This window comes from Onychomys torridus, chromosome 5 (genome assembly GCF_903995425.1).
Source record: "Onychomys torridus chromosome 5, mOncTor1.1, whole genome shotgun sequence".
Lineage (NCBI taxonomy): Eukaryota > Metazoa > Chordata > Mammalia > Rodentia > Cricetidae > Onychomys > Onychomys torridus.
Genome location: NC_050447.1, coordinates 94,390,468 through 94,462,556, shown reverse-complemented (window position 1 = coordinate 94,462,556; position 72,089 = coordinate 94,390,468). Strand labels below are relative to the sequence as shown.

Sequence of the window (72,089 nt, the reverse complement as noted above, 5' to 3'; positions counted from 1 at the left end):
ATTATGGACACCTAATTGTACTTTCAGCAAGCATATGTTCTCATAACCTCCACTGTAAACATGCTGTATTTCTCTATATTTAAAGAATTAGAGATAGCAACTAATACTACAGGAAAAAAAAGTCTATATAGATTTACAGGAAGGAAAGTATAGAAATTTTATCAGTCCCTTGCAAGAGAAGATATGATATTGGAAATAAGTCAACTTTCTGATGCAGAAATCAGAAGAAAATGCATGTGCCTATAACCTCACAGGCCTGCTGAGCTCTCCGACTAGAAGCCAGGGTCAGGTAAGATCAAGAGACCAGAAAACACAGGTATCATACACTCAGACTCATGGCTTCACTCCAGGAAGTTGTGTTGGCTGTGAAGAGGCTCACAAGTATGAGTGGGGATGGTGTGGTGTGGAGGGAAATTCCCAACAAACTATTACTGGCCAAAGCAGCAAGTAACTAGATCTTTGAGGAAGCTATGGGCAGAAGGAAGAAATAGGGTGCTGCAGAAATAGCCCCACAAGCAGGAACAAAAAGCAGCTGCTGGTGGTATCAGCTGTGGGTATTGTGTAAATCTAGTCTACATTGAAATGCTAGGAGCCCCCAATGGAAGCAAGCTGAAATCTGAGATTGGAAGATGGGAGAATGAGCAATGAATAGACAGGTAGACAGACAGACAGACAGACAAATGAGCCTGGGAAAAGCTAAGTTTCAAAACAAATGAATTCACAACGCCAACCAAATGAATAGTCAGGAGCTTTTGACATAAGTTCTTGAATTGGTAGGTTTAAAAAGCACATAGAACAAAGAAACTAGGTACCAGGAGGACCCTAAGAGAGACATATGGATGCCCTGGGAAGGGGAAATAGATGAGATCTCCTGGGTCTCATCTATTGGGAGGGGATGAAGAATGAGAATATGAGGGAATAATGGGATGGTGGAGCTGGGGGAGGGACAGAGTGGAAAAACATATCTTGATATGAGGGAGCCATTATGGGGTTAGGGAGAAACCTGGTGCTAGGGAAATTCCCAGGAATTCACCACAATGATGACCCCAGCTAAGACTACTAGCAATAGTGAAGAGGGTGCCTGAATTGCCTTCCCCTGTAATCAGATCAGTGAATACCCTAACTGTCATCATAGAGCCTTTATCCAGTAACTGATGGAAGCAGATGCAGAGATCCACAGCCAAGCACTAGGCTGAGCTCTGGGAGCTGGAGAGAGGAAGGAGGGATTATATGAGCAAGGGGAGTCAAGATCATGACAGGATAATCTACAGAGACAACTAAACCAAGCTCTTGGGAACTCATAAACTCTAGACTGACAGCTATGGAGCCTGCATGGGACCTAACTAGGTCCTCTGCATGTGGGAGACAGTCATGTAGCTTGGTCTGTTTGGGGAGCCCCTTGGCAGTGAGACCAGGATCTATCCCTGGTGCATGAATTGGCTTTTTGGAGCCCGTTCCCAATGGTGGGATGCCTTGCTCAGCCTTGATGCAGAGGGGAGGGGCTTTGTCCTGCCTCAACATTGTTGACTCCCCATGGGAGGCCTTACCCTTTTGGAGAAGTAGATGGGGAGTGAGGGGTGGGGTGGGGAGGTGGGAGAGAGCAGGAGGAGGGGTGGAAACAGAACTGTGGACAGTATATAAAGTGAATAAAAAATTAGAAGAAAAAGAGCACATAGATGTAGTGATATTTGCTCTGCTCATGACCTTGGGCTATAAGGGCCTATACTCCCTTATAAGAGCAGGGAGAAGGGTCACATGCTTCTCCCTGCTCTTGCCTGTGAGATGGATTTGCTCCCAGTCAGATCAGAGGATGACTTCAGCTGTCTACTCCATTCTGTATTTGTGAGTGCATTTCCTCAATTTATATTTTAATAAGTTATGTTACCCATTTAAGAAACTCACGTGATTGATCGTAGTAAGTTATGCCCTACATTAAACTTAGTAGCATCAATAGAAACAAACAAAACATCATAAAACATGAAGACTCCTGTGAAACTCAAAAAGATGATTTTAAAATGGAACTAAAAATTTCATAAATGCAGCAGGGCAGTGGCGGCACACGCCTTTAATCCCAGCACTTGGGAGGCTGGGGTAGGTGGATCTCTGTGAGTTCGAGGCCAGCCTGGGCTATAGAGTAAGTTCCAGGAAAGGCCCCAAAGCTACACAGAGAAACCCTGTCTTGAAAAAAAAAATCTGTAAATGCGAAATAATGCCAACGAAGGTAATGGGGACATTATAAGTTAACAAAATGGAGAATAGCACCAAGGAATTCCCACAAGGCACAGCAAGAATAGTTAATATATTCAAGTGCAACAAAAGAGTGTACAAAGACAGAGGAACACCAACGTGAATATGACAGGCATCACAAAAGGTTGAAGCAACAATAGTCAGTGTACCAGGAAGAAACCACAATTATAAAGAAACAGCATTTTACAGGACAAGCATGTGAGAAACATTTTTTGACTCTCCCCTACATGGTAAAACTTATGTGCAAATCTTGTCTCCCTCTTGCCTGGTAAAATTTTTTTACTCAAAGACCCTGGTGATTTCTGACACTTTATGAGCCCAGTTGGCTGAACCCTCCCTCTTTTCTTCATTTCTTTTGTACCACTTTCCTAATTTGCTGATCAACAGTAGACCGTAAAACTGAACCTCATCTGGTGAAGGAACTGCCAAGACCCTGTTTTGAGTTAAAAGTTCAAAGACAGAGACCACCTAGGCCCTGTGTGCCACTTGCCTGCTAAGTTTGGGTCATGGTACATCCTTTTTAAAAAAAGAAATTTCTTTGCTGGCTACTTTTATTTTGTTCAAGTGTTTCTTTGTGCAACCGTAAGAATATTTTTTTCTCACAGGTAAATGGCAGCGTGATTATAGCAGTAGACTTCAAAATCTGCTTCTAGTAACGAATAGAGCAATGAGGAGCCAATGGGAATGGACAACTTGAACACTTACCTATCAACTGGACATAGACATACCCAGAAAGTATAAGCCACCACCACGAGAATGTACATTATCCCCAAGGGCATATTGAAAAGCCTCCACAAGAATATACATTATCCTCAAATGTATACTGAACAATCTCCAACATAAACTCTATGGTAGGCCATACAACAGGCCTAAGCAAATAAAAGATTTGAGTCATACTGATTATCAGTTACAACCATGTGCCGGATGGATAGTTTTTTCTTAATTAGTGGTTGATGTGGGAGGGGCAGCCCGTTGTGGGTGGTGTCACCCATGAGGTACTGGGATATATTAGAAAGCAGGCTAAGCAAGCTTTGAGGGTCAAGCCAGGAAACAGAATTCCTCTATATGCCAGAGAGTCCATGGCCTCTGCTTTAGTTTCTACTTCCACGTTCCTGCCTTGAGTTCTTGCCCTGAACTTCACTGATGATGGATTACAACCTGCACAGTACAAGCACACCTTTCCCCCCTCCCCAAGTTGCTTTTGGTCATTGTGTTTCAGCACAGCAATAGAAACTGTGAGACAAATCACAATGGAAAGTGGTTAGAAAACAACAGCAGGAGCCCTGGATGCTTCAGGAAAGCATAGAAATTAGAAAAGTCTTAACAAAGCCAGGTCAAAGAAGGACTCTAAAGGATCTTAGAAAACAACTTGGGGAAGTGAAAAGACAGTATACCAAAATGGATGAGTTGTGGTGAAAGAAGCATTAAGGGATGCTAAAGGCATGAACATTGTCATTAAAAAGCACACCTCAAACCAACATTCTAACCTTACACCTCAGCAAACCGGAAAAAGAGAATAACCTAAGTCAAAATTTACAGAGGAAGAAAGTAATAAACGTTAGAGAATAAGTAAATTAAGTTTTGTAGTAGAAAACCATATAGAAACCAACAAAATTAAGATTTTTAAAAGATTAACAAAATGGACAAACTCTTGTCTAAAATACAAAAAAAAAAAATCAGAGAAACACTAAAATAAAATCAGATGAAAAAGGAGTGATATATAAGTTATATAAATGAAAAGGATTCTAAGGGTCTAGATAGATGGCTCAGAAGTTAAGAGTGTTTTGTTTTTGTTGTTGTTGTTTTTTTTTTTTTTTTTTTTTACTCTTGCAGAGGATCCAAGTTCACATGGTTCACAACCAACTGTAATTCCAGTGTTAGATGATCCCATGAACTCTTCTGGCCTTCTCTCCTTGGGCACTGAACAGGCATGATGTATGGACATACATGTGAAGACAAAACCCTCATCCACATTAAATTAAAAAAATATTCTAAGAGACTAAATAATTATATGACAAATTTGATAATCTAGAGTTTGGATAAATTTCTAAAATCATACAATGTACAAAGACTCACACATGGACAAATGAAAGCTCTTAAAGTCTCTGTAACTAGGAATCAAAACTATCTCCCCACAAGCATCTACAACAAATAGATTTCCCACAGAATCCTATAGTACTTTTAAAAGAAAATTAACATTAATGCTTTTAAAGACTTCCAATATACATTCTGAAGATGGAGAGGGAACATTTCCAAAGCCAGCCCAAGAGACCAGAAATTACCCTGATGCTAAAGCCAAATATTAAGTCAGCACACAAAATTAGTTGCATTTCTATACATACACAAGGGAAATTTTTTAAAAGCATTAAAATAATCAGTATATATCACATCAAAAATAATAAAAATAGGGTTGGGAATATAGTCCCATGATAGAGTGCTTGCAATATTTGAAAGTCCTATACCTTTTTAGGATCTAGTGCCAAAATGCACAAAGAACACCTACAACTTAGCAGCAAGCAAAAGCAACTCAATGTGGTTGATATGGCAAAGGATGTGGAGGGATTGATTGCTCTACCAAGAAGGTACACAAATGAATAAGAGCATATGTCTTTTGTTTGTTTGTTTGTTTCCTGTTGGTGTGATAAAACACACTGACAAAGGCAGCTTAAGAAGAAAGGGCTTATTTTGACTCATGGTTCAAGAGTACAGTCCATCAGGGAAGGGAGGTCAACGGGGCTAGAGCTTGAAGCAGCTGGACACATGGCATCCACAATTAGGAAGCAGACAGCAATGAGGGCATACTGGTGCTTAGTTCCCTTTTTCTGCTTACATGGTCTAGGATTCCAGACTGGGAATGGTGCCACTCACAATGGGCAGGAATTTCTACCTCAGTTACCTCAATTCTACCTCCATCAAGATAATCACACACATACATACCCATCTTCTGTCTCCAAGGTTACTCTAGATTCTTTCAGGTTGACATCACATATCACAGCATATGAAATCTTCTCAACAGAATTACTCATTGCAGAAATGAAAATCAGAACTATAATGAGATATTACCCCATCCCTAAAACAAACCCCATTATTGAGATGTGGAAAACTGAAACTCCTGTGCTCTGTTGATATGAATGTAAAATCATGCATCTATTAGGGAAGAGTATGGGGGCCACCATTTTAAAAATGCAAGTATGTCTACCTAGGATTCAACAACCCCATTTCTGTGTAAATACACAAAAGAATTGAAAGCAGAATCTTCAAGCAATATTCTCATACCCATGTTCATCACAGCACTGTAGCCAAGAAGTGGAACCTCAAATAGTCTCAAAACACAAGAGAATAAAGCAAGTATATGTATATAATACAATGCAATTCAGCCTTAAGAAATAAATCCTGTGATGTCTTTACAGCATGTGTGGACACTAACAACACTGTAATATGTACACAAAACCAACCACAAATGGAAGAGTACTACATGATCCCACTGATGTGAGTTATCAAAAAGAAAAAGTCATAGGAGCAGAGGCCCTGGGCTGGAAGAAGAGATAACACTACTGTTCAGTAGATACAGTTTCTACAAGTAAGATGAGAATGTTCTAGAACTTAATTGAACCACAATTTGAATATAATTAGTACCAGTTAGCTATACACCTAAAATCAAAAGAGTTAGTTAAATTGTATGTATTTCCTTTTATTATAAAATCTAAACAATGTGAAACCCTGTGGCCCAGAGATCACAGAGCCATCCTGAAAGAAAATCATATTAAAACAACACCACTTTCCCTACCTGCTTTCTATGCCTTCTCTCTCTCTTTTCCATGTTCTACCAGCTTCATGTTTAAGAGGTCAGAAATCACTGCCAGAATGGGGACAAGGACTAGTTTTTAAAAAGGTCATCTTTTCTCTAATAACATGTTATTGACTTGTGTTGAACTCTACTTTCCTTCCAGAAGATGGTAAGGTGCTGATCAAAACACAAATCTATTCATTCCAATTGCGAGCAAAGAGCTGTAGCTTATAAGTAATAGTTAACTAGGAATCAGCAAAAGGCATAGATATGACCACTTTCATCCACTGGCTAAGCAAGGAGTGTCCTGCCCAGTGTATTCACAGGAGAGGAGAAACAAGAGCTGAGACAGCTTCAAATGTGTTTTTACTTTATAATAATTTAAGATTATGAGAATAGTAAAACATGATCATTATCGTCTCTGAAAAAATGTGTTTTGCTTGTTCAGTGTGCTGGACATAAAAGTAGCTGTACTGTCAAGAGAGACAACTTGGAAAAATTGTACACTAAACTGTTAGCAGTAGTCACCTTCTGAGGAGGATTAGAAAGTGGCACGGTGACATTTGAAAGACTTCACTCTTTACTGGCAATGTATCTGTTATTTGATTTTCAACAAAAATAATGTATCCACATACTATTTATATGACATGTTTTTAAAACCAAAAGTTGAAGTTAATGCATCATGCAGGTTTATTTCACATTGGTAAGGAGTAGGTCTGAATACTGTCTACCTACCTGTGAGCAGTCATTAATCAGCTTTCTGAAGTCAGACACTCTTTGAAATTGTTTGACTCCAACACTGACAGTAGTTGTGAGCCAGGTGTAATAGAAACTGTGTTTTCTCCAAAGTGTGAGTGTGGGGGAGAGGGGGAGTTAGAGGTACAGCTCTAATCTTTCCCTTAAACTTCTTTTTTTTTGTTTTGTTAATTAGCCTTTTGTTGTTGTTGTTTTGTTTTGTTTTTCGAGACAGGGTTTCTCTGTGTAGTTTTGGTGCCTGTCCTGAATCTAGCTCTGTAGACCAGGCTGGCCTCAAACTCACAGAGATCTGCCTGGCTCTGACTCCCGAGTGCTGGGATTAAAGCATGCACCACCACCACCAGCCAGCTAGTCTTTTTTTTTTTTTTTTTTTTTTTTTTTGTCCCTTACTGGCCCTGCTTCCAGGAGTGACCAAGATCAAAGAAAAGGGGGTTGCGGGGGCAACCAGCTGGCACAGGGAGGGTCATTTCCACATTTCATTTATTCTCAGAACTAAACAGACAAGTACAGAGTCACTATTATGGTTAGAATTTGGCAGCATGGGGGCTGGAGAGATAGCTCAGTGGTTAAGAGCACTGACTGCACTTCCAGAGGTCCTGAGTTCAATTCCCAGCAAACACATGGTGGCTCACAAGATCTGGTGCCATCTTTTGGCCTGCAGGGACACATGCAGGCAGAACACTGTATAATAAACAAACAAACAAACAAACAAACAAATAAATAAATAAATAAATAAATAAATAAAAGCTGGCAGCATGGAATGGGAAAGGATGAGGAGTAGGGGTGTCTTTAAAAATAATAAAGGCTCCCCCACAAACCTGGTGTTCTTCAACTCAGGAATCAGAAGATCAAAACTACTTTGGGTTAGGCAGAACCTGCAGGGGTGAAGGGAGGAGGGTGGTCCAGGAAGTAGAAAGTGGGGAATGCCTGGCAGCTGGGGTGAAAGAGATTGAACTCCCCCTGCTGGTATCCCCCAGCCCCTCTGGTCTGGCAGGAAAGGGGTAGCCTGGAACACCCAAGAGCAGGTCTGGGGCTGTCAGATACTCCAGGCAGGGGACTAGAGGCAGTTCACAAAGAATTGCCCTCTAGTGGCAACTGTGCTGCCACCTAGTTTTTCTGCCAGAGTGCAATGGTCCTTTACCTCCTCGTAGAAGTTTGCTTGTTACTCATGCTTGTAACTGTCTGCTTCTTGATGACATCCTCAGAGCTGGTATAAACTGCTTTGCTCTTGAGGTGTGCACTCTCAGGGGCCAAGAAGAAGAACACCAGGTCTTCCGCCTTGCTCTCATTGATCTCGTAAGTTGCATCATACAGAACATAGCGGCAGTCCTTATCTGGTGGCATCTTGACAAAAGTGATGTAGGCACCATCCACAATGTACCCCACAGCTCCTACCAGGGGCTCCTTGCTGTCCTCCAGGATGATGTTCTTGTCCTCACTCAGGCAGAAGAGGCCCTGCTTTCTTGTATTTCTTCACTTCTGGCATTGAGGACGTGCAAACTTTCATGCTGATGAACACCTGGATGACACCATCAGAGAGAGCCACAGCAGAGGCCTGTTTCAGGAAGCAAGAGGAAGACAGAGAAAGAGCTACAGAAGAGCTGCTTCAGCTGCTGCCAGAATCTGACTTGCCCCTAATCTTTTAAACAGACAAAAAAACAACAACAAAAACAAACAAACAGCAGCAGCGGCAGAAAAGGAGGAGGAGGAGGAGAAGGAGGAGGAGGAGGAAGAAAGGAGGAAGAGGAGGAGGAGAGGAGGAGGAGGAGAAACCAAACACCCCAGCAACTCTGTCAGCTCCTGCTTGTGAAAACGGGTTCACCAAAAACAAGTGCTGAGCGTTCACTGCTGCCTGTGTGTGTGATATATGATTTATCTGCTTTCCAAGGAACATTATGGAGAACATATTTATAGACAAAAGTTTGTACCAACATAAGGCTGTCAAAAAAACTAGGAATTACTAACAATTTTTTCAAATTCTCTCATCACAGCAACAGACTGCAGATGCTTACAGTAAAACTAAACCTTCCCAATAAGAGGAAAGAAACAACGAAGATAACTTTCTTTGAAAACAATTCATGACAATGGTAAGCATTGCTTTCCTGGATATTCCGCCATTATTTTGGCCCTTCCTCACACATTACCACCAGAACCTTCAGGAGATTCTTCTTGCCAATATAAACATTGTGTGAAATCTTTGTAAGTATAGCTGGGAAGAATAGACCCATGACCTCTGTGTGACTCCTTGGTACTTTGCAAGGCAAAGGCCTAATTTGACATGTGGGATTGGTGGTCTAACCAATCTTGGCTGGCTGTGGGTCCACATGTAAGGGAGATGCCGTGGCTCCCTACCCAGGTCACCAGCTCAGTCTCATGCATGGTGAGTCATAGTGGCAGAAGGGTACCTCCTTCCTGGCCATTTTGACTCACTCAGTGGAGCAGGAGAGAATTCTCACTGGAGTTGTGGTCCTGAGTTACATGACAGACCACATTGAGCTAAAGAGTTTCACCAAAATGCAACTGGATCCCTCATGTTTGGGGAGAACAGGATGGAAATGACCAAATTCACTGATTATTTGGGTTGGCAAAGTTCTACCAAGTTCTAACATTAGCTATGGGCTCATAAACCATATTTTCTTTGTCCTTTCAACTTCTTAGAGATAATTTGCTACATCTGAATCAGACTTTTCAATGAGCTCTATAGGAATTTTCATTCCATTCACTATAAAGAGTAAGTTAGCATTCAAAGTCCACCCAGAGTAGATCCAAATGTCTCCATTTGAACTAGAATCAACGGTTTGGATCATGTGGATTCAATGTCCTTTCATGGTCTTGTTCTTTCCAGAACTGGTGTGTTTTCTTTTTTAAGTTGAAACTGACAATCCTTGTGTTTAAACATTATTTACATAACAACACAATTTTGTGGAAACTAAATTGTAATATACCTTCATACTTTGTCTATTACTAAATGACTAAAGAGGTTGTTCTTCTAGACATATGCCTAAAACTATTTTAATTGCAAATTAATGGAAAAAGAAAGGCATGGAAAATGTCAGAAGAAAACATTTCTTCCTTTCTTCCTTCCTTCATTGATGACCCACTGCAAGCACGCTCAGAATTAGTCTAACACATGTGGTTCCACACACCATTCAATCAAGAATGCCTGCCTTCAAGGCTTCACGAACCACATCTTCTCACTGCTTTTCTGACGAAGCTTGTCTTTCTACTTGCTTTCTTATGTTTCTCACAGGTTGTCTCACTGCAATTATGTCCCACAAAAGAGTCTAAATTCCTAACCCACCTTCCTTCTCAAGATGGACAGTTGAGACAGAAATGTCCCTTCTATTGTCCTAAGGACCATTCTTAAATTCACTTCCTTCCACTGTAGTACACTAACTTTTAAAAGAATGAATGTATTTATTTATTATTATTGTGTGCATTTCAACGTGTATGATTGGTGTATGTGTGTGTGTGAATGCCTGTGTGGGTGCCTGAGGAACTGTAGTGTCCATGTGTGGAGTGGTCAGAAGACCGTTCTGGGGGATTGCCATCTCCTTCCACTGTAGATTCTGTGACTGAAGTGGGGGCTTCAGGCAAGGTAAGCTCTGTTACCTGCTGAGCCATCTCACTGACCAGGCTCCTAGACTCTCAGTGAAGCATTGAGCAATGTAAACTTTAGATAATGGTAGTGGACTCTGGCATTGCTAGACACAGAAAATGAGTCCAGACCTTTTAGGCCAGCAAGACCCTCTCATTTTCTATAGATGGATCAGCGACTGCTGAAGAAGAGGAGACGCAACTGCACATGCCTAGCTAACCCTACATTTGGAGTTTTAGGGTACTCCAGCAGCTGTCTGGAGGCACTGTGTATCAGAGTTTCCTGCTCATCACATTGGCTGACTATAAACACTTTATGAATTAAAGTTCCCTGAAAGGAGATGCCCTTATGTCAATATCCTAAAGGATGCTGATTGTTTAGAGATTCACTTATGGTGGAAAGGTTCTTGTGCTTCAGGTCTGGAGCTAAATTACAAATCATCTTAGGCTATCATGCCTCCTTGAATAGCCCACTAAGTTTATCGACCACCTCTGCATGTCACCTAAAATCTATGATTATTAGATACATCTTTTAAAATGTATGAATAGACTCCTAGCTTCCACCAACCCCAGAGCTAACAACGTCATTAAATAGCATCTGAGGCTTGCTGTGCAGTTGCTATAAACTCTTGCTATAATCTGCTTACCTGATATAGCCACCAATGGTTTTGAAAAGTGTGTTGACTTTTGACTTCCTTTTGTTCTGTTACTATAAAATAAACCCCACAAAACTGTTGTTACATCCAAAGACAGGATTGGGGGTAATTTAAATCTGTATTCCCATGCTCTGACCACTCATATTTAGATCAGAGTAAACTATGTCTTATCTTATCCCTTTTCATGGGAGAGCTGTGTTTTCACACTGACAGCTTAGTTGGTGGGGAAATGGTTTTAGCTTTTGGAGCTGATAGCTCCAGACTGAACACCAGGTTTTTTTGGAGAGTGTTTCTTTTCTCTGTGTTTTTTATTGTTGATTTGATGTGTGTGTGTGTGTGTGTGTGTGTGTGTGTGTGCGCGCGCACACACACACACACACACACACACACACGAGCACATATGGTTTTGTTTTGAATTTTGAGAAGCTGTTGGACTTTCATTAAGATTACAATAGATAACAGGGGCCTTCTATTTCAGAATTTGGCCTAAATAACCTCTTAAATCTTGCTTAAATTGCTTTGCAGTATAAACTGGTGCAAGGTAAACTGACTTAATTGGCTTGGAGCTCAGACAGCTGTGCAGGTTGTGAGTCTTGGTCCATATTGAGTAGGATTCAGAGGGCCACAATTTTCAGGAGGTTTGTTGAAACATTCTGTTGGTTGGGTTTGACTTTTTGCCTTTCTTTTCTTATATTTTTAGGATGGGGGTGTCAGTTTCAAGTTCAGCTAGGAGTCCTCTAGAATGCATTTGAGGCAGTTAGTCAGGTTATAGCTACAGTTCTAGAACTAAGAAGTTGATACAATATTCTAACACTGCATAGTCCATAGATAGAGAAGACTCTATTGACAGATGGTTCCATGGCCATTCTTTAAGTTATCAAACTAATATATGATGGGAATTTCTGTGCATTTTGTAAGAGTTAAGTAAATATGGTGAAGTTCCTTAAATACAGCTCTTACACTGTTGTGTAATGAGGACACCAAGAAAGGAGTGCTGGATTTTACTTCATTTCAGGACAGAACTCAAGAGGAAAAAGAAAACGAAAATAAAAACAGGTTTTTAATCTTCTAAAAACTCTCTCATAGTTACTGTTGAGCCCATAGTACTACCAGCTTACACAAACAAATAAGGATGGGTTGCAGCTGTGTCTTCTATAGCACGTGAAAACATCAAGAACGGCTTCCTCCTTGAAGACTTGACAGGCCAATTACCTTGGCAAAGGAACATCCTAGTTTGATGCAGGACAGTACTCTAATCATGTAGTAATCTCTTCTCAGGTAAAACCTTTTATCTTGGAGGCAGACAATTTCAGACAGAGAATATTCTACAGGGAGATGAAATATTCTATATTCTATTCAGTGAAGCTTCTTAAGCTTAGGAACAACTCAAAGGCTTCAGGAATTCCCTGAAACTGACAATACTCACTAGTTCCCTCCTTCCCCAAATGCCTATAAGCAGTAAGGACTGATGAGAGACATTCTCAGACCAGCACTCTCTCAGGCAAGCTGAACCTCTTAAGACACAGAGATCAGCCAAGCTGCCTGGAAGAGTCAGAGACCATCTAAGCTGCCAGGAAGAAACACTCCTCAACCTGCTGATCTGCCTCCAAGTTGTTCAGTGTGCTACCAGTTTCCAGCTCTTCTGAACATTTTAAGTGTCATATTCAGTAGGTCTCTGAAGTGTTTGAAGACCATATATCTATTTAAACCATCTCTCTGTTAGACCTTAAAAACATACTTAGCATGACTATAAGTTTGATTGTTATAGATGACTAACTACTAACTTATCTTTATTTATTATCCTAAAAAAATTTTTAAGGACTAGAACTTTACATTACATTTTTAAATGAGCTGCATAAGTACAATACCTTAAAAAAGAATAGAAACACATATACAGTATAACAGAAATAACCTTAAATTTGTATCAATATATAAAAATATTGTAAACAAGAGTAGAAACATGTATAGAATATAACAAAAGTAGCCTTAAATTTACATCAATATACAAAAATCCCTACCAATGTAAAATATTTGGGACTAGTAGTTGCTTTTTAGTCTAAAAGTAGATTCAATAATCTACTCTTTTATCCTATCATTCCCATATCCCCCCTTTTTATTTTCAGAAAAGGATCCTTGAATTCAACCTCTCTTGCTTAGTTTCCTCCCTTACCATGACCAGTAACAATTTGTAACCAAGCTCCCTAAACAAGGATAAACATCCATAATCTACCTAATGATCAAAAACCACCCAACGTCTTGGGAATGTAGGTATTGTGTTGTCTAGACTGCTTCTTTTTTTTTTTTCTTTCGTTATTAAGAAATTTTCTTTTCACTTTACATACCAACCACAGATCCCCCCTTCTCTCTTCCAACTACCCAGTCTTTCCCCCAACCAACCCCCTATCCCCACATTTCCCAAGTCGAGCTCTCCCATGGGGAGTTAGCAGATCCTGACATACTCAGCTGAGGCAGGTCCAAGCCCCTTCCCCTGCACCAAGGTTTTGCAAGGTGTCACATCCTAGGCACTGGTCTCCATAAAGCTCACCCATGTACCAGAGACAGATCCTTATCTTCCTGCCTGGGGTACCCCCAAACAATTCAAGCTAAACAACTGTCTCCCATATCCAGTCCTATGGGGGCTCCACAGCTATTAGTCCACAGTTCATGGGTTTCCACTAGTGTGGCTGGTCATCTCTTCATGTTTTCCCATCATGATCTCAAAGTCCCCTGCCCACAGAATCCCTCCATTCTCTCATCGATTGGATTCCTGGAGCTCAGCCTATTGCCGGCTGTGGATCTCTGCATCTGCTTCCATCAGTCACTGGATGAAGGCTCTATGATGACAGAGTACTCACTAATCTGGTCACCTGAGTAGACCAGTCCAGGCACTCTCTGACCATTACCAGTAATCCAAGGTGGGGTCATCCTTGTGGATTCCTGAGAACTTCCCTGGCACTCTGCCTTTTCCTATTCCTATGATGATACCATGACTACCTCTTGTTATCAGGGGTCAATGGCATTTTTAGGAGACCTGAGAAAGTTAGGATAATAGTCAAGGGCCGGGAGAGCTAGCTGTATTATTTTTTGTTTAGTCTCTGTGTGATGGGAAAGTGTAGAGCTTGTCTGAAACCCTGGCTGGAGTAGTCTGTGAGGCTGGACCATCTCAGCTAGCAGCTTTGAAGTTGTTCTGGATGCAGAATTTTGAGGAAACTGCAACAGAGACATTCTGAGAGGCTGAATCACCTGGGCTACGTGTCTTCATTGGTGTCTGGTCCTTTTTTTTCTGAAAATACACAAACTTTTTTAGTTTTTTTTTTTTCATTTTACATACCAATCCCAGTTTCCCCCCCCCTTTCCTTGTCCTGCTCCCTGCCCCATCCCAACCCCATCCATTCCTCAGAGGAGGTAAGGCCTCCCTTGGAGAGCCAACAAAGTCTAGCATACCAAGTTGAGGCAGGACCAAGTACCCCCAACTAGGGACATAATCCAAAAAGGTCACACCTACTCCAACAAAGCCACACCTCCTAATACTGCTATTCCCTATGAGCCTATGGGGCCCATTTTCAAACTATCACATTCACCAAGCTGGATTCAGGTGATATCCTTACTTTGATTCTCTTATCATTCCTATCTGGAGTGAGTAGATATTTGTTCATGTCTCCATAGGAACAGTGTCTGCTATGGGATGTCTTTCTGTATGCTGTGAATATGTGTGGCTCCCATTAGATAATAAATGAAGCTGTTTTGACCTCTGGCAAGAAAGCTTACAGCCAGGTAGGAAATCCAAGTAGAGATACAGAGAGAAGGGCAGAGTGGGGAGAGAGTCCAATACAGAAGGAGCAACAAGATGTCAGCAGACTAGTAACACCACGGCCATGTGCAACGTTCATATTTATAGAAATGGGTTGATTTAAGATGAAAGAGTTAGCTAGCCAGAAGGTGAAGCCATGGGCCATACAGTTTGTAATTAATATAAGTGATTATTTTATAAGCTGCTGTGGGACCGTGGAGCTGAGCAAGACCGAGAAACTTTCCACAACAAATGTCACATAACAACAGTATTCAATCAGAGGTTTGAATGAGATGGTCAACTGGCAGAAACACAGGCACTTGGCACTATTAAAGAGAAATTAAAACATCATTTCCAGCTTTACTGTTATTCACCCTTTAAGAGCCCTTCCAGTTGTTTATTATATGTATCCTGAACCTGTAGCTTATTTCCCTAAGCAAATAGCACTTATAGCCAAAGTTGGCCACCCAGCCTTCAAGCAGTTTCAGCTAGTGATATGCAAGAATTATCTTAAGGATATCAAAGAAAAAGGGGAGTTTACTTGGGACAGTCTCTTATAGTGTTTGAACATCATCAATGTTGACTTTATTAGGATAGAAAGGATCCTTGTTGATAGAAAGGAAAGTGGAAAGAATGGGCAAATGTGGACTACTTGCTTGACAATCCAAACATTGTCTTACAAACCCTCACAGCCCTAACCCTAGCAACCATATTTCCAGTGACAGAATATGACTTTGAGATGGAAAAGAATTGCTTAGAAATTGAAGCTAGAGCCTGGCATGTTGACTCACACCTGTAATCTCAGCAACCTAAAGGATGAGGCAAAAGGAAGACTGCCAGAAGTTCAGAGGCAGCCTGGGATAAATAGTGAGTTCCAGGCCAGTCTGGCCTTGGCTCAAAAAAGAAACCAACAAATGAATAATTTTTCAATGCACCAGATTGGATTTGTCAGGTTAGCACTGACAGCTGAGGTCTAGGAATTATTCCCAACAGAAGCACCTGCATGAAAGAATGGCATAGAGCTGGATATGCTGTGAGAGAGGGCTAGATAAAATTAATAAAAGCACATACCTGCCAAGCTGGCACTTCCACATAAAGGGATGAGCTTTCCAACTGTCCCCAGGACAACAAATCAACCCCTAGAGTGATTCCAAACCTAGCTTCCTACTAGTCTGTGTGCATGCAGCCTTGAGAAAGAAACTTCAGGAAATAATGATACAGAAGCATCTCATGGAAACACTGGTCATACTTCAGGCAGCTGATTTCCCAGTTCAAATGGTTATCACCTTCTGCCCAGAGCACGACGAAACTGACACTAAAGGAAATCAAAGACCTGACAGAGCCACTAAAATGCTACATGTAGCCGGGCGGTGGTGGTGCACGCTGCTTTAATCCCCGCAATCAGGAGGCAGAGGCAGGCTGATCTCTGTGAGTTTGAGGCCAGCCTGGTCTACAGAGTGAGATCCAGGAAAGACACAAAGCTACACAGAGAAACCCTGTCTTGGAAAACAACAACAACAACATCATCAACAACAACAACAACAACAGCAACAACAACAGCAACAACAACAACAACAACATCATCATCAACAACAACAACAGCAACAACAACAACAACAACAACAAAAGCTACATGAAGAAGAGCAGCTCGCTGGGACTTGTGATACCCTATTTGGATTTCTCTTTGCTCAAACTTCACCACACAGATGGAATGGGGAGCCAGCCTGAGAAAGGGGCTTCACTAATTTAAATTCTAACTCAGTAGAGAAACTTAATGACCACATGATGTTTCACTCTCGGTGCATTCACTCTTAAAACACTTATAGGAAAGAATCCTAACAAAAAAGCTAGACTAGCAGATTGGGTGGGGCCCTCCTTAGAAGAGCTATACCTTCAAAAGACTTTCAAAGGATTTCACAAGGGTGCCATTTAGAAGAGGCAAATGCAATTCTTTGTAAGCTGTAATCTCTCTTTTGCTTCTTTTTAATTTGGCAGCCTGGGTCTTCTATGGGAATACAGGCTGCTGTCTTTAAAGTTGCTACAAAATCCGAAAGGGAGTTGGTCAACACTAAGTAAAAATGATCTGAAATTCTCCTATCACTTTAAAGTTAATTCTTTTTGACTCAATGTTTGTTTTGCTATAAAATTTCAAATGTTGTCAGAGTTTTGACCAGGTTTTAATTCTGACAGTTTCTATCTAAGGGTTCAGAGCTTTTATAAAGGGCACTGGAGATGCATACAGGATCCTGTTTACAACGGCACTCTGGACCCTTTTCTTATGGTGCATAGCAGTATTATAGACTAGATTAACACTGAAATTGTATCATTGGCATCCATCAACATGCTCAGTCCAATTTGGGGTGTTATTGACCCTGTTTTCATTCCAACTATCCACCTGTGATCACACCCATGGGTAACCATATTGTTGAAATAAATGGGAAAAAGGAAATAGTTATCTCTGAGAGTATCCAAATCAGCTCAGAGTAATAGACAGTAACAGTAGTATCTTATCTTAGGTAAACAGTAGAGAGACTGGCTGACTCACATTTAATACAGAATGAAATCATTACTGATATGGTCCCAGAGTTGTATGATGCAATAAAAAGCAAAATAATGATAAATATATGGGAAAATATAAACTGTTTATGTAAATTAAAATTGCACTCTGCTTGATTTAAAAAACAATTTAATTGCACAGTACTTTAACATAATACTAAGGAAATTAAAATGTTTGAAGGCTTGCATTGTCTAAGAACTAGGAAGAATATTTATAGTAGATTCTAAGTAGTCAAAGAATAATTTTGTAATGAAAAGGTGAGTCACAGGGTAAGAAAATACATCCACAATATTGTTACCACTCTAGTCAGCAGAATGAACCTGGGAGAGTGGAGCCTGAAAATGAGGGGGACTAAAGTCTCATACAATAACCCACTCTACTCAGGACTTCAGGCAATTTATATGCTGAAGGTATTTTAAGGGTTAAGCAAGGTCATGTAAGCAAAGTTCACTTGACTTCACATTGGATACAATCACAAGGGCAAGGTCACACGAGTTTAGGCTGTACGCATCCAGGAAGACAATGAGTGCTTGGAATCATCATTCTGAATTAATAATGACAAAAAGATAATGGTTAATATAAAGTAAATAGACCCCTATTTACAACACATGGGAGGAGCACATCCCAAGAACAAATCATCGTCATGGAGGAACAAAGGTCATAAGACTGTTGTCTACTTGGAAGTTTTCTTACAAGCTCTAAGAAAACTCGCAGCTTTATTTTGTCAACCCCACTGGGTGAGAATAAGATCACCACCACAATTTTTGTGCCAAATTTGAAGCAAGCTTTATAACTGCTGGTCAGGATGATGGACAATGGCCAGATCCATACCCAGGATTCCCAGAGAATGGCAGCAAATTACATTAGTCTGGTGCTTATAAAGGGAAAACCCACAAGGCTACACACTTCCCATCTTCATCCAATCAGGGGCAAGCATACATCCTAACGTGCTTCCTGCTTATGTACCTCTTGCCTACAAGTGATCAAGCACATCCTGTGTAAACAAGGCAACCAACCTTGTTTACAGAACTGAAAACTCGTGACTAGTTATCTTATATGAACAATAGCCCCCAGCATTCCAAGAAGTTATCTGTCCTTGGGCAAATGGAGCTTACAGGTTAGAGGCATTTTTGTTTTATAGATCTTTCAAGCACAGTAATTAAAGCTTAAAACATAACTTTAGCTCTCACAATTCATGTACGTGTTCTGATACAATATGTTTGAGATGAAGGACTCATAAGAATGTCAGACATCCTTAAGAAAAAGGCAGACAGTATAATTAAAGAATAAGAAAAAAAAACCCTCTGACAGATATTGACAAAAAGGAATATCCAAATAGTCTAAGTGTATAAACTCATTTTTATCTAGGGATGCAAGTTAAATCCACATTGTAATGTCCATAAATAAACATGTGTAAAAGATGAATCCTGCAAGCCAAAGGAAAGTGTAATGGAACCCAGCTACTATCACAAAAGCTACTACTTGGAAAAGTCAAAGAATTTTCCGAAGGTCAAGCCATGGCTTAAGAAGTCTTGGTGATATTTTTAGCTTTTGTATATATATTTGCTGGTTCCTAAAATGATTTTCTTATGTGCTTCCAAGAACTAACAGTGTATTTATCCAAAATGTCTATCAAGCATCCAAGGCCAAATGATCTCCTGAACTAAGATAACATCATTATGGAAACAACACCTGTCTCCTAGGTCAGGCAGATAGCTTTATTTCTTGTGCAACTTAAGGTGAGACCCTCCTTTCTTATACAGCCTTACTAAGATTATAGACTCCTAACTTCTTACCTAACCACTTCTAGGAATGTAGTTTGAGCACACAAATTCCCTTTTTCTGATCTACTAACTGATCATTAGCTCTCAGTTGACCTCCTCCTTTACACACCCTTTTGGGTTGTAAAAGAAAGCCTGACAGTCACTGCCTGAGGAAAATTCTTACCTGCCTTTATGATCCTGTAGGAATCAAGCCTGGTGACCTGGCTGGAGAGGGAGGATTGCTATCTTGGTTTATAATTGAATACCCTAGAAAAGTTGGGAACAAAGAACTGAGCAGTATGAGATTCAGAGGAGGAAACTGAGAGAGAACTTGAGGATGAGAAGGAGAAGAGAAAGGAGAATGGAAGAACTAGATGGGTAAGAACTGAAGAGGAAAGAACTAGATGGGGAGGAACTAGATTGAAGGGCTAAAAGTACTAGAGGAACAAGATGGAAGATGAAGAAGAGCCAGATGGGGAAGAACAAGATGAGAAAGAAGGAGATGGGAGAGCAGCTGAGATGGGAAAGAACTAGATGGATGAGAACCTAGATGGAGCAGAACTAAGATGATAGAATTAAGATAGAAATTAGAGGGGACAGCAGATAAATGTAGAGAGAAATCAGGCAAGAAAGGAGCTAGGTGTGAGAGCAGAAGAGAAACCTTGTGTGTAGAGAGGGAACTGATTCAGAATAATGAAGTGTATGGACTGAGGAGTTTCATGTACATATATTCATTTCATTTCATCAAAGATTTGATTATCAGATGGTTGCAGACTCTTCCTAGACCCTGGGAGGGGACTACTGAGGGGCTGGACCCCCCTAGTCCCTGATAAATGAAAAGAAGTACAAAAGAACATAACTGAAAATATCTTTGGCAAATGTTGAGTAATCAGATTTTTTTCCTTGTTTGTGAATGTGAAAAGTGATGAAACCAAAAAATTACTGGGAGATGTCCATTACTGCTAAACACATACGTATATCCTGTGCCACAGTGATACAACACTTTATAATATACCAAGATTAAATGTATAGCTATAGGCACCAATGATGTGGTACAAGAATATCCATAGTAGCATCATTTTTAACTACTCAATATAACTTTAATAACTTTAAATAACACGATATTGAGAAACAGTAGAATGAAAAAATTTGAAATTATAAAAAATACTGAGAATGTTAAAGTATTACATTATTTTTAATATATCAATATTACAAACATGATGTATTATAATATTGCAAATATTACTTATTTTATTTATTGCTTAGATCAAATATAAGACAAAAAAGGAAGGAAAGATTTATTTTGATTCGAATTTATGGTACAATTAATCGAACATAGCAAAGAAGTTGTGGTAGCAAGAGTGTGAGACCTATGGTCAGAGACATCCATGTCTGGAGACACATCAAGATGAATGTGGCTGCTCTGCTCATTTCTCTATTTTATTTGTCCTGGGACCCCAGAACATGAATGTTGCTCCTCACATTCAGGGTGGGTTTCCCACCTCAATTAATGCAACTTAGAAACTTTCACAGACATGCTCAGAAGTCTGTCTTCTAGGTGATTCCAGGTCCTGTGAAGTTGATAATCTATATAAGCCATCATGGGCATCAAGATAAAAGAGGCAGTCGGAATATGTGCTATGTCTGGAAAGCCTGAAATCAGGGAAAACTAATCACAGTGGTAGTACTCTCAGAACAGATTGCACTGTTTTAATTACTAAGAAGGCTTCTGCCTCACAGCAGTTACAAAAGTTGTTTCACCTTGTCAAACAAACCATTTCACACAAAATCCCTGCACTTAGTTTGTATATATACACACACACCTTGTCCTTTAATTTTTTATGCCTATCAATTTAGATTAAAATACAAAATTTGAATGTTATTTCTCATCAGAAGGATGCTAGAAAGGATTGTTTAAATTCTATAGGTGGAAATGGACACTGGAGCAGCACCAGGGACCTTATCAGAAGCATCTACTGCTAGACTTGAAGATGTATGTATCCCGAGATCCACTGTGTTCTCTCTTGTTGGTATCTCCACCATAAGCAGTACTTGGACAGAACTAGGAAAATGCAGCCACACATGTTTAAGGTGGCATTTCTCCTATCAACAATAGAAGAAACAAACTGTACATCTGAGAGCACAGAAATTACAAATTGTACCTATTGGTTCTAAGGACTATTGTACAGCATTTAAAAAACAATGAGGCACATTTAAGGATAGATGAAGATCAGAACTTGAGTGGTAATGAATATTTTCACATGCTAATAATGCACAGGAGTTAAGATCTATCACATAAAGCTTGAGCTTTTTTTTTTTTTTTTTTTTTTTTTGGTTTTTCGAGACAGGGTTTCTCTGTGTAGCTTTGTGCCTTTCCTGGAACTCGCTTTGTAGACCAGGCTGGCCTCCAACTCACAGAGCTCCGCCTACCTCTGCCTCCCAGTGCTGGGATTAAAGGCATGTGTCACCAACGCCCGGCAAAGATTGAGTTTTTAATTGGTGTAAAAACACAGGTTTTACCCAACTTGTAGTGTTCAAAAGTTTTGCACGTATATACTCACTTTTGTAATTTAAACATTATAGAAGCAATTTAAATTACTTTATAAGATGATTAAAAAATACTTTAAAATTATCAATCCTATTTTCCGCCAATGGGCTGAGCATCTTCAGAACTGATAGGGGCGTTTTATCTTCCTTTATACCTTTGCATTTTTGAAGGATGTACCTGCAACATCTATTGGGGAAAACATAAACATCACTTAGTGACCAATTTCGTGTATAACAATCATGCAAATAGCAAGACTTAACGATCAGTAAGAAAAGGCATTATGTAGTGAGAGAGCAGAGAAAAGGCGTCCTATGTAAGTCTGAACGAGTCCTAGACAAGTTCTTAGTGGACAGCTCAAACCAAGGTGCCAGGGCGTGAAACCCACCCTAGGATTACTTTTTACCGGCTGCAGCCTAAACCCTATAAAGCGACTAATGAAGCCTTCATCAGAACCCCACAGGAAGTTGCAACCAACTATAACCTCGCAGTTGTAGGCGGGGCTCTGGAGGCTCGGCCTGGTTCCAGACCCGCCCACTGCCTTCTTCCTGACCCGTCTACTGGTTGTCATGAGACTGACAATTCCTCAAACCAATCCGCTGTCTCCTGTACCTCTTCACCGTTCCGGCGAGCGGTAGCGTCTGTGCGTGCTCAGCGTGTTGACGTCCCCCGCGGGTCCCGCCCTGCAGCCCCGCCCCAGCCCGGCGGGCCTGGACCGCGGCGCCGGGTCTGCAGGCCAGCGGGCGGCTCGCGCCGCAGAGGAGGTAGGCTGTTTTCCCGAGCCCTGCTGAGCAGGTCGCAAAGGTTCGGGGCTCGCAAGACTCCCCACGCTTGGCCAGGGCCGTGCGGCCTGTGGGTGCAAATCCGGTGGAGTGCGGGAGTGATGCTGGGCCCCGGGCCCACTCCCACACTCCACAGGAGGCGGGTGGTCCAGCCTTGGCCCCGTGCCACGCATCCGTCAAGACCGGGATGACATGCGGGTATGGGCTGGCAGGTGCTGTCAGTTACCAGCCTTGCGTCCGCATCAAGAAAAACCTTGATATAACAGAATGAGACGAAAATTAAAGCATGAGTCACGAATGTTCTAGACTTGGGTTTAGCTCTCCGCTTTGCCCACTCATCCTGCCTTCCATTTATTTATTTATTTTGTTTAAAATCTCAGAAGCGTTCTTTCTCTTTCTCTTTTGGTTGGAACATGGGTGGACATCGTGGAACTTTTCTCAGTGTTCTCTCAATAGGGCAGGTGTAATGGCATTTGTCTCTATTCACAGATGGAATCACCGAATCCATTACTTGACCCAGTACTAGTTTGGGTAAGGTTAGTAAGGCTGAACACAGTTTAACTTCTCAGTGCACTAGAGTTACTTCAGCATGTCCCGTCTGATGTTTTTGTTTAAGGATCCTAAACGGATTTCCCATCTTTGCTTTGGCTATCCATCATCCTCTTCTAGAGCAGGATTTGATGAAAAAGAACAATTTATAGTATTATGGCTGTATTTATGGGTAAGTAAAATGCTGGATAAACATGCCTATAAAGGGACAGTGTATACTGTGCCTCCCTCTACGTCCACTACATGATAGCCATACATAAGGACTATTTTGTATTGTTGAGAAGAATACATTTTTCTTTGAAATCTTCCTGTCTCAAACTTGGACCTTTAAAGGTTACATCATCAAATGTACTAAAGAAAGGAAATAAAACTGTTCTGAGGACTTATCTTTTCAGGATAGTGATTATCATTTGGATTTAATCATTAGACAGTTTATATGATGAATGTCTGTCTATGCCACATACTGTTTTAGGCGTGACTATAGTATGTGGGATGCAGGAAAATGTCCCTGAACAGGTGATGGCTTGGATGAGACCTGAACGTTTTCAAGTGAGTCATGAGAAGATCAGGGAGTTTCCAGTTACAAGGCAAAGCCTGGGAGGGAAGTGGAGGCTTAGTGGGAGAGGAGTCCAGTATGACTCTAACAGGAAACAGTGGGCAAGTGGACCTTGGTTGGAGGTGATGCTGTACAGTGAACAGGAATCTGAGGCCTGCATGGAAGAGCAGACCTTTTAGGCACTCGTCAACTCTTAGATGCTTTCTGCCTATTTTGATTATGAAATGATTGTTAATTCACTTTACATTTTTCTCTTTGGGGGTCCTCTTAATGAAGCATGGCCCTCTCTTTCCTAGCACTACTGTATCCCACACAGTTATTTTTCCTTTTCATTGTTGCTGTGTGCAAGACTCAAACCCTCTGCTTATATCTAGCTCTAGCTTCTATCTCCTTGCTCCCAGTCGTGAATCATTTCCAATACAGTCTTGACCTGCTTTCCATTTGGAAGGCACTGCTGGGCAGTCCTGCTCTGCTAAGAAAGTACAACACTGAGTAGATTAGCTTTTTCCATTAGAGTGGTATTACTGACTAAAGATTGCTCTGCATTTAGTTCCTGCAGTTTTCCGGGCACATTGCATGCATTCTGTTCCTTCAGACATACTGCGAAGGGCAAAACCTTTCTTTTTCTTTTTTTCTTTCTTTTTCTTTTCTTTCTTTCTTTTTTGTTTTGTTTTGTTTATTTGTTTTTGAGACAGGGTTTCTCTGTGTAGCCTTGTGCCTTTCCTGGATCTCACTCTGTAAAACTTTTCATCAGTGAAGAAAGCATTCCCTAAGTCACCTCAGCTAGACTGCCGCAGAGGTCATTAGCTTTACTCCAATCTGACTTCACCATGCTCCACCCCTTCTCCGCCAAGCCTGTGACAGGATCTACAGGTTGATTGTGTTTCAAACTTGGTTCCTGATGTGACATTTTAGAGCTTATGTAATGGACCCTTTCAGTGGAGAAGGGGTTTTGGAACCCTAGATAGGCAGTAGTTTCCTAAGCTCAATGTCTGAAATGGCCAAGCATGCCAAATGCTCACCTCCAAATTTTCATGCTAGTATTTTATTTTGTTGTTTCCTTCTTTAAAATCCCTTATCAAAGAGTGTCTGCATATATCAAAGTACAGCATGTCAATATCTGGAATTCATTGTTCCTAAACTCATAGAAGGCAGTTTAAAAGCAGGGACAGTGCTTTTCCCTTAAACTAAAATAATCCTCTATTAATTTTTCCCCCTTTTCTGAAGAAGTAGATGTCAGCACTTTATATGCACCCTTCCTTTTTGTTAGAAGGTTATTGCTTGTAATCGCTCCCAGTACAGTGGTACATATGGCTTGTAAGTCATGCCAAATACAGTGGTATATGATTGTAACACCAATTATATGCAGATCTCTGGAAGGGGAAATCCCAAGTTGTAGGCCAGCTTTGGTAACTTAGCAAGACCCTGTCTTCTGTTAAATAAGGCAGGATTGTAGCTCAGGGAAAGAATACTTGAGCAACCTTGGATTCAATCCAAGGTGCAATCAGAATTTCTTTTTAATTCAAGTTTTAATATCAGCAATATTTAAAAAAGATTTAAAAGTTGCTAATACTTTGCCAGCTTGATCTTGTTCTTAGATGTGAGGTAATGTGGCATGCGGTGTGCTGGTTCATTGTTTCTGGTAGCCAGTAGAGTTCTTCCCATGACTAAGGAAGTACTTGAGACAGCTCAGTGATGTAACTTTTCTGATGCTGCTTTTAAAACGTAGAAACCAGCTTATAAACTTTATATGGTGGAAGAACCAGTTTGTTACATGGTGTAGCGTGGTCCTAAGTTTTAAAAAGAACCATTCGTTTTAAGGTTCTCTTATTTGATGAACTACATTAGATTAGTAACTGGGTTTATAAAAATTAAAATCAGTAGTTTAATTTGCATTCTGGCTGCCCTTTTGACCTGTTGTCATAATGGAAATTGAGTTTAATGGCTGTAGAATAATATTAATAGAACTGGCATCTTTCTTAAGTGTGAGAAGATATTTACATTTATGCAAAAGAGTTTTTTTTTTTTCACTTTAACCCAAAATATTACAACTGTATATTTAGACTGAGTCTCATTGTTTGTAGGGATAATCCCACAAACTGGTGCCTACATTCTTAGAGATCTAGGCTGTCAAGATCAGACCCCACATTATAGGCATCCAGACTATCTGCTCGTGATGAGTCCTGTGCCCCAAACAGGGACCCTGGTGGCCTCAGTGACACTGCTTGTGTTCTGCTTGACAGCTGGCCAGAGCTCTGCCTGTGCCTCAGAGTCCACTCTAACGTCGGACTTTCGCAATAAAACATTTCTCTTGTCTCCATGATGTGAGCTTTCTCTTTTCATAGCACTTTGGGGACAATTTCTCTGCAACATGTTTTACTTTCATACCTTTGGTCAAGGGTTATCATAGATGGATCCTCAGATCTGTGTTGGCTCAGGTTTAAAGACATCATCTGTGCTGTGCATGGAGTGGTTTTTGTACTGTAGAGCTTTTAGCTTTATTGCACATTCATTACCGTCTTTGAGAGAAGTGTTGGTGAGTGGTTCTTGGCTTTGATTCTATAGAACTGTCTTCCTGTTCCAGCTTGGGTCTGACTTCTATAGTTTCCAGCCTGTCCCCTTTGAGAAACTAAATCTTTAGATGTAAATCTTGGAGCACATTGCTACTAAAAAAGTCATTGTAAAATAGTTACAATTGGCTAGGAGTGGTGACGCACGCCTTTAATCCCATCACTCGGGAGGCAGAGGCAGGCGGATCTTTGTGAGTTCGAGGCCAGCCTGGTCTACAGAGTGAGTTCCAGGAAAGGTGCAAAGCTACACAGAGAAACCCTGTCTTGAAAAACCAAAAAAAAAAAAAAAAAAAAAAAAAAGCTAAAAAGCTACAGTCATTAATATTGTTATGTAGATAGAAAAGCTGAGGCCCAGAGAGAGTGTGGCCTAGAGGCTCTTGGCTCTTTACCTGGGTCTGGTCAACACTTATGGCTTTTGCTGCACTTCAGAACTCTGGGCAAGCTCTTTGTTTAAGCCTTTCTGATATTTCCCTTCTTTGTGAACAGACCTAGGTATGGAAGATAGTTCTTTCCTTGTGATGAGTGGAGATCATAACCTCCGTTCTTACCTGGCTCTTTGGCTGTTTACGTCTGGAGGGTCTTCTTGTCAGGAACTGGGTAGGGCTGCTCTTGTCCTCCGAGTTTGAAAACGTCTTCTGTTTTCTTTGGTTTTGTGATTAGTTAGTCTTCACTTTATTAAATGCACGATTTGGCTTAGAACCTTTTAAGTTCACTTGGGAGGCAGAGCCAGGTGGATCTCTGTGAGTTCGAGGCCAGCCTGGGCTACTAAGTGAGTTCCAGGAAAGGCACAAAGCTACACAGGGAAACCTTGTCTCAAAAAACCCCAAATAAACAAAACAAAACAAAACAAAACAAAGAACCTTTTAAGTTGAATCAGTTACAGATTTCTGTATCCTGTATCTCCCAGAACAATAGACTGTTTGAATATTGTTTATTGCTTATTATAGTATACTCTTATTTTTATTTTAGAAAAATATATTCCATAATTCTTTGAATTCATTGTTTCCTGTTTGTTGATTTGATGGTGCAGAATCAAGTAATTCCAGTGACATTTTTCTTTTCAAATTTATTTTAAACATTTATTTTTAATAATGTGTATGTGTGTGTGTGTGTGTGTGTGTGTGTGTGTGTGTGTGTGTTTGTGTTGGGGTGTGGGAATATGTACCTGTGAGTTCAAGCACCTGCAGAGTCCAAAACAGAGCACCAATTCCCCTGGGGCTGGCCTTGAAGTGGTTGCTAGCCACACCACCAGCACTGAACTCAGGTCTTGTGGGAGGGCATATGTGCTCCTAATTGCTCTGTCACCCTTCAGCTCCCAGTGCCCTTCCTCTCTTCCTGTCTTGTAAGTTCATCAAAGGGGACAGCAGCTCTTGAGGCCTTAGATGGTTCTCCAGCACAGGTGAAAGCACCAAGCCAGGACTTGCTTTGGCATTGTTGCTAGTAATTAGCCCAGAAGATTTGCTGTGTCAAGAGCTGTGTTGTGGGGTTATGGGGCTAGCCTTTAATTGTAGGAGGTCCAAGACCATCTCTGCGGGTCTCTACCCGGAGATGGACAAATGCCCCAGGGCAGCGAGCACATTCTGTGCCCTAATCTCTTGTCCCATCAGGAACCTCTATTGTCTTTAATTTATTCTTCAAACCTCCCTCTAAGTTAGGTTACAGTATTGCTGTCCCTATTTTGAAAAACATTAAAACATAAAAAGGATAAGTAACCTGACCAAGGTGACAATATTGGGATGAAAATGAGGCAGTGCTCCTAATTTACTTTTATCCAACATCACCCCTCTCTCTGACTTACCACTGTCAGTAATCTAAAGATCCTATAAACCAGAAGGGAAATTAAATGCCAGTAGGAGCCAGCTGATTCAAGAAGTAAATATGGTGACTAGGTGGCAAACTGGTGAGCTGGGGAATATTTCCAGTTGCCTATTTTTCAAGAGAAACTAGAAACCTGGGGATTTCATTAATGAAAATGTTCATCTCTGCATATTGACAGTTGATTCCCTGTTTAGGAGGTACAGTGTAAGCTAGCAAATAAACACAGCCCCCACTGTTAGTTTGAGTCTTTTTGGAGGCATATGGTTGTACTGACCTAAAGAGGTGTGCATCCACTTGATGACGGAAGTTGGGTACATGTTGAGTGGGGGGGTACAGGTGGCAATGAGGATGGGCAGGTTAGGCGTTGTCTTGTGTGCAAATCAAAGCTGGTCATCTAACATGCTCTGCACTGAGGCTGCTGCTGCTGCAGACGAAACTGTCAGCTTTTAGCTGGGACAGGCATTCTTCATACTTTTTCTTTCATGACTTCCACTTGCCCCAGTGTTTAAATAAACACCTCAGGGGGTGTGAGAACACAGAGACTCTGGAATTGAGTGCCTCCATCCTGTAGAAATGAAGCACAGCCATACTTCACATTGTTGAGAGCCTCTTACCCTGGAGTTCTTGTTTACCTTTCTTTGAACAAGGAAGTTCTCTGCCAACATTTTAGAAATACTGAACTCTTGCTGGCCTTTGGTGTTTGCCCTGTCCTTATGACCCTGCTCTCCTCAGCCAAGCCTGGGAAAGGAGCATTCACTCCCACGCTGTCTTTTCCCAGCTCTTTCTGCTTTGTCCACACACTTCTGTTCAGACTCCCAGTAGTTTCCCTCAGCTTCCTCACCTGGGTTCCCCAGACAGAGGGTAACTTACAGTGGTGGGCATGCTCGCTCGTGCTTAATCCATTTTTTAGTTGCCTTTGTCTTCCTCTTCATTGATACATTGAACAGCTTTTCAGGTCATTCAGAGCCATGTTTCTTCTAAGCTTAGCCTTTTCTTGATGGCATTTCTGCTCACAAACTGATACTCAGCCTTCTTTGTGTTATGCCTGTTTATACTTTGTTTTTAAACTGCTTGTGTAATTTGTACATAAGGATAAAGACAGTGTTTTTTGCATCTTACTTCACCTCACAGCAACTAGCACAAAGCTGTGCATGCAGTAGATGCAATAAATCTGCATCTGTTTGGCTTGGTGAGTCCCAGGTATATAGTTGATGTCTATGTGCTTTCTTGTGTGTACAGCACTTTTGTGTATTGGAAAGACAGATGACCATTCTAATCTATTGAGGAAGATTAGGACATTTTTATTAAGCCCATTACCAAGAATAGAAACTGAAATTAATATTCTTTATTTGGGGGAAGCATAGTTGTACATACAGGAGAGTCAGGGCAAGGTCACCCCCCCACCCCCCCTACCCCACCCCCACCCACACACACACACTACACGGAGTTCATAACACTCCAGCTCAGATAAAACAAAATATTCCTGGTATCTTGGTATATTAATATATCATGTTGAAATTCTAAACATGTGTATAATTTTTTTTATTTTAGTTAGCAAGTACCCAGACTCTATCCCTGCCCCCCTTTCTTTTTTGAGACAGTGTCTCTTTATGTAGTCCTGGCTATCCTGGAGTTCACTATGTAGTCTTGGCAGCCTTGAACTCACAGAGATCCTCTTGCCTCTGCCTTTTGAGTGCTGGGATTAAAGGCGTGCTCTACCACTGCTGGCCCTGTACATGTTTATACATTGGTAATTGTAGTTATAAATCTAACAAGCAAATAAGATGTCTTGCATATCCACCATTGCTCTAGGATACTGAATTGTTCTCTAGGAGGTTTTCTGTTTGTGTGTTTGTTTTCTTATTTTTCTTTTTCATTTGAGTTTGGTTTTGGCAGGGCCTCATGTAACCTAAACTGACTTTGAGGTCCCTATGTAGCTGAGGATAACCTTCACATTGTGCTCTTCCTGGCCCCGTCTCTAGAGTGGGTGCCACTACATCTGGCTTTCTAGGAGCTTTTAATGTGTAAGAAAAATTGTTAAGTATACCTCATTGTTCTATAGGAGCTTTGATATTGTGCTTGATAGAAGACCTGTGGACAGTATGTGAAATATATATTATAAGGTGGAGGAAATCCTTATTTTAGGTTCTATTTTTAAAAATAGCTTTTTAACTTTTTAGCTAATAATTACATTATTTCCCTCCCGTTTCTCCCTCCAGGCCCTCGCATATGTCCCTCTTTGCTCTCTTTCACCTTCATGGCCTCTGTTTTCATTGTTGTTATATGCATGTGTTTGTGTATGTGTGTTCCTAAGTACACAAGTACAACCTGCTCAGTTTGTATACCGTTACTTGTGTGTATATGTTTTCAGGGTTGACCACTTAGTATAATAGAGATTATCTTGAAGTTATCTATACATATCATACCTAGAAGAAGTAATCTATTACTAGAACAAAAGTACTGGTGTAGGATAATTTTATAAATAAGAGGTTTATTTTATAAATAGATCTCTCAGTTAGCTTCTGCTGTTTCCTTGACACAGCCTAGAGTTAATCTGAGGGAAGGCTCAATTGGTGGATTACTTGTATCAGATTAGTCCATGGACATGTCTCTGAGGGCAGTTTTTGATTGCTAATTGATGTAAGAGGGCTCAGCCCTCTGTGGAAAGAGCCATCCCTGGAAGATGGGCATGGGCTTTTTACGAAAGGCAGTTGAATGCAAGTCTGGGGGTAAGCCAGTAAGCAGCACTTTCCCATGGTTCCAAGCTGTTGTTGCTTGACTTTCTGCTCTGACTTCCCTCAGTGATGGACTGTGGTCTGAAGTATAAACCCAATAAGCCCTTTTCTTCCCAAGTTGCTTTTGGTAATTGTGTTTATCACAGCAACAGAAGGCAAGAGAACAGCATGCCACCTTTTGCTAATGCATGCTATAGAATGGATGCATCTTGAACACATTGTGATAAGCAAAAGAAGCTCCAAACAAAATACAACATGTTCATTCATATGAAATATTAAAAACAGATCAGTGTTGTCAGGGCAGGGCAAAGGGGAGGAATAGGGAGTTACTGTGTAATTGCTATGAAATTTCCATTGGCAATGCTGAAAATATTTGGAACTATAAAATTATACAATATCGAGAATATGTTCAATGCCTCTGAATTGTACACTCAATTTTTATAATTTTATATTATCTAAAGTCCACCTCAGTGTTAAAAAGAGGCTATTTAGCTCGTTGTTTTGGAGAATGGAAACCCATGGTCAGGCAGTTTGATAGCTCAGCCTCTGGCAAGGGTCCCAGACTGTCTTAGTGTAGCAGAGAAATGGAAGGGAAAAAGCTCTGTGCAGAGATCACATGGTAAAACAGAAGACTCAGGGCCCGCAACTTCTCTTTTGTAATCTTGTGCCTTTTCCAGAACCAACCAGTCCCCAGAACTGTAGTAATGTCTTTCTCCAGTGAGCCAGTTACCCCACAGGCCCAGCCTCAATGCTTTCACCATCTGTTGCATGGCTTTCCACATTGAGGACCAAGATGCTGGCACCTGAGCCTTTGGAGAGGTACTGAGAAGTCCTTGGGGATCAGGAGAATGTTTTGAGGAGGTGACACATGAACATCCTTGAGCAGTAGATAGGCTGTTGATAGTTGGGTGATTGGCAGAATGGGCATTCCTGGTGGGCCTGAGGTGCAAATGCCAAAATCTGTACAAGGAACTCTGAGTTGTAAGCACTGCTGGAGTGTTAGGAAAGGAAAGCTTTGTTTCTGAGCAGAGGGAGGGATGGTTGCTGGGAAAACTGGATGAGAGATGGTTGAGAAGAGGCTGGGGAGAACTGGTAGGGGCCATGTTTTTCACCAGTGAGGATGGTGCCAGCAGCAGAGTCAGCCTTAGTATGTTTTCTTGCAAAGCTGTAAATAAGACTTTAGTGATGATTAGTGACTATTCTTAGGTATTTGGAAGTGTTTATAGGTAATGTGTATATGTCAGTATCTTTGTTTAGTCACTATAATTTTGATTTTGTAATTGCTTGGTTCTAAAAATGACAAGATTAAACTTTTTGAGAATTTTGCTACTTTGAAGTTTTTACAGATACCGAGTGGGGTTTTAGAGGTCCTGCTACAGCCTGACATGGTGGAGCATGCCTGTCATTCCTATACTTGGACTTTGGGGGAGGGGTAGAAGGTTGAGGGTTATCCTCTGATCCATAGCAGGCTCAAAGCCAGCCTGAGCTACATGAGAGCCAAGGGGACAGGATGGAGGGAGAAAGGAAGATGCAAAGGGAGAGGGAAGTAGGTATTTCCTGCTGAGCACACAGCACACTGCTTTCCTGCAGTGTCAGCCTGGAGTCGCACCTCAGCTCTTAGTGCTCTTCGCTCTTTTATGTGATTTCATCTTTTGAAGCACAAATTCGGCTGGGAAAGATGATCCTAGAAGTTGTACCTGATTCTTGTCATTTGACGACCTAGTTTCTTGTGTAAGTATGAAAAAAAAATCTAATGAAAAGAGAGAAAGTAATACTTTAAAAAAATCTAGGTATCAATATTTTAAGATTACATCTCTAGCTCACATTCACTGTAATTTCAACTGCATATGTTTATCTGTGGTGGAGATTAGAAAATAATTTTTAAAGCTGTGCCATTGTGTGTATTTTGCATTGTAGGAAGTAACAGAAGGAATTTCTGCCTGTAAATACTCTTTGTCATAGATGGAAATGACTCATCCTTTTATTGAGTTCTCTGGTTTGTGAAGGTGGTCTCAAGTGACTTCAGGGGAATTTGATGTTGTGTGTCCACAGGTATTTCTCCCCGAGTCCTTCTTACATTAGAGACACCAAAGAGGCAGTGGGTTGATTCGCCATCAGCAGAATGACATTTGCAGGAGTTCTTGCCCCACCTTCCAGAGAACAGCCCTGTGATATTAAATGACCAGGAACTCAGCTGTCTCTGAAGAGGCTTGTAGAGTGGGCTGACTACTTGCTAGGCTGCTTCTTGGAATTAAGCTGTTGTTTATTTGGGAAACATGAAGAGTATGTGATAAACCCAGTCCCAATTCTGGTCTTTGGGATGCAAGATAAATACCATAAGAGGTTTGATTTTTAAAATAATGCTTTTATTAATTATTTGAGAATTTCATACAGATGCAAAATACAGTGTATTTTGATCATATTCATCCTCTCTCCCAACTCTTCTCAGATTCTTCCACTTCCCTACCCAACTTCTTGCCCCTGCCCCCCAATGTGTTCCATTTTTGATGACCAACTACTCCTGGGTATGAGGCCTGTCCTGGAGTGGAGCGTGGTTGATATATCAAATGTCACACAATTAAAGAAAATGAATTTATCTCTCTGAAAAGCAATCAGATGCCAAAAGATCATCAAATAAGGCTGTGTGGGATCTCATGCCCACTTCCCTCCTCTAAGCTGGGATTTTATCTGGATTAAGCTTGTGCGGGATTTGTGCATGCTTTCACAATCGTTGTGAGTTTATATTTGCATCTTCAAGGAAAGTGACTTTCCTTGAAGTCACCACCTTTTGCTCTTAAAGTCTTTCTGCAATGTCTTCCATAATGATCTCCCAGCCTTGAGGGGAGGGTGAGATAGAGACATCACATTAGGGCTTGTGCTGGTTAGTTTTTGTAACTTGACATAAGATAGGGTCATCTGGTTAGAGGGAACCTTGTTTGAGAAAATGCCTCCATCAGATTGCCCTGTAGGAAAGTCTGTGGGACATTTTCTTAGTTGATGATTAATGTGGGAAGGCCTAGCCCACTGTGGGTGATGCCAATCCTGGGCAGGTGGTCTGGGAAAGTATAAGAAAGGAGGCTGAGTGTGAATTTTGAGAACAAGCCAGTAAGTAGTATTCCTCCATGGCTTCTGCTTCAGATCCTATCTTCAGGTTCATGGTTGAGCTCCTGCCCTGCCCTTCCTCAGTAACAGATTGTGACCTAGGAATTGTAAAATGAAATAAATCCACAACTTGCTTTTGGTCATGGTGTTTATCACAACAATAGAAAGTAAATTAAGGGGCTGGAGAGATGGCTCAATGGTTAAGAATTCATGCTTCTCTTCCAAAGGACCTGAGTTTAATTCCTAGTACAGTCTCATGGTTATCTTACAACTCCACCTGTAAATCCAGCTCCAGCAGGTGATCAGATGTGTCTGGCATCAGTGTGCACCTGCATTTACATGTACATACCCATACACAGACCCACACACATGCTTAAAAAAGTAAATCTAAGAAGCAAGCTAAGATTGGACTGACTACTCAGTAGTTTCTTTTTTCTGCACATTGAGCAGTTCTGAGTCTCTCTGCTTTAATTGCCATTTGATGCAAAAAGAGGCTTCTGATGAAGGCTGAACAGTGCATTAAGCTGTGGACATAGCAATGAGTCATCAGGGGGCATTTTTAGTACCATGTCCATTTAGCAAAATAATAACAGGATCTCTACTGGGGCCCATGATCTATTTAGCCACAGGATCTTGACCTTGTTGAGTTTCTATCTAGCCACAGATTCTTGGCCTCGTTCACAGTTATATCCAACAACAACAACAAAAATTGGTTGGTTACTCCTATAGTTTATATGCCGCTATTGCACCTGTGAGCATATGTTACCAGGCAGAGCACTATTGTAGCTTGCAGGATTCACAGCTGGGTAAGATTGATGATTACAGTAGCATGCATATCATCATCAAGCATTCTGAAGCTAGCCAGTAGGGATGAAGCTTCTAGTTGAGTACCAGCTAAATTTTTCTACATTCTATGACTCAAGTATGTTGGTATGATCAACAATTAGTCTTATGGTCAAATTCTGGAGAGGACCAAATGGCATTGGCAATAGCCTGTGTTTGGGATTATATGAGACTAGGGGCCAACAACCCCTAAAGAGGTAACCCATTCCTCTGAGAGACTGAGGAAAAGAGTTTTAGGTGCTGTGTGGAGATGAAATATTTTGAGTGTAATATTAAGGGTCTAAGATGCAAAATCCATTTGAGTCCTAGAATGGCCTTTCTAGGAGGAGTCTCAGGATTGGAAAGAGAACAGTAGGAATGGAGGATGGTTACTATGAAGACCCTGTTGTTCTAGTTATCCTGGAGTAACTGATAGCAGTTTCTGAAAAACATAAGAAATCAAAGAACAGTCTTGTTCCCAGAGCCCTTCTTGGGAGAGACTTTCAGTGAAGCAGTGACGAGTTATGACTGTAACATTCTTACCCACATGACTCAGCAGTGCTAGAGTGACTGTCAGGTGTTGACCTCTTCAGGGTAGGTGAGCTGACAAGTCATATATACCACCCAGCAGGACCTTGGCCATTTTGTGACATCTGCCATTTTGTCTGTGGAAGAAGAAAGGCAATTTGGCTGAAGTCTTCAGCCGTAGCCCAAGCAGCATCCCGAGAGACACCGTTATTGTCTTGAGTTTGCATTGGAATTTTCCCCTTTCTTGAGTCAGTCCCTTGTTTTATTTTCTCGTTTGACTAGATGAAAGTTCTACTGGCAGCAGGGATCTTTGGTTCAATATTTTGAACTTTTTAAATGTTTCTAGTATTATATTTTCTTCATGACCAGGGCTTGCTTATTAACATGGGAACTCTTAGTAAAAACTCAAATAGGACCTATCCCCAAAGTGTTTTCTGTTCTGCAAATAAATTTACTTCATTAGTTCTTACTTTTTTTCTTTTTTTCTTTCTTTTTTTTTTTTTTTTCAGACAGGGTTTCTTTGTGTAGCTTTGCACCTTTCCTGGAACTCACTCTGTAGCCCATGCCGGCCCCGAACTCACAGAGATCCTCCTGGCTTTGCCTCCCGAGAGCTGGGATTAAAGGCGTGTGCCACCACCTCCCACCTATTACTTTTTTCCTTATCTTTATAGTTTGAAGAGAGTTCCCTCAATCCTGTGTTGACCCAGTAATATATGTATCTAGCCAGTATCTCTCTCCTGAACTTCTGGTTCTCCTCACAGCTTGTTTTTATTTGGATCTGAATAAATACCCTCCACTTTATGCATCCAAACAGAATGGATATTCTGTCTCCTGCTGTCTTCCCTCTGTCTTCTCCATTTCAGCACACAGCAGCTCTTTTATGTTCTTCTGGTTCTCACTCCATTCCTCATACCCAATCTACCTCCAGATGCTCTGGGCTTGGCATAAGAACCAGGTAGTTTTTACCACCTCTACTGCCATGACCTAGTCTCCTAACTCCATACATTTTCTTCTAAGTTACTGCCATGTTGTGTCTACTGAGAGCTCCCTGGATTCTGTTTCTCTTCATAGTGTACACACTTACTACACACACTGGTCATAATTGTCTTCTGGAGAATACCTTCTAGGGTTCTGTGTCTTATTTGAGTGGAAGTCTTCATAGTGGTCCCCGGGTCCCACGTGCCCATGTCTTGTTGCCCTTCACAGCTCTCATCCCCTTGTGCTATCTCAACAGGCTCTAGCAGGTCTGACTTATTGGCCACAGTCCTTTCTGGGTGCCTAGCCAGCCCCTCTACATGGCCTTTCCTCTGCCTGCAGCACACTTTCATCCTGTTTTCTGCCTGGTACTTCTCCCTTATCTCCTGCTAGTTATTGCTCAGATGAACCCACTTAGTGACATCATCATGGCATTCACAGTGTTTTCAAACCCTTATCTTTTCCTTGTGTCTATGATCTCCAAAAGGTAAGCTCACCCAGCATAGGAGATGGCCTGGGTTTGTTAATCACTGAATTGCAGTGTTCAGAGGATGGCTTGCTGGAGCTCTGGTATGCTGCTATTTGAGGAATGGGTAAAGTAGATGTGGTGTGTCCTTGGCAGCCTTTGCATTTTTCAGGTATTATCTATTCTGAAATCTTACAGTACAGGTTCATATTTTGGTACTCAGGACATAGTTTAAGCCCATCTCTTAAATTATGAAAACACTATCACATTTTTATACAGTTTTTGTATCTTAATATTTCTCTCAACATACTTGTCAACTAAAAGTTTAGTAATATTTTTCATATTGCTAAAGGAGGATTTTGTGTTCAATTATATTTATGTTGTATGTATGTTTATATGTGCTGTCTGTAGAATGATGTAGATGCAGTAACTCCGAGTCTACATCCTGTGTGTTGTGGAGCTACCCTTAGACAGTTTGCACGTATTGTGATGCTTAGTCTCCAGCGTTTCCACATGTGTCTTCTCTAAGAATGAGGGCATCCCATGTAGCAAGTTCAAAATGCTAATCAGTTCTGCAGTTGTCTTTTGAAGTGTTAACTTTTTTTGTAGTTCTTAAAAAATAACATTTTCAAGCCTGGAGTCGTGGTGCACGCCTTTAATCCTAGAATTTAGGAGGCAGAGCCAGGAGGATCTCTGTGAGTTCAAGGCCAGCCTGGTCTATAGAACAAGATCCAGGACAGGCACAAAAACTACACAGAGAAACCTTGTCCCAAAACAACAACAACAACAACAACAACAACAACAACAAAATCTTTAAAACTCTTAGAAAATTGTGTGTGTGTGTGTGTGTGTGTGTGTGTGTGCGCGCGCGCGTGGTGGTGGTGGGTGGGTGGATGTGTCTAGGCTCATGGTGCTGTGGTATGCATGTGGAATTAGAAGACAGATTTGTGGAGTGTTCTCTTTTTCTGCCTTTTTGTGGGCTCCAGTGTCTGAACAGGGGCTGTCATGCTTGGGCCGCATGTGGCTTTTCCCACTGAGCCATCTCATAGACCTGTGTTCTTGTTAAATTCCTTATTCAAGCCAGGCCTTTCTTCACTTTTTATGTTTGCTCTTTATGTCCTTTTCATTTTGAAGAGTAGACACACCACTGCATTTACTGTTTTATTGACTGGTTTTTGTCTGTGATTGATTACTTCCTTATAATTGATTACTTCCATATAACTACATTCGGGTTAAACATTAAAAGTGGTTAAACATTAATTGTTGTTACATGTTTATTGCAACACAATAAATGACATCATGTGAGCTTGTTCCAGCGTCAGCCCAGATGCTGACTGCCAGGTCTCCTCTCTATAAAGGCATATTGTCCCCCAACAGAACTGAACTTATTCAAGAAGTAATACTTTGAGACTGTTCCTCATAAGTTTTGTTAGCATCTACTAATGTTTCTTGCCTAGAGAATCCCTGAACTGAGACTTGTGAACTGGCTTTTCTAATTTTCTTCCTCCTACATGTTTATCTGACCTCTTGCCTACTCATCTGTTTTTACAATGTAGCCGTAACCTATTAAGATTTAATTTTTTTCTAGTATGAATTCCAACCATGCTGTTATTAGTCATACTTACATCCATGTTCACACTGTCTCAGATTGGATAGTAAGTGGTCTTTCATGACAACCTGCACAAAATTTTTTTAAATCATCATGGGATTTTGTTTTTTTGTCTTTTCTAAGAGCTCTGTACATATGAAAAGATTCTAAAAGTGTTCTCCACAGGCTCTAATAGATGCATATAGAAAGCCTTTGTTCTTTCAATTAGCATACAAAATACTGGATTTTATTGTTATATCTCCTTACATTGCTGATCTTCCTCTTCCACTCACTTCTTCCAGCTCTTGATGCCCCACTCATGATTTATATTCTTAATGTCTATATTTAGGTCCATGATCCATCTTGAATTAATTTTTTTACATGATATAAGGTAGAGGTTGAAATTCTTTTTTTTCCCAATTTTTATATGGTTGTCCTAGCATACTTTTCTGAAAACAAGCTTTATTTCTCTACTCTACTGCTTTGATATCTTCATCAAAAGCCAAATGCCCCTATACATGTGGATCTATATGGGGCATTCTCATCTTTGCATTTCTTTAACAAAAACTTAAATTTTCTTTTATTTTTTAAGATTATAATATTACTACATCATTTATCCCTTCCCTTTCCTCCCTATAAACCTTACTGTATATCACTTGTTCTTTTTCAAATTTATAATCCTTTTTTTTCCATTACTTTTCATTACATATATATATATATATACAGATACATAAACATATACATTTATTTCTAAATCCAAGAACACAACCTACGCAGTCTGTATAGTGTTCTTGTATGAATGTTTTCGGGGGTAGCTATTTTGTATTGGGTAACCAATTAGTATACTATACCCTGGGGAAGATTATTCTCCACTCTCAGCATTCCTTAGTTTCCTGTGGTTCTTTGTGTAGTAGAGGCCTCACGGGCTTTCCCCACCCTGCTATCCATGTTAGCATGGCCATTGTTATTGTCTTTGTTCACCTCAAGGTAGTTGTATTCATGAAACTTTATGGCTGTAGCTCCTGACATTCATGGGAGATCCCCTGATCCTCTGGCTCCTACAGTCCTTCTGCCCCCTCTTTACCATTGATCCCTGAGAGGGTTTTGTATTCATTGGGACTGGCTCCACAATTCTGCATTTTAATTGGTTGTGGTTTTCTGTAATGGTCTCCATCGGTTCCAAAGAGGTATTTCCTTGATGAGGGGGTGAGAACTGTGCTTATCTGTGGGTATAAGAAGGACAAATGTTTAGAATGTAGTTAGGGATTATGATGGTTTAGTAAACTGGCTGCCACTTCTAAGCAGGGCAAGCTCCCTCTCCCTATTTTATGGCATTTCTACAAAACATTAGGTACAGAGGTAAAAGTCCTTCATTTTTCAGTTAGTATACAAAATAATGGATTTTATTATTGCATCTCCGTCCATTGCCGATCCTGCTCTTCCACCACTTGCAGTAGTGGTGACTGTTTATTGTCTGGGTGTTGTCACTTTCGTGTGGAAGGAGAAGGGGTTGACGTTTGCCTCCACTTTCCACACAGCATAGGGACAGATGTAGTAAAATGACCTGGAAGATGCAAACACATCCCTCAAAGCAGAAAGGATCTTTTTGTGCTCTCTCTTTCCTGAGGAAACTGTGATAGGTGGGATAATATTGCTACAGGTTCAATCACGTAGGTAAAGAAAGCACTGTACAATTCAGGAAGTTGTCTCCTATGCTAGTGCGCTCAAGGCCATCCCTCACTTTCTCCTCTATCAGGTTCAGTGTACTTGTATTTATGTTGAGGTCTTTGATCCACTTAGACTTACTTGAGTTTTGTGCATGGTGATAGATACGGATCGATTTGCGTTTGTCTACATACTGAGAGCCAGGTGGACCAGCACTATTTGTTGAAGGTGCTTTCTTTTTTCCATTGTATATTTCTGGCTTCTTTATCAAAAACAAGTGTCAGCCGGGCGGTGGTGGTGCATGCCTTTAATCCTAGCACTCAGGAGGCAGAGCCAGGTGGATCTCTGTGAGTTTGAGGCCAGCCTGGGCTACCAAGTGAGTTCCAGGAAAAAGGCACAAAGCTACACAGAGAAACCCTGTCTCGAAAAAACAAAACAAGTGTCCATAGGTGTGTGGATTTACATCTTGGTCTTTCATTTGATTCCATTGATCATTGTGTCTGTTTTTATGCCAGTACCATGTGGGTTTATTACTATAGCTCTGTAGTACAGCTTGAAATCAGGGATGGTGATACCTCTGGAAGTTCTTTTATTGTACAGGATTGTTTTAGCTATCTTGGGTTTTTTTTGTTTTTCTATATGAAGTTGAATATTGTTTTGTCAAGGTCTGTAAAGAATTGTGTTGGAGTTTTGATGGGGATTGCATTGAATCTGTAGATTGCTTTTGGTAAGAGGCCATTTTTGCTGTTAATCATACCGATCCATGAACATGGGAGATCATTTCCTCTTCTGACATCATTTTCAATTTCCTTCTTCAAAGACTTGAAGTTTTTTTTTATCATAGAGGTATTTCACTTGCTTAGCAAGACAGACAGTATGTACTTGCTTATAAGTGGATATTGGCTGTAAAGTCAGAGATAGTCATACTATGGTCCCCAAGAGGCTAAGTAACAAGTGATTAAGGAGATACGTACGAGTCTCCATGGGAAGAGGAAATAGAATAAATCCCGGGTGTGGCCTGAGAGTGGGTGGGGTTGGGAACAGGAGGGTTCAACTTCACAGGGAGGAGAAAATACTGGGAGAAGTGATTGGAATTTGGGGGCATTTTGGGGGTGAGGTAGAAACCTAGTGCGGTGGAAAGCCCATGAAATTTACAAGAGTGACTCTACCAAGGATTCCTAGTAATGGGGGGCATGGAGTCTGAACTATCCATCTTCTGTAACCAAGCAAGGCCTCACGTGGAGGAACTGGGACACCAACCCAGCCACAAAACTGTCAGTCTAGTGTTTGTCCTACCTGCAAAGTGCTCTGGGACCAGAGCCTAGCAGAATCAACATCCAAGAGACCAGAAAGATTTCATCTAGCAACTAATGGGAGCAGATGCTGAGTCCCAGAGCCAAACAATAGGCAGATCTGAGGAGTCCTGTGGAGGAGGGAAGGAAGAATGGGAAGAAGCAAAGGGGTTGGGGACACCACAAGAACATGGCCCACAGCATCAACCGACCAGGACTCATGGGAGCACACAGAGACCAGGGAGCCTGGAGGAGTCTGACCGAGGTCCTCTGCATATATGTTATGACTGAGTAACTTGGTGTTCTTGTGGGATTTATGACAATGGGAGCAGAGGTAGTCATTGACTCTGTTGCCTACTTATGGGACCCTTTTCCTCTTGCTGGGTTGCCTCATCCTTGATGTGATGGTATTTGCCTGGTCTTTTTGTTGCATGTTGTGCTATATTTTGGCTGATGTCCCTGGGAAGCCTGCTCTTTTCTGAGGGGAGATAGGGGGGGGTGAGTCTGTGGGAGAGGGGAGGGAGGGGAAACTGTGGTCAGGATGTAACATATGAGAGAAGAATTTTAAAGAGAGAGAGAGAGAGAGAGAGAGAGAGAGAGAGAGAGAGAGAGCGCTGCACGCACGCACTGTGCAGGGTAGCGTGTTCTATCTACAAGCACTTCTGGAGTGGCCTGTCCATCAGATAGGATCATTTGTGTTTAATGGATGTATCAGTGGAGTAACCTGGGGAAAATACAGATGCTCACATGGTTTTGCTGTCCCTGAATCAGAATAGCCATTAGAAACTGACATTTATCATTTAACCTATTCGGACATTGACACTGTCATTTCATGTCTCAGCCAGATCTCTCTTGAGAAGAAACCATTAGCAGCTTCTAGAAATAGATAGATAGATAGATAGATAGATAGATAGATAGATAAAAAGCACAGCAAAATTTTCAACTTTGTAGACCATAGAGTTTCTTCTGCAGATGTTTGTCGTTCATTCCTGGTGTTCTAATATGAAAGCATCCAAGACAGTACAAATGGAATGGCGGAGTTCTAGTAAACCTTCCAGAAACATGCTTTGGCTGACTTAATGTGAGCACAGTAATGGGTATGGAGACTTTAAATGTGCTGATGTGGCCTGTCTTGTCTTCTGTGCTCCCGCCATCTTTCAGGACAGGAAATGCCTGTGGTCTCCTTGGAGTAAGGAGCGTGGCAGACAGGGCAGACCTAACCTTAACATGACTTGAAATCACCGTGCGGGAGGCAGGATGGCTCAGCTGGGATTGGAAGGCCTGTGAGCTTCAGAACAAACTCAGGTTGTTTGAAGTTTACATAATTTGTCTGTTGACCCAATAGTAGGATGCTGCTGACCTAATTGACAAAGAAGACATGCAAATATTTTCAAATCTTAAAGCATTGCTTTCTTTTCACAACATGCTGAAGTTGATTCCTACAGTGGTTAAGATATTTTGCTGATTTACCCAGTGACCTTATCTGGAAGAAAATAAGAGGGCTGTATAGATGCTTGGCTGCTTCTGTTCTAAATCCTAACAGCATGGCATATGGACTTAGTTCCTCCTGTTTTAAACAGACTGTGTACAAAGTACATTTGAAAACTGAGGAAAAAGTGAAAGGAGAAAAATAAAATCTTACTCAGATAATCTTTGCTTATATCATAAGTACAGTCCTTTAAGGGATTATTTTATAGCCAGGTGAACACAGGGTTAAAGGTCGAACTTTACCAAGTTCTCTGGACACACTCCTGCACACAGTCTGCAGTCACTGTGCCCCTCTCTTCCTCCAAGGTAACTACTGACTGACTCCAGTACTGTAGCTCTGCTCTCACATCAAATGTCTGTGCTTTGGTTAATTTCCTTCAAACCTCTAAAAGTAGAGTTACTATAGCAAGAGGAATATTTTTAAATACCAGTTCATATTATGAACTTGCTTAAAAAACAGTCTGTTATATTACGCCACCACATGATCCAAATGTATGGAGAGGACTTTTGTACCTGAGAGTGGGAAAGTAGAGCACTGACCAATGGAAGGAGAGAGAGTTCTGGGAAGTAAGTAAGACTGAATGAGATCACACTGCCTCGGGGAAATCTTAGCGGTCTGTTTTCAAATTCTGTTTCATCCTAAAACTGATCTTGGTCTAAATGTGACGTGTGACAGACAGAAAGGTGAGCATATGAATTTGAACACAGGTACCACCCAACTTTCTGTCCAGGTTCATGGCCAAAGCAAAACATGAATATTGGTGGATCCAGAAGCACAACCTAACCCTCCCACAGGGAGAGGTACCACTGGATGCAGAGCTGGAGTGCCCAGCAGTGCAGCCACCCACTGTTTCTGTTCGGTGACCTCACTCCACCTTTGAGGAACCGGCTCATTTAGATTACTTCTCTTCAGTCGTATTCTAGAATGAAGCACCCCAGGTCTTGGGGAACCCCTGTATGGGGCTATAACTTCTGTAATTAACAATCTGGGGTTTTCATAGTGCTAGACTTCTGGAGGTATAAATCTTACCTTCCTAAGAAGATGCCCAGATAATATGAAGAGGTGATGGGGAAAGTTAAATTTAATGATGTCTTTTTGGTAGAAAACAATTCCTATTTTATAGCTAGTTTATGTGGTGGCCCAACATCTGGGAAGAAGTCTGTATATGGCTTCCTAGCCCATGGGTAATAACAAGACCATGGAGATTTCCCTGCTGGTGTGGTAAGAGACCTGGCTCCAGGTTCCAGGCATTGTGTTATAGCCTGTCTTCACGGTTTCCTGATGTAATTTTGTTTTCTCCTTCACTGACAATCTTTTCTAACACAGCCACTTAGTAATACTGAGTACACCTGTTGCTTCTTACTTTACTTCCTCTTTTTTTCTGTCCAAACATCAGTGTCTTATGACAGAGCATCGTGGCTCAGTTGAGGGTAGCATGCTTGTGTGACACCAGCATAGGATTAACGTGGGTTTTCTCTTTTGCCCTCTGCAGGTTGCTTCTCACTAGGGATGGTGGAGTTGGATGGAGACTCCTTCAATCCTCCTCCAGGATGAACCACCTGCCAGAAGACATGGAAAATACTCTGACTGGGAGCCAGAGCTCACACGCTTCTCTGCGGGACATTCATTCCATCAACCCTGCACAGCTCATGGCCAGGATTGAGTCCTATGAAGGAAGGGAAAAGAAAGGCATATCGGATGTCAGGAGGACTTTCTGTCTGTTTGTCACCTTTGACCTCTTATTTGTAACATTATTGTGGATAATAGAGTTAAATGTAAGTTGATTTTGTTCATAACTTCTTGTTTCCAGAGGTACAGAAGTTTCAATTTTTTTCTCATCATTTTGTCTTATTTAGTGAATTCCATCTTTTTTTTTTCATCATGCAGTGTTACCTATCTCCAGCTGACTTAAGCTTTCTCTAATTTTTAGTGTTAGTGTGTGCAGTACACCCATGTACTTAAAATTCACTTCTGGGATTATGAAATTTGAATTCCTGGTGCTTTGCTTAATAATAAAGTGTCCTGTGGGGCACATTCTGCTGTTTGTCTTTACGAAGCTTCCTGAGGATATGGCCCTGCTCATTGTGCGCAGGCTTATTTAATCCAAGTCAGTGCTCGGCTTGAGTAGTTGAGCAAAACCTGGCTTAAAAGGCAAATAGAATTATTTCCTGGGTCTTTTTAGATAAACACTTACCAGATACTCCTCTTAAAAACAAAAACGAAGTTTTGGGAGTGGAGAGATGGCTCAGTGCTTAGGAATACTGGCTGTTCTTCCAGAGGGCCGGGTTCTGTTCTCAGCAGCAACACAGTGGCTTACACATCTGTTAACACTGGTGCCAGGGGATCTGATGCCCTCTTCTAGCCTCTGAGGGCACCAGGCACACACATGGTGCATAAACATACATTCAGGCAACAAAGCACCCATATACATAAGAATTTTTAATATTAAAATATATCTGTGAAATGCTTCTGAAATATGCATTCTGTGTTATGTCTGCTTTTTAATTCCCTTGTTTAAGATTTTGTAAAAGAGATTTTTTTCTTCATATTTTATTGAACATGCTCTAGAATAATTTGGAGAACTATGCAATTATATTGCCCAGTAGTTACCTATGTCAGTACTATCAAATAGAAATATAATGCAAACTTTAACATATATTATTTTAAATTTTCTGCTGTACATTAATAAAATTAAAATAAAAAGGGGAAGTTATTATAATAATACATTTGTTTAACCCTGTTGTTTCTCAAAGCCTTGGGTCTGGTTGCTTGTGTTCCCCACCACCTGACCTGAGCCCTCCTGGAAGACTGCTCTGTGCAAACCTGTCTACCGTATTTGTCAGTGGTTCATTTTATTCCTCAGTCATTCTGGCCTCCTGTTTTCAGACTGGAACAGGCTCCTATCTATCTTTTTTTTTTTTTTTTGGTTTTTCGAAACAGGGTTTCTTTGTAGCTTTGGAGTCTGTCCTGGACTAGCTCTGTAGACCAGGCTGGCCTGGAACTCACAGAGATCCACCTGCCTCTGCCTCCCAAGTACTGGGATTACAGGCGTGCGCCACCACTGCCCAGGGCTCCTATCTATCTTAAGACCATTGTAGTAGTGTTCCTTCTGCATTAAATCACTAGTTTCCTGTATCCTCTTGGAGATGGTGAGATCCTGTTGTGCTGGTATCCATGTAAATGTCACCATTATTCTGTCACTCTCTTGTTTGTGTGCTTTGTAATTCTTTGTTGTTGTCTTTTACACAATAGCAAGCTCCTGAAGACACATTGTTTTACTTACTGAAGTATTTCCTGCATTTGGAATAATGCCAGGCATTCAGTAGGTTCCCAGCAGATACTTTGTGAATGCATGAAGATCACTGCAGTAATGGTGAGCAGCTGGATTAAGCTAGAGGCAGGTTGGCAGCAAGAACACAGTCAGAAGCTGGTGAAGGAATGCCACTCAAGTGCCTAACTAGGAAGAAAGAACTCACCTGAGAGGCAAAGTCAGGAGGCGGTGGCAAACCTGTGGAAAGTCGATTTGTGTCTACCCCAGTGTTTAAGATCACTCTGTTAATGGAACCCAGTTAGGCACACTGTCCTTACTCAAGGTGCTTGGGCTCAGAAGTGCTTCAGACTCCAGAGTTTGAGGGTATTAGAATATTTACATACACATAGTAAGATATCTTGGGAATGAGACCCAGTGCAATGACAAGTTTATTTATTTATACTTTATTCACATAGTCTGATGGCCAGATTATACTTAGTGGACCTGAGGTCGAACTGAGACCCTTCACAGAGGTCAAGCGGGAAGTTCCCACTTGCAGGATGTGTGTACTTAGAAAGCTCAGATTTTGAAGCAGTTCAGATTCAGATGTGGGGATAAGGGATGCTCGATTTAGTCTAGAAAGATGATTAGGAAGGGATTTGGTTTGAGCTGTAACTGGTCTGTTTGAGAACCCCTAAAGCAAAGACTGAATTAAGGATTTAAAGTACAAGTTTGGGTCGCAGACATAGACTAAAAGAACTCTGCTTATAAGCAACAGAGTCAAGATACAGTGCACCTAGATAGTAAAGAAAAGCATTTCCCCGGCCAGTGTGCACCCAGGAAACAGAAGCAGGAGGGAGGTATGTGTACTAGAGAACCTTCTTTGTTTGGGCCACTGGAAGTAACTATTCTTTTAATATTCTGGGTGGCAACTTCCTGTAGTTGGCAGAGACACAGCGTGAGGTTAGGTGACTGTTTGCATATGGCCTCTCTTTTCTTTTGTGCTTCACTTGTGCAGATCAGTAACCCAGTAGTCTATAGCTGATGAACACTCGCCACTCAGAACCCTAAACTCCTCAAGACTTGTAATGCACAGAGTCATGTTCATGTTTTGCCTCCATTCCTGTAGCAAATGCAAGTCAATGGAATAGCTAAGACTTTCTATGTGACTGTTTCTATTCCAAGTTGAACAACTCTGGAACCTTGTGAAATGGTTCTTCATTAATTCCCCTTCCTAGCCAGTTGCCTGTTTAATTGTTCTATCCTTTATTCAGACTATCTGTCTGTTAGGAGTGAATTTGTAATCAGAAACTTGAATTGACCAGGCTGAGCCAGAGCCCACGGCGGCTATAGAGAGACTTCCTGGGCTGTATAAATGGCCTAAAGTATGACTCTATTTGATTATTTAAAAAAAAAAAAAAAAGTATTACTCTGCATAGTTTAATCTGTATAATTCTGTACTTGGTCATTTATAATTCATTTTGGTAGTATGAAGAACAAACAAAAAGGTTATCCTGTTGGATTTTATTATTCTTTTTTTTTCTTTTTTCTTTTTCTTTTTGGAGCTGAGGATCAAACCCAGGGCCTTGCACTTGCCAGGCAAGTGCTCTACCACTGAGCTAAGTCCCCAACCCCCAGATTTTATTATTCTTATTTGCTGTAACTATTTTATGTATGATTGTAAATCAAATCTGTTCTATTTTTTTTTAATACTAGAAAATATAGCCAGGCGGTGGTGGCGCATGCCTTTAATCCCAGCACTCGGGAGGCAGAGCCAGGTGAATCTCTGTGAATTCGAGGCCAGCCTCCTGGGCTACCAAGTGAGTTCCAGGAAAGGCGCAAAGCTACACAGAGAAACCCTATCTCGAAAAACTAAAAAAAAAAAAAAAAAAAAAAAAAAAAGAAAATCTATGAGTGTCCAATTTTAAATGTCAAGACAAAGTAAAACAAAACTAGCCACAGAAAATGTTGGCACATATGTTCTATGTCATGGCAACTGGACTTGGGGATTATTGCTCTAAGATCAGAGTCCCTGGCTCTTTCAAGAAATCTGTGAAGACAACTCAACCTGCTGGAGTTTTTATTTCCTCTTTGAACATTTCTGGGTTCCAAGGAGGTGTGTAGGGCAGCATATCGAAACCTTACTGTTTGGTTTTCACTCACTTCTCTCCTCATGTTGCTTCTCCTAGGTGAATGGAGGCATCGAGAACACACTGAAGAGGGAAGTGACTCACTATGACTACTACTCCTCTTACTTCGATATATTTGTGAGTGTGTTTAGATCTTGGTCCAGATAGAATGAAATGGGCACCTAGAGGCAAGATCCCTTGAAATAGGCCATAGATGCAATGCTCTTCTTCCCCTCTTTGAGCAGTGGTCATGTTTCTTCTCTCTGAATTACCTGCTCGCTCAGTGTTCTCTGTCTCACTGAGAAGTTGATGGTACAAGAAAAGAAAAGGTAAATGAGAGACAAGGAAGGCCAGCGGAAGGAGCCCTCCCCATGCCCATCCTCTCCCTAGCTGCAGTAGAACATACTGACAGGTCCTGGTCCCTGGGAGGAAGAGCTAGTCCCCCTCTGTTCTTTTCTATCTTCCTATTTATATTGATAATAGGGACTTGATTTGAAACCTTGGCTGGAAGGATCTAGGGCCGCGCAGTTCTACACTTTCATGTGGCGGTCTGGAACCCAAGCCTCTCTGGGCTGTCTGCCAGCTGAGTCAGAAAACAATAGTAAATTGAAGCTGCTTTGTATTTTTTTTTTTTTTTTTACATATTTTTATGTATCCTTTCTTTTCTTACTATTCCTCTCCTCAGCTTTTGGCAGTTTTTCGATTTAAAGTGCTGATACTTGGATACGCTGTATGCAGACTGCGCCATTGGTGGGCAATAGCGGTAAGTGTGTGGCATCGTGGGTCATCCCCAAGGCTGGTGGCCAGGGTACTCACAGCAAACTCTAAAGAGAGGTAACAGGATTTTAATGAGCTCTAATTTCACGGTTTTTCTAAGTTCCCTTCTTCCCTCACTTTGGTAGGCTTAATTTACCAGGGTCTTACTGCAGTGAAAACGTTTAGTTCAGTTACTGGCGTGGCCATTAGTGAGGAATCTAGAGGCCCAGGAGTAAGTATTGGCCATGCATCCTCTCCTCCCGCTCAGATAAGAGTGGATAGCAGTGCCTCCCACTGAGTGTGTGGAAAATGCCCAGCTTTTGATGATAACCCCACCCTCACCCTGTGCCCTCAATCCACCTGACGGTCTATATTAGTTATTTTATTGAAGTGACGTAAGCAACATGAGAAGCGGAGACTGTTTTGCTCACAGTTTGAGGTATAGTCCATTTACAGGTGGGAAGGCATCCATGGAGTGTGAGGCCTCTGGTCACATGGTATCCTCAGTCAGGAAGCAAAGAGATGATTGCTGGTGCTCAGCTCACTTCCTCCTTTGTATGCAGTCTTAGACCCCAGCCCACGGAACACTGTTGCCCACGTTCAGAGTTGGTCTTCCCCCTTCCATACATCCTCACAGACATGCTCAGAGGTTTATCTGTTAAGGGACTGTAATCCTCAGCATGTCCTTAGTCATATTAACCAACTGCCAAAGCAGGAAAAGCCATTGTTATTCTCATCCTTTTGTTCCTTTGGTTTCTCCAGACTGGTGGACAACTGCCCAGTCTCTTTCCTTGTGTCTAGCACAGAACCTGGGCACATTCTGTTCTTTTTCAGTAAATATTAAGAAGCCGAACGTTAGAGTCAGTGGCTGCCTGCATCATTTTGCCATGTCCACAGGTGTCCTGAATGCTGTTCATCCCTCCTCACAAACCTGGTGAGGCAGACAGGTCAGGTGCAGAGCTCTTGAGCTCGGGAGCAAGTTGACCTTCAGCAGTAGCCGTCTCCACTGGACTGGTACAAGTAGGAGCCATACTGCCAGGAGATAGTCATCCAGGGCTGGCTCTGCCTGTGCCACCTTCCACATCACAAGGTGCATCAGACTTTTGGATGTGTGGAGTCTCATTTCTAGGATGTAACTGACCAATTCAGCAAGCCTGGGTCCCATCTCTTTTGCTGACATCATGGTAGTTTTGATCATTACTTCTTTCTGTTTTTCTATAACATTCTGCATTTGGGACATTCTGTTCCCCAGTTTCCATTAGACTCATGTTTGTGAGACTATCCATTTCAGCATGTGTTATAGAAGAGATTTGCACAGATATGTGCAGCGAGTCACAATAAAGTACCTGCTTTCATTTTCAAGTAGATTTCAGCTTAGATTCAAATGGTACTGTGTTACATCTCTGATAGTCTAAATAAGGAGTGCTCAAATCCTATTTTTGTTTCTGATTAATATATTTGCAGGAAGGGAAAATTGGCTAAGTCACCTAAGAGCAATTGGTATCATTCTTTAAAGTAAATTACTGTCTGATAGAGAAATGTTTTCTCCCAGTGAATTACTTTGGTGTGTGTGAGGCTTCATACTTAACAGATAGACAGTATGCCCTGGCCTCCATCCTGCCAGTCACTGTCCTTAGGCTGCACTGTGCTAAAGTCTCAGTTGGAAGGGGAGCAGCGGTGCTCAGCATGGCGGGGTTGCTCTGACATTCACACCCTGGGGCGAGCTCTGTCCATGCATGTCACCTTTCTCTCTCAAGTGTGTTAGAGTTGTACCTTCTGCTGACAGAACTTTCCCAGCACATTAGTTGGGAAGTTCTACAGTTCAAGAGAAGGAATGTTGTATACAGCCTCCCAGATTGTGTGCCACAGAGAACCCATTTTCCCCTGATGGTGTGTGGGAGAGCACAAATAACGTGGGAAGTAGTCGGCTGGGCCATTTGCTGAAGCTCCCTCCCAGTGTGAAATGTCCCGTTTGAGGAGTGTTGTGTTGGTGTCTTGCAGTTGACGACCGCAGTGACCAGTGCCTTTTTATTAGCAAAAGTCATCCTCTCAAAGGTACGTGTGGCTCTCCTTCCCTGCCCTGTTGCCTGTGCCATGACGAAGCCCTCCTTCCTGTGTGAGCTGGTGGTGACTGCTTTCCCTCAACACCTCTGTTCTCCAGCTTTTCTCTCAAGGGGCATTTGGCTATGTGTTGCCCATCATTTCGTTCATACTCGCCTGGATTGAGACGTGGTTCCTGGATTTCAAAGTGCTGCCTCAAGAGGCGGAAGAAGAAAACAGTAAGTTTCGTTTTGTTTTTCACTTTCGGCTTCCCAGGCTGGTACTTACCACACTGCAGGGAACTGATGTGACTCCTTACTGTGAGGGAAGCTCCAGGGACCAAACTGAGGCAGTTAGGCCAGTGTCCTCAGTGGCTCTGTCAGAACTGAGGTGAGCCTGGGTGGATACGTGCCTGCGTGCATAGTGACAAAGTGGCTGCTCTTTCTGGCTGCCTGGCCAGGCTTCCCCTAGAAGGTGTGGTCTCTGGTTGAACAGACATTCATAAAATAACAAAGAGTAGCCACTACTTCCTTCTCTCTGTCTGGCTTGATCTTTTCTCACTAAAATGATCCTCCTAGGCCCCTAAGCATTTGTACAGAACAGAGCTGTGCCTTCCAGGGGCAGAGATGGTGAACCAGTTTTCAGTGAATGGAAGAAGCAGTTGTGAAGAAGTGATTCTGCAAAGCGCTGTATCGCAGTGTATACAGCAGGCTTGGATGGGTCACAAATAGAGCAGACAGTTAGGTGATTGCAGTGTATACAGCAGGCTTGGATGGGTCACAAATAGAGCAGACAGTTAGGTGATCGCAGTGTATACAGCAGGCTTGGATGGGTCACAAATAGAGCAGACAGTTAGGTGATTGCAGTGTATACAGCAGGCTTGGATGGGTCACAAATAGAGCAGACAGTTAGGTGATCGCAGTGTATACAGCAGGCTTGGATGGGTCACAAATAGAGCAGACAGTTAGGTGATCGCAGTGTATACAGCAGGCTTGGATGGGTCACAAATAGAGCAGACAGTTAGGTGATTGCAGTGTATACAGCAGGCTTGGATGGGTCACAAATAGAGCAGACAGTTAGGTGATTGCAGTGTATACAGCAGGCTTGGATGGGTCACAAATAGAGCAGACAGTTAGGTGCCTGGCATGGGACCATGGTGGTCCATTTGGAGTTATTATACAACCGCATGGTCTCCAGTGAACTGGGGTGTTCAGGAGGAAGGTCAAATGGTCCATTGAGAGCTGTGTGGTTGGTTACTGGCCTGGGTTCTTCTCTGTTGAAACCTTTAGTGGAGACACAGTGCTACCCACCTCTCTGGGAGGGAAATGGATCAGAAGTCATTTTAGCTAGGCATGCTGCTTCAGATAAATCCCTGTTGGACCCTTTCTCAGCATCTGGCTCAATCTGCCCTAATAGGAAAAAAAAGTCTTATATAGAAAATTAAACATAATTATAGCTCCAAAAGCAACAGGATCAAGAATCACTTCACATTTGAAGTTTGATTTGAAAAATTTCCTTAACAGAGAACTGAAAAGAGAATTTGAATTTAAGAATGAATTTACAGGGCATACTAACAGTGATCCAAGATTCTTCTGCCATTCTGTGTCCTTCCAGCATAGAAGGGGAGTTTCAAGTTAGTGTAGGGAGGCCACTTTTTATTATCTATAAACATCAAACTGAACATTGTTGAAAATATGTCAAGTGTCCACATGAGTGAGGTTTGAATGGTTATGTGAGGAGGGCTATTTCCCTGTATGAAACAAAGCTGAATGCGAAGGCTGGAGAGATGGCTGTGAGTAAGGATACCTGCTGACAAGTCTGATGACCTGAATTCAGTCCCCAGAACACGTGGTAGAAAGAGGGAACTGACTCTCACAGATTGGCTTCTGATTGTACACTGTGGCACAGGCTCACCCCCACACAGGCACACATGCACAAATAAACATGAAAAAAAAATTTTAGAAAAGTGAACATTAAGCAAAGTCACCCAATAAAAACCATATTCTCCCTCATACATAGATTCTAGCCTATAGTGTATACATTTTATTATATGTACATATATTTATTTGTACATATAAATGCATCTGTAGATACAGTATACCATGTGGAAAGGTGAGTGTTAGGTTCTGAGAAAGGACAGTGCAGTAAGGACACAGGACTGGTTTTAGCTACCTTTTGTCAGTTCCATTTGGATAAATGTAAATTGTAACTGATACAGAAAGAAAGAAGTTCATAGAGAGGTACAGAGTTCAGGGCTGGGCAAGTGTTTCTTGAGTGGCTACGGTCATCTACTGCATGTTTTGATTTGTGAGTTTATTGCAGTAAAGTGATTTTTATGTTAAAAATGAGACCAGCTTTCATGAAGTTTAAAGCAGCATTTGCCTTCAGTGTAGTGGCACACAGGACACGTACCTGGTATCTGCTGTGTCACCAGGTACTTGCTACCATAGTTCCTAACACTGACACTGATTTAAGCAAAAAAACTTCAAGGATGGATGGTCTTCCTCCTCGTATGAGGTTCTGTCCATCCTCTTTCTGCTTTTTGAAACCGTGTTTTTCTTTGAGAAAATTGAAATAGACATCAGGGCCAGAGAGGTAGCTCCACTGTTAAGAGTGTGACCTGCTCTTACAGAGGACTTGAGTTTGGTTCCCAGCACCCAAGTATGGTGGCTCACAACTGACTGTAACTCCTGCTTCTAGGGACCAGATGCCCTCTTCTGGGTCTGTGGATACCCACAAGAACATACTCCAGCAGACACAGATACACAGGCATCCTGTAGCACGTGCATGCACATACATAGTTTAAAAAATATTTAAAAGTAAAATAACAATTTATTATCTGCATCACTCTACTGAGTGGTATAAGGCCATGTAGGCATTACATTTGACATCTGCCGTTTCCCTAACCAAGTCTAGATGGTAGACCATTTGTCCTTGCAGACTCAGTTTTGATTTCACTTAGTGTTTGGTTTTGAAGTTGGTGTTGATGTTTGTGGGGAAATGAGTATACTCAAGGGATTGAAGCTTTGAATAGTGAGCCCAGGAGTAATTGGAAATGATTATTAAAGCTATTTGTTTTCTGTTTTCTTTAATCTTCACAGGGCTGATGTGTAGTTTATTAATGAAATCTTTATTTGATGGTTGCAAGATTTTCAAAGTACCTTGTTTTGCTAATAGTTTATTTGATGTATTGAAATACCATTATCATAGCAGCAGTCTTGCCAGGAAGATGCCAGGGAGGCTGTGGTTCTTAGCACCTGCATTTCTTCTCTCCCAGGACTCCTGCTAGTCCAGGATGCATCAGAGAGGGCGGTCCTCATCCCTGCAGGACTTTCTGAGGGCCAGTTCTACTCCCCGCCTGAGTCTGAAGCAGGTAAAGCAATCGCGTACCTTTGTGTTTGTCTGTCTGGAAGCCTCTCCATTTCCCTCTCCTGCCCTGTCTATTTCCCTGGCTGTGCAGCAGATACTGAGCATGCTGTGATGTAGAACTGAGTAGGAGAGTCTCCCAAGAGACGAGTGAGACAGTTCTAAGGACAGAAGTCCTGGAATGGCGTGGATCCTGGAACTTGTGATGTATGTATGTCCCAGAAAAAACGAAGAAGGGAGCAGACTCGATTCTGTCCTCATCCCTCCATCCCTAAACCAGCCTTCCTGTAGGATTGCTCATGGCTGAGAGAGGCAGCTCCATCGAAGTGCTCCCATCAGGAAGTGTCTCAAGACTGCCTCCCTCTCTCCCGGCTGAGGCCTCATCATCCATAGGCTTTTCATTAGCCTGTGTTCTTCTGCCTGCATCCTCGGCTTCAAGTCACACCATTTCTACCAGTTCCAACCAGATACCATTTCTCCGTTTACTGTCTGTCACTTCCTCTCTGCACAGCTACTGGATTTGCTTCTCAATAACCAGCTGCCAGGGTGCTTTTAAAAATAACAATGCACTTAACTGTAGCAGCAGCAACAGGTCCTGACCAAAAATGCACAAAGTTCTAGAATAAACATTTTCCTAGGAAGGTATGCAATGCAGAAAGCCTCTATGTGGAAGCATGCCAACACCAACAATCTTTGGGAAAAATACAAGCCCTGTTAATGTAGTGTTATTTTTAAAAATTCCTACTTTGGTGAGGACATGGAACAAGGCAAGCCTGTATGCCCAATAGTCGAGAGGACAAAACAATGCAGCCCCATAGAAAACAGCGTGGTGTTTGCCAACAAAATTCAACATATAGTTATGATATCATTCAACAGTTGCTTCTCCGGCTGTCTGACCAAGAGAAAGGAAAACAAACTCAAGAGACACAGTGAGCCCCATAATCACAGCAGCATTGTATACAGTAGCTACCAACAGGTGAACACATAAAATTTGACATATCCACTCAGTGGGCCATACTATAGCCTTAAAAAGGAATTAAATTCTGACCCATGCCGTAACATCTGTGAACTTTGAGCAGAATATGTGAAATAAAATAAGCCAGATGCAAAAATCTAACACTTGCACGATTCCCATTACTAAGGTTACCAGTGAGATCAGATCCAAAGGGTCAGTAAAATAGTGGTTGCCCAGGATGGAGGAAGTTGTGCCGATGGATCCCGTTGATGGGAGCAAAGTAATGTGAACCTTAATACCACTGCATGGAACACTTCAAAATGGTTAAAATGCTATAGTGGGTGAGGTAAAAAAATGTCTAAAATGTTTGATTTTATTTACATGTATTTTGATACAATATAAAAAAATGTTTTAAGTTGCTAGAACTTTACAGGCGAGTACCAGGTACCAGGGCTCTATTGGGGTTCACTCATTCACATATTATAACCACTCTGTGAGGTGAGCTTATTGTTGCAGTATAGAGAAGAGCAGGGTCAGGCATGGAACAGATGTGTGCCAGCATCACAGCGAGTGGTGGTGCTGGGCCCAGTGCTGGCTCCAGCGTGAGTCCATGCTCATACCTGCATGCTTACAGCTTTCCATGTCAGTGGAAGTGCCAGAGTAGGTGGGCCAAAAGCTCCCTGCCCAGAGCTTTAAGTGACCTGGCCAAAATCGCCTCTGTTGGCCCCTCTCACTCGCTGTCCCACCTCTCACCTGCCCTCTTTCTCTTCTTAACTTTCTAGAAAAGGTTGGCTCCAAAGCCTGCAAACCATCATGCATCTTACCGCTTTTGTTCTAAACATTCCAGCTCTAGCTAAAGCTCCAGGAACCTCCACTCAGCCTTCCCCACGTGCCCACCCTCCTGCTCTCTTGGATAGGGTACCCCTGGACCTCTAGCTTCTGTTCTATAGCCCTCCACCTGTGCCCTCCGTTCTGTCTGTAGCAGGCAGTTGGTCTGCTTCTGCCTCTGTGGTGTAACTTGAGTTAGAGGCTACATTGTTGTAGTCCCAACGTTAGATAGAGGACCACTTTAAATTCCACTAACAGGCAGAGAGGCCTGTGGAAATAACGGGACGTGTAGCCCTGTGTAGTGTTAACTAGAGGAACTTGCGGTTACTTACATTGTGTATTATTGGTGTGGGATCTCAGACAGCCTGAGAAGGAAAAATCCTAGGCCCTATGAAGTTCAGGTGTATGTTGGTATCAGACCGAAGCTGCAGAAAGTGGAATTAAAGGTGAAACATTTTACTACTTAATGACTATTTGATTCAGGTATTTTATGTCATAGGACTTGTTTGAAAAAATGAGATTTATAATCTAATTCAAATGTAACTATTTTAGCTTAGTTTCCCCATACTGATGCCATTTCTCACTGCCAGTTTGTTTTCTCAACAAGGAACTCAGATCAGTAGGCCAATATTACCATGAAACTGTTCTTCCCTTTCAGTCTTTCCAGATAGATGTGGGGCCTCTGTCTGTGATGTCTGCCACCACCTAGTGGACTTTGGGGGAACTACACTGGGTGATGATGACAGTGAGACCAGAAACAATTCTGTAATGTTCCTTCAGGTGGCTGCTGTATTTACACAGACGCACATTAGTAGTGGTGAACGGAGGTGGATGCTCAAGGGCTGCTTTCTTGTGTTACATTTACTGTCTGCATGTTCAGTTTGGAAACAGTAAGATTACTGCAGAAGGTAATGTGCTGGAACTGTCCCCTCCTATAGCTCTCCCAGTGCTGTGAGTGAGCAGTACTGCTTGCCCACAGTGACTGGTGTGCCGGAGACGGGACTGTCCTGCTTGCCTTGGTTCCCATCACCCGAACTACGACCTGGCACATGAGAGGTTTCTGTCTGATGGAGGGTGGAGTAAAGTGGAGGAGGAAGTTGAAGGAAGTTGAAGGAAGTGTAAATAAGAGTGTTTTCTTCTTTTCTAATGAAAGGGCAGCTTGAAGTTTAGAGTGGGCATTAGGAGGTGAGCACGCCCCGGCAGATGTGTCGCTGGGACTGTCACTGCTTTTCTCACAAGCTTACTGTTGGGTCTGACAACAGTTTGATGCTTGTACGTGCCGTGCTCAGAGGAGGGAGGCAGGTCCTCTTCAGGTGCCGAGTGATGGGCTGAATGTGGTCAGAGAGAGGCAGTGACAGTGTGGGATGCTTAGGTCAGGACAGTTCTTTACCCTTGTGGAAAGTCTGGTTTTGAAGTGCAAACTAGTTTGTAACTGAAGATGTCTAGTTCAGTGGTGTGGCACTTGTCTGTAATGCGTGGGAAATCATGGGTTTGATCCTATAGTGAAGCAGATGATGGGTGGATGGGTGGATGGGTGGATGAACGGATGGATAGACGAATATCTCAAATTGTGTAATAATATTCTGTGCCAGTCCCGATAGAGGCGCTGAAATTCCTTGAGTACTCGTGAGCCTGAGTGAGAGCATCACCCAGATGTGATATTAGGATCCTTTATCCCTCAGAAGGGCTCTAATTAGGTGGTCACCCTTTGTGTAGGGAATGGATTTAATGCATGTACAACTCACTGCTGGGATTATTAATTAATAGATGTTTTAAGCTCAATAGAGGTATATATAACTTTCCACACTATATATAAATTAATCTTTTGTGAATGTATAATTGAGTGAAGCAGTTCTTCCCCACCAAGCTTTCCAGGATGTGATATCAACTACCACCTAGTGGTCTTTTGGGGGATTACCATGGGGTTATGGCTAATAGTATTTTAGGCCATTTTCTTATACCAGTTAACTTTTCGTGCCTGGTTGCCCTTAGAGCTCCTTGGCCTCTACGTCTCATCCTAAGGGGACTGCTGTTCTGCCTCCCATCTTGACACTGCATCTCCTGGACATTTGCTATCAGTGGTTCCTGCACTCAGCTGCTTTTCCAGTGAAAAGTTCTAGGAAGTGGACAGCACTCCAGCAAGCGTCATTCTTGTCCCTTTTACGGGGTGACACTACACCATTTGTTAGTCAGTGGCACTTGACATTTTTCAGTTTGAGCTAGTAGAAGTAGTGGAGCTGTGAGCAGCTACATACGTGTTTGGGAATTTACATTCTTGGATGGATTTTTAAAGGATTTATTGAGCTGTAAGGTAAATGTCTCCAGAACTTTTCATATGCTGCTCTTTGAAGTCCTTTATTTCTTACATTCTTCATGCCAACATTTGATGCTATTTGCACATTTTTTGGTTTTGTAGTCTACCAAAACTAAAGAGGGGCCCATTGTGATTTAACTTACGTGTCCCTAGTGATCCTGACATCTTTCACACATTCCTGTTCCGCATTGTTTATATGTCTTTGCACTTTATAAATTATTTGATAATCCCATACTGTTATGTAACACAGTCTGATCACACCCCCTGCCCTCCTCCTCCAATCTCATGTCTTTTTGCTTGGTTGTGTGACCTTCTGGTTTTACCCCAGAGTCCTTGTGAACACAGGTGTGACGCTGTCCACTGGGCCATGGGGACTTCACCAGTGGCCACACTACTGAAGAAAATGACCACCCCTTCCCCAGTAGCCGCCAACATTCAGTAGCTCCCCAGGGAGGAGCAGGGCCCCGAGCCTCCCCATTCATGATTGACTGTTGGTCTTCCCAGTCTTGTGCAGGTAGCTGCAGCTGCTATGTGTTCATTATTGCATCATCCATATCACCTCCATCAGGTAGTGATTCCTGCCCCCGTGCCTGTCTCATAAGCATTCTGCCTTTTGCTCGTGATGGTATCTGAGCCTTGGATGTCCTTGATAGAACTTAGCACTCAGCACTCTCTTATCCTTAGCACCCCGTGCAGCTGTGAGATCTCCATTTACCTCTGATGGTGGCAGAAGGAAGCTTCTCTGACCAAGGTTGAAACATTTGTCCTGGGCCAACAGTCCTCAGGCCCACTGCCATGGGGTGCCTGTCCTGTGCTCTTCTCAAGCATTATGTTTTAACAATAAAGTCTAGTTTATGGGTTTGCTCTTTTGAGGTTAGTGTATTTGTAGACATATCTAAGATCTCTTTACTTTCACTCTGGGTCCTAAAGGAATTTTCCTGTGGTTTCTATCTAGAAGTTTCAGTTAAGATTTGGGTATCTTCATTTGTTTGGTTTTTGCATTTAGGATTATTACTTACTTTTCATCTATAGATGAAATAAAGGACTACATGCATGTTCTTTTGATGTTGACTGTCTGTCCATTTGTCCTTGAAACAGTTAATAAAACAGTGACTCCCCACTGAACCCACTTGCCATTTGCTAAAAGTCATTTGCTGTAAGTATAATAAGTCAGTTAGTTCTCTGACTCCTTTTGGATTGGGTTTAGCACATTCTCTTTCTCCTTTTTAAAAAGAGTCACTTAGTTTTGCTTGGTTGACTCGAGACCCTTCTTACTGTGTGATAGGGGCGTTTAAAGCTGTAGTTTCTTCTAGGCCTTGCTTTCCTGGTGTCCCATACATTTTGACCTGCTGTATTTCCTGTGCTCCCTGGTTACCAACAGGCTGGTGAGGTGGCCCTTTGTGTAGGTCCTGTGCACACTTCTCCAGCCCATTAGATCCGTGAGGTGATGGCTCCCAACAAACCCAGGAAAATTTGCTGGAATTTTCTCAAACATCTTCCTGATCCCTGCCGTCCCCAGCGCACATGCCTGTGTCAGCGGTGTCACTGGCCAGTGTCTGTCTCTGCTCAGTGCCCTGTGGTCTCTTCTCCTGTTGTCACTTCCCAGTGAAGCCAGATGCTCCTGCTGCCTGCTCTTGCTTTCCCGAACCCCTTCTCACAGCTACTCCGCCTCTCCAGCTGTCCCTTCTAGTACTTGTTTTCCAGTCTTTGTTCAGTTTAGTGTTTACCTTTCCTGACAGTCTCTGGCTGCTCTTGGTCATGGCTTTTCTCTACTTTCTTAATTGATTCTATGTGTCCTTTGACTGTATTTATCACTGCTGTTTTGATGTCTTCCTGCTTAGATACAGTATTTGGAGGCACACAGAGAGCTTGTTTTGACTTTTTGTCTGTCTTTTTCAGAAGGATCACATTAGCCTGTTGTGTTTTTTAAATAACACTTCCTATAATTTCTGTTGCATTTTGTTGACTGTATAGTATTACAGTTCTAAATTTGTAATTGTTTTTTTTCTTTTCTCAAAAGGACAGCTTTGTTCACTTAGTAAATTAGCCATGAAATTATACTATGTGGAACAATACTACTTGTCTTTTATATGTTTTGTTTCCCTTTTCTGAAAAACTTGATTTTAAAGTTGTCTAAATTTTAAGAAAACTTTCGTTTATTCTTTGAAGACTTCCTGGATGTATACGATGTAGCCACACTCCCTCCCTCTGTGAGCGCCTCCAGCACATCTGCTTCTCAGCTTGACCTTCTCTTTTCTCTTCAGCCCACTGAGTCCAGTTAGTGCAGGGTGTTGGGGTGTGCAGTAATCCATCAGGGCATGGACAGCCTACCAGTGGTCAACCCCTAAAAAGTGGCTCTTCCTGCCCCCGAAGCCACCTACTGCCCGATGCTCCTCTGCTAGGGATAGCTGCCCCTCCTCCTTCCACACTAGCATTTTTACTTGCTTGATCTTGTGTGGGTAGCAGCAGCTGCTGTGAGTTCATGTGTGTAAAAGGTCATGCCTAGTGGACAGAAATTCACAGCACTCTTCCCCAGTCTCTGACTCTTACATTCTCGATTTCTTTATGAAGCTTCACTTCCCAGAAGTCTCCGGACTCTGCCATGTTTGGTGGTATCCAGTGACTAGGCAGAAGTCAGGCTCAAGCCCCTGGACTAGCCCCTCTCCTCTGCCAAGTGGCAGAATGGAGCTGTATGTAGAAGACTCAAGACATAAACCTCGTTCATGCCATTGGCCAGGCAGCTGTCAGTTGAGCCTGAGAGCAGGAATGCAGTTTGAACATCCTTCTATGCACACACACCCCCACACACACATTGAAAGTCCACCCAGAGGCTCCACCAAATACAGTAAGCTGTTGGTGGGCTGGAGGTAAAGCCTCCTCATTTATTTTTACCTAGTCACTCCAAATTCACCTGAAATGGTTAACATTCGTGAGGTTAAAATGTGAGGCACAACCTTAAGATTCTCCACCATGCTTTCCCCTGTACCATGCTTGTTCTCTGCTTTATCGAGTAGAAGTCTCTAAAGACGCCCTTGAGAGCACATCATCTTACAGTTATTGCAGTCCACAAGGCTGCCACCTCCTCACCTGAGCCTTACTTTTCTCATTCCCCTTCTTAAAATCCTCCTTGATTATGAGAACAATACACACCTCCACAAAAACTCAAAGCTAACCTGTCCATCAAACTACAGGAGCAGTGTTGGAATTCACAGCTCATGGTGTTTTCTTCTAGTTGTATGAATGTGATTTTATCCCACTGTGCCTGTGTTTCCTACAGAAAAGCAAGATTCTGTTTGTGGAGTTATGAGTTAAATACTAGTTACTATCATTTGACTGTGGACATTTTGAAATATTCAAAAATACGTAGTTTTGGTTATTTTCTATTATTTCTCCTTTGTATATATACATTTGACTTTTTAATTTTGACATATTCAAGTTTAGAGTGTGCAAACTTTATTTATCTATTTGTTCTGAATATGTTAAATGAGTGCAAGCTATTTCATAGAAACATAACTCAGACAGGTAGCTCCCATTTCTGATCTTTAGAGAAAACGTCTTGATGACAAATAGTATTTTTATGTAGTATTGATCCAAAGGAAGGAATTTCAGAGCTAGATGGCTTGTTCAATTGTAGAAAAACCTAAGGCTGAAAAACCATCTGCCCAGAAGAGCTAGTCAGTGGTCCCTGGGCATGTGACCACTTGGCAACCCCTTCCTTCAGCATTAGGAGCCATCACTGTGCCCAGTTCAAGCTGCGCAGTGGTTTCTAAATACCCCTAAATTAAATATTATTTACACTTAAGAATGTATTCACTGTGGGGCTGGAGAGATGCCTCACTGGCTGCCATCCAGAGTACCTGGATTCAATTCCCAGTACCCAGAGAGCAGCTCACAACTGTCTTCAGTTCTAGGAGATCCAATACCCTGTTTAGGCATGCATGTGCTGCACAGACATATATGCAGACAAAACACCTATACATATAAAATAAAGTTTAAAACTCACAAGTCTTAACAAAGAGGGAGATGAAAATGAGCAGCTGATAATAATTCCATTTCACCAAGCTATAGGTATAAGTGGTGTTTGAAGTTTCCTCCTACAGAACCTAAGGTCAAACTTTAAAATGGCAGTTTATTAATTTCAGTCTCTTGAAGATTAAACATGTATCTTTTACATAGAATTTTACAAATTTATGTCTATTTTACAGTGAAGAAGTTTGTAATGTTAACACAATGAGACCCTGTTTTTCCTCTTCTTTCCCACCTCCTAGGTTCTGAAGAAGAAGCTGAGGAAAAACAGGACAGTGAGAAACCGCTTTTAGAACTATGAGTTCTGCCCTATGAAGTAAGTGTGCATACGTGAAATTGTACCAGCAAAGTGTTTAAATGTGGGTATTTCCTTTGGGTGGATTTGAAGGAAGTGTCTCTGAGTGTGCAGCCAAGCAGGGCCAGGCTTGTTCTGTTTGTGTATGTGTAATAACTGCACCTTACTCAGGTGTATGGGCTGGGAATGCATAGTTTGAAAGATCCCCAGAGACCCATGTTTCTAAGAAAATGAGCATTAACTTAGCCAGAATGTCAATGCTGAGTGCTGGCTTGCTTCAAACCATCGTGTTTTGAGATCTGATCCTGTGAGGTACGTGATTGCTGTTACCTCCATGTCACACTTTTGGATGGAGAGGGTAGGTGAGGAGCTTGTCTGGGGTAGCACAGCATGAAATGGGGACCTGAGCTCAGGCCCACCTAGTTGTACCCCAGAGACTTCAACAGTTTCCTACAGGAATGCCTCTTTAGGGTGTTGTTGGTGCTTCTGATAGGAAAGCTGTGAACTCAGCATGGACATTGATGAGTGTCTTCAAATGACAAGGAAGTCATTTCAACATCCTCCATGTAAGGACAGTAAGCAGCAGGCAAAGGGCAGCAGCTCCTCTGGCTGTAGCCACCAGGGAAGAAGCAGTAAGACTATGGTTCTTGAAACAAGGGCAGGCAGGCACATAGGTTGCTGGCTCAGGCCATACAAGAGCAGATGAGCCCTGTGCCCCCATCAGTGTTAGCACACAGCATGCCACAGCAGCTGGACACAGGAGGCAGAACTGTCGACATGAAATAGTCAGACTTCTTGTGAAACCCTTTAAAACAAAGCTCTGCTGTCATGTTGTCCTTTATGAGTCTCTGTCACCTGCAGTCCAGACTTGGGAAACTGGTAGACAGCACAGCACTGGGGTCCAACCACTACTCAGTATTTGTCTCCACTCTTTCTCTAAGTGTGAAGAACCACTGCAAGTCATCCAAGGAAAACAGGTGGAGGTGGGTTTCCCCCTGACAGGAAATGGTGGATCTGCTCACTGCTGGTGTTGATGAGCTAAGGAATTTATTTATGGCGATACCTCATGGACATTGCTGCACCTCCACTTACATCACCCCTGCCTGCGGCCACTGGGTCGTGCTGCGGTCCTTCCTCTCTTCTGTGAGTCTCCGTCTGACCTGATAATGAATAACTCAGTTTTGTGCTGCATCCGAATCAAAAGACTGCTTAATATATTGAAATAACAATTTTGTAGTAAGTGAGATACATTTTTATTTCAATTCACAGAATGTATTTTTTTGTTTCATGTCTCAGATTTCTTTTGTATTTCTTTTTTAACTCCTTACATTTCACTTGTGTTTTTAAATTCATGCACATGTGCTCTTTATACAATTTTAAAATAATAAATCCAACATACCAAATTGCCGGGTTTGTTTTATATATGGTATGTATTTGGCAGGAGTGGTGGGTACCGAAGGAAAAGGGGCATAGAAACCACTGTCCTGCGTTTTGTGTGGTTCCACTGGAATATCTTGTTTGAGATAGGGCTCTCATAGCTTACCTCCAAGGCTACCTGCAAAGGGCATGGATGCCTTTGCTGCCACTCTTCCTGGATGTCTACTTAACTTAGATTAATATGAATTAATTTACATCATCAACTGTTTTTCCAAATGTACTTTCAGCTTCCCAGAGGGATAGACTGTGAGTCTCCATCATTGACTGTTGCTCTAGGAAAGTTAACTGCATGTGGTCGTGGTACTACAAGCTTGTGGCAAAATTCAATGAAGATCAGTCCTGGATCTGCACTGTTCTGAGAGTATGCCCACCTCAGCAGTACCTACAAGGAAGGGGTGCACCCAAGAAGGGCTACTCAGGGTTAGGGAGAGTAGAGGGAACTCTCCGGGCCTGTTCTTGGGACAGGACCTCAGGAACTCAAGGGAACAAACTCGGTGGCAATTTCATGTGTCAGGAGTGGAGCAGTATATACTTCTAGTCACATGTCAGTGCTGAGAACACTGCTAGAGTGCTGGCCTGAGCCAGTAGATGTGGCCAGCCCTCTCTTGGGAACACAGTCCTCTCTTGGGAACGCAGTTGACTGATCACAGACATGGATGGACAGTATGTGACTGTGAAACAGATCAGACACTGGGGAGGATAGCTCAGCTGTAGTCATGCTTCCTCCAGGACAGGACAGGTGAGCCCTGGGGCTTGGGTGTCAACTCTGCACTCAGCCTGTTTGTTCTCTGGCTTCTCATTACTGCATACTGGTATCCTACAGTTAGCCTTGCTGTGATGCCTCTGATCTCTCTCTCTCTCTCTCTCTCTCTCTCTCTCTCTCACACACACACACACACACACACACACACACACACACACACACACACACACACACACACACACACACACACCCCTTGGAAAGATGACTGTTTCAGTAGCTTTGAGTTGACTTCCATTTCTGTGTTCATAAAGCACATTACTGTGGCCCACATCTTTGTCAACTGGAATCAGAATGCACATCTTGCACCCTCTGCGTTCTGGTTGAAAAAGAGTAAAGTGTCAGCATCTGTAAATGACGGGCCTCAGACCCCCAGCAAGAGGCTAAGGTGATGTTGGTGCTACAGAGAACCTTCTGTGTTTCTTAGAGCATCCAAGGGAATGATCAGTGACCTATCATATAGTCCTGGGCATTAGTTCCAACTGAAGCAGGGAGCACTGAGTGTGCACCCCAGGGAGTCCTGCCTCCCTTCCTGTAGCTCTTATGCTTGACAGCCACCTCCCACACAATGAAACTAATTTTTTCCCCCACTAGCCATGGCCTTTTGAAACTGAGCAGAGCTGGCTGTGGTTTAACTGCCCTTATTTTCTCTTCTAACACCCTAGCTACCCTTTGTATTGCCCTAATCAGTAACAAACAGTGGGTTTGACTTTGAGCATTTTCCAGGAAGCAACCACATTGACCAAGCAGGTAAACACAGATGCCTGAGAAAATGAAGCCATCAGCCACAGCAGTACCAGACTGCACATCAACCTCCAGTGTCCCCTCCTCCCCTGCAACTGGCACTCTTTCTGCACTGCTGAGACTGGAGAGCCCAAGTGGACTCAGGAAGGAGGGTGCTTGGAGGTTTGAGACCACAAGACACACTGCCTGTGTCCTGGCTAGTCGTAGCCTCACCAAGGTGTTGCTGATTGTCAGTTTCCGGCCTCTACATCTGCTCTTCCCCTGCAGAAATAGTTCCATGTCTATAAAGCAGGACCAGGAGCTTGGCCTGAAAAGGTCTGATCAACTCAGGACTGTCAAGGAGTTAACCTAAATTAAATCTAATCTCTGAATCTCATTCATGTATTGTTCCAAACGTGTAGCTCTGTTTGCTTTTCTACAGAACCAGCTTTGTAGACCCTGGGCTGATTGTGAACAGCTTTTCCAATATTAATCTTAGATCTCATTTTAATTCAAATGTAGAAATTCTAACTTTGCCCATTGGAAAAGGTGTGGAACACACACTGAACTTTCATCCGGCTACCTCTTGTAGAACATTTCATTTAATATCTCTGCTTGCAGAAGGGCCAGGAATGGCTAACAGGTGCCATGCTTTCAGGTATTACTTCACAGTAGAAAATGGGGAAAGGATATGAATAGACACATGTAAACAGATCTATAAACAGGACATAAAGGAGACCAAAACCAGATGAGATGTTTATCTTCAGAAAAAATAAATTGATGCCATAGTGAGATCTTGTTTTATACTTGGAAGGTTAGCATTGGTCTAAAGTCTGACAGGCCTCTTATGGGTGTTCACATACAACTGGGCTGCAGAGAGAAGTGGACTCTGTGAAGGGTGATTGGGCATATCTTTTCACTATCACCAGAGAACATGAATAAAACTCTTTGTCTATGATTGCACATATGTGCAGGTGTGTGCATGTCCATGTAGAGACAACCCCAAGTGTTGACTCTCAGCACTGTCCATCTTGTTTATTAAGACTGGAACTCTCAATGGCCTGGAACTCCTCAAGTAGGCTAGGCTGACCAGCCAGTGAGCACCAAAAATATGTGTGTCTTGGCCTCCTCACAATTGACATTATAAGTGTGCATCACCATTGCTGTGTATATGTCAGGAAAACATAGACATGTAAGTATCAAAGTCATCTACTTTATTTTTTTCAGTTGAGAGTGACTTCAAGGAAGGTACATGATATTGGATAAATTTTTTGTGTTTATAAAATAATACACTGAATTCAGAGATACCTCATTTTAAATTATGACTGTTAATTGAAAAATCAGTAAATTCAAATTTTCTAATGTATAGGCTAGAATTGTACTCAGATCAAAGTACTCTTAGAGAATCATCATTTGCCTGGTGTATGATAGAAACTAAATCTCTCATCTGTCCTCACTTTTGGTGTTTTTGTGTGATGTGTGGGTGTGATATCCAGTATTTCTAAGGTAGAGTGAGGAACATGTCTCAAGACTCCCATTGAATGTGCACAGCTCCAGGGGACTCACCATTCTAACTCTCCTTCACAGGAGGAAACTATGGTGTGGAGAGTCCAGTATTTGATCTCACCCACATGCTAAATTCTGAATCCCTGTTCCTGAGGTCTACAGTCCACGTGTTCATCTCCTCCATCACCTTTCCTCTCTGGAGTTTGGCAGCTCTCCTGGGAACAGTGAGGATTGGGAAGCATGGTACTGTGAAACAGGCACAGAGCTGATCGCACAGCTCACATCCTACTAGACCTTTTCCTGTTTCCATGGGAATGACTAAAACCAAATGACCCAGGCCTAGTTTCCCCTGAGAGAACAGTCATTGGGCTTCTGCACTTGGCCCCAGAAAATTGTCCCAGCCACCATCTAAGGGACAGACTTAGAATATAATTTGGACCTTGTTACCAACAACCATTGTGTGTCATAGCTTGGTTGTCATGTTGCTTTGCACCTTGAACCTTGAATCACTGTCACAAATGAAAGCACACGTCACATCAAGAGTAGACCTGATTTTTATTGTATTTTGCAAAACAAAGCACAGAGTTCAAGTTCAAGTAGGATTCTTTGGGGCATGTGAAGTAGAGGCTTTTCGGGCATTATCTGGTTCAAGGGCATGAAGTGGGGTGACTAGAAGCTGCAGTTTGTGTACATTGGGGCTGTGATGCTCTGGGCTGGTTGTTTTTGTTTTGTTTTTTGCAGGGGGCACTGAGAAAGGATGGGTAAGGATGGCTGGGTACTTCCATGGGCTGCTATTTGTTGTAGAGTGAAGTTGATCAGTTCTCTCCCTGTTTTGAAAACATCTGTATAGTAATGATACAAAATCCCACATGTGTGACCTTGAGGAGATCCAAGCAGCAAGCACATCCAGCTAGCCCCTCAGAAGATACTGAGGGGCAGAGAAGGATGACAACAACGCGACTCTCCTGTTTCATCCTCCACTATGAACTTTGACCATCACAACGCACAGCTGCTCTTCTAGACAGACAGAGTATAACAAAGGCTAAGTGGGCCACACTCTTGAAGAACAGGATGAGGTAGATGTAGAATGCAGAGGTGGCTGTCACCTGAAGCTGCAGCACATCTAAGAGAATCCTGTAGTTAGTTTCATCTGCTCTTTGGACAGAGTAGCCCAGAGAGGCGACTTTTTTTTTTTCCCAGTGACCTGCATTGAGTAGCAACTCAACACCTACCATTCTTACCAGAACCAGGAAGAGGACTCATCCTGGAAGTCAGAGTAATAACAACCCTGAGAAGTTCATTTATAATCTTACTACCGCTGAAAAGAGAAGTTGCCCGTGGGGTGGGATGGATCCATTTAAAGGTTAAGTGGGGCATAAGTTTAGAATTCTTCACTTCCAGTGTTTCTAGATAATCGTGAATAATTATCCATCATGTACAAAGGAAATTATAAGCAATATTCTGACATCTTTGCCCATAAAATGTTCTTTTGTAATAAATTTTGGTGGAGGGATTATTTTCATTTCCATTAGCACAGAAAGATAGTTTGCCTAATATGTACTGAGTAGGCCACAGCCCAAGTCTTGGTCCACAGAAGTGATTTTAAAGAATTGTTACTTACTTTCTTTTTATATCTCCAAATATAACTATCATCCCAGATATAAAAATGTAAGGACATACACAGAGCAGAGCATCTGAGGCATTGCAGATGGAGACTACAGAGCTCTGTCAGGAGGCACTGTCCATGGAAATCTAATGGTAGCACTGCAGGGTGCATGGGGGATTTCAGAAGAACGCACTTCAGAAAATCCCGAAGGAACTTGTCAATCCAGATGCCCAAGACTCTCACTTGTCTCTCTCAAGTCTCTCATTACTTTATAATGGGTAATTGTAACCAAAATATTTTGTACTTTTATAAGAGATATGTGCTGTCATCAATTAAAACAATGGTGGAATTGGAAAACCACAGTAACAACTTAATGAGTCAAGGCCATCCATGTTTTTTTTTCTGTATAATAGATTTGAAGTAACAAAAATGTTAAACTCTGTCCTTGTTCAGGTCCATTCCTTATGTGGTCCTTCAGATTCTGAGATGGTAACATTGAGGATATGGAAGAACAAATCTATGAGTCTCCTTTTGGTGCATATGTAGGGAGAAAGGATTAGAAACTAGTACTCACTATGCTTACTAAACATGATAACTATGTTGGACATTTGATGCACTCATTGCAATAACTGAATTTTGGGTAATAGTTCTCTGTTGCCAGGTGAAGAAAATTTTGCTTACAGAGTGGAAGTCACTCATGCATATCTGTGCGCACTGATCATTAAAATGACTGGACCACTAGTCTGATGTGTGGCAGCCTAAAGCCTGTGTTCTTCCCAGTTCATATGACATTGCACCATAGACAACTCCTTACACTGTGACTTGAGGGAAAATACAAAGCCGAGTAAATGGTCAAATTGCCATTTGATGCTCCGAGTTGGAACCTCCAGATCTGGGTGTGTGACATGTACAAAGGACTTAATATTAGGTCACTGACCATATCTGAAAAGATATACACACAGAATCCAGATCAAGGGCCTTTTGTCTAAAATGGACTCTATGGGTGCCAGGAAATGTGACTACCTTTGAATAACAACAACAAAAAGTACTAAAAAATTCTGTGGGCCCAAATCAAAGTCATACTGTCTGAAGACCAATTGTTGAAATGACTAGGAAGTAATGGGTCAAATTACGTGATCACTCAGTTTATCCTGCAATTCCAGTCATTATGGCTTTTCTTTAAATCAGAGAAGTTCAAAGTTAAGGTGATTGAGATCATGTTCTCTATAATAAGATAAAGGTAAACAGATGCTAAGACATACCCCTTCTTCCTTCCAAGCAAGCTTCCAGATCAGTAGTATTATTAACTAGAAGAAATGAGAACAAGTTTTATTGAGTTACCATGGTCATTATTTGACATGCTGTGTGTATGTATGTGTGTGTGTGTGTGTGTGTATATGTGTGTGTGAGTGAGAGAGAGAGAGAGAGAGAGAGAGAGAGAGAGAGAGAGAGAGAGAGATCTCACACAGAATTGATAATGAAAGCTCATACTTGTAGACTGATGATTGCTATACCAGGCAATGTATTAAATGATTCACATTCGTTGTGTTTAATTCCACAGTAGAACTTAAATGAGTTAAATTCTGAATGACTCCATGTGTGAGAAAAGAATTAGGCTTAAAAGGTATAGTCAAAAATCTTACATGATTTCTCTAAGACAGGTCCTTTGGGAAATAAATCCACTGGTAAAAGTGCTTAGGCTTGGATACATTCTGGTAATCACTATGCTGTATAGGCAGAGAAAGAAGAGCTCCCCTAGGCTAACAGGCCAGGAAGTCTAGCTCAATTGGTGAGCTCCAGGCCAATGCAAGACCAATCCTAAAGAAAGTGTATAGCATTTCTGAGGATAACTCCAAGGTTTTCCTCTCGCCTTCACATGTACGTGCATACACACATATGAACTTGCACACATCCTCCCCCATCTCTCTCTTTCTCTCTCTCTCTCTCTCTCTCTCTCTCTCTCTCTCTCTCTCTCTCTCTCTCTCTCCTACACACACACACACACACACACACACACACACGTGCATACGCACATTCATTTAGCTGAGGCTAGTCTTGCACTTTTGGTCTTTCTGCCTCTACCTCTGAAGTGCTAGGGCTACAGGCATGCCACACAACACTTAATCTGAGCATCTTAATTCTTATTTATTCTTAGCAAATAACTTTTTGTTTTGTTTTGTTTTTAACTCAAGGGCTGAACACTCCAGTTCAATTATTTTTAATAATGGAAAGATGGGAGGGGAAAAAACAACTATCTTTGTGAATAAAGTTTGAGATGGAAATTGTTTTTATCTGTAGCGACATGGAGGAAAGATTGATTTAAAATGCCAGTCAGTCTCATCTGCTACATTTAGCAATTGTTTTTGTTTGTTTGTTTTTCAGCATCAATCCAAAGATGTTTAGAAGATGAGGTAATAGAGAGGAGAAAAACAGTTTCTCACAAGGCAAAGGCAAATATAAATGAACACTTACCGTTTTCACCTCTGGGATTGATAGTAATAGTTGTGAAAGCTAAAAGAAATTAAAGTATTAGTTATTCATGCTTATTATTTGAAAGTATGTGTGAATTAATATTTTTGAAATGTTGACACAGAGACTGGAGAAACCATATTAAAAAATATGAGGCTTGCAATTCCTAGAATAATGGATGTTACTCTGAGATTCTGTAGAAAAGAGTTGTCATATATTTTTTAATTCAAAGATTTCAAAGTTTATGATGTATACATTATTTATTTTTTACCTGTAATACTATATTCCAGATCACCTGCTTTTCTTCTGTATCTATACCTCCATGCACAAAATTTGCCACAAAGCTGCACCCAAGATATGGTCAGTAGAAGAAAGTTGGCTGATTTTCAGACTTTTGCACATTAGGCTATATGTCATGTTCCACCCACAGTGAATGTGTCTAACCTTAGAGTCAACAACAGAATCACAACCTTGAGGGAGTCTGACTTCGACCAATTTTTATCTAAGCAGAGGAAAGCAGTTGCAGCTTTCTTAATCACTCACTTCCCTAAATTTCCCAATCGTGTCTTGGTTGCTGGAAGTGAGATGCTTGTAGACGTGTGTATTAATAAGAGTCTGTCCTGTGATCACTGCTACACCAGGAAATGGCTAAATGTATCCTAAGCATCATCATGTTTAATTCTCCTGTAACACTAAAGTGAGCTGAATTCTAGATATCCTAACTACACATTAAAAAATAAATTTTAAAGAGCTTATATAACTCATAACAGTGAATGAGAGGGTCAATATTTAAAGGATAGTGTGGATTTAATAGATAGGATATGTGGGAAATACTTTGTAAATATCATCAAACTTGTGGAACATTTAGATTTTTCAAAACAAAAACTATCTAGAATAGAGTACTTGTTTGATAAAATATTGATATAAATATATATCAATAAAGAAAAATAAGCATGACCACAAACTCATGAATTCTGATAAATGATTAAGGGAT

The 72,089-nt window shown here is 41.8% G+C and overlaps 1 protein-coding gene and 1 pseudogene across 2 annotated transcripts; one reads left to right on the top strand and one right to left on the bottom strand.

Annotated features, from left to right (window-relative positions):
* Nucleotides 1–7,847: 7,847 nt before the first annotated feature.
* Nucleotides 7,848–8,339, bottom strand: LOC118584621 (annotated as a pseudogene).
* Nucleotides 8,340–22,358: 14,019 nt separating this feature from the next.
* Stard3nl (STARD3 N-terminal like) lies at nt 22,359–64,000 on the top strand. Of its 2 annotated transcripts, none has more exons than XM_036188650.1 (9): nt 22,359–22,462; nt 44,128–44,410; nt 48,075–48,152; nt 48,700–48,777; nt 50,772–50,825; nt 50,932–51,049; nt 54,088–54,183; nt 62,542–62,615; nt 63,536–64,000. In XM_036188650.1, exons 2-8 carry the CDS (start codon nt 44,186–44,188, stop codon nt 62,598–62,600), a joined length of 708 nt encoding a protein of 235 aa, XP_036044543.1. In that variant the 5' UTR covers nt 22,359–22,462; nt 44,128–44,185; the 3' UTR covers nt 62,601–62,615; nt 63,536–64,000. The 2 variants fall into 2 exon arrangements, with proteins under 2 accessions (XP_036044543.1, XP_036044544.1); XM_036188651.1 differs by lacking the exon at nt 22,359–22,462 and adding an exon at nt 42,390–42,451 and having other exon boundaries at nt 63,536–63,885.
* Nucleotides 64,001–72,089: the final 8,089 nt, after the last annotated feature.

What these genes read in the sequence shown, in the direction of transcription:
- Stard3nl (XM_036188650.1), top strand. Translation starts at nt 44,186, where the DNA reads ATGAACCACCTGCCAGAAGACATGGAAAATACTCTGACTGGGAGCCAG. An exon ending in GCCATTGGTGGGCAATAGCG is followed by an intron (nt 48,778 to 50,771) that starts GTAAGTGTGTGG and finishes GGTGTCTTGCAG; the next exon opens with TTGACGACCGCAGTGACCAG. An exon ending in AGAGGCGGAAGAAGAAAACA is followed by an intron (nt 51,050 to 54,087) that starts GTAAGTTTCGTT and finishes CTTCTCTCCCAG; the next exon opens with GACTCCTGCTAGTCCAGGAT.